The 72,089-nt window shown below is 37.6% G+C and overlaps 1 protein-coding gene and 3 non-coding genes across 4 annotated transcripts in view; 2 read left to right on the top strand and 2 right to left on the bottom strand.

Annotated features, from left to right (window-relative positions):
- LOC130940921 (uncharacterized) overlaps positions 1-5,184 on the top strand; it is a 9,840-nt gene extending 4,656 nt beyond the window's left edge. Inside the window, exons 5-10 of the mRNA XM_057869206.1 lie at positions 974-1,056; positions 1,216-1,280; positions 1,409-1,458; positions 3,519-3,620; positions 3,751-3,810; positions 4,693-5,184. Of these exons, the coding sequence (XP_057725189.1) occupies positions 974-1,056; positions 1,216-1,280; positions 1,409-1,458; positions 3,519-3,620; positions 3,751-3,810; positions 4,693-4,827 (495 nt within the window). The 3' untranslated portion in view covers positions 4,828-5,184. The remainder of the gene's footprint in view (positions 1-973; positions 1,057-1,215; positions 1,281-1,408; positions 1,459-3,518; positions 3,621-3,750; positions 3,811-4,692) is intronic.
- A 14,365-nt stretch (positions 5,185-19,549) lies between these two features.
- LOC130942582 (small nucleolar RNA R71) lies at positions 19,550-19,657 on the bottom strand. Its single transcript, XR_009071149.1, has one exon. It is a non-coding gene; the product is annotated as a small nucleolar RNA R71 (small nucleolar RNA).
- A 25,612-nt stretch (positions 19,658-45,269) lies between these two features.
- On the bottom strand, positions 45,270-45,377 carry LOC130943190 (small nucleolar RNA R71). The gene has a single exon (XR_009071719.1). It is a non-coding gene; the product is annotated as a small nucleolar RNA R71 (small nucleolar RNA).
- An 8,789-nt stretch (positions 45,378-54,166) lies between these two features.
- On the top strand, positions 54,167-54,270 carry LOC130942286 (small nucleolar RNA R71). Its single transcript, XR_009070862.1, has one exon. It is a non-coding gene; the product is annotated as a small nucleolar RNA R71 (small nucleolar RNA).
- Positions 54,271-72,089: the final 17,819 nt, after the last annotated feature.

Here is a 72,089-nt window from a genome sequence, read left to right as displayed (position 1 = left end):
AAACGTTTGGGATAAATATCAATGTTAGATAACATTTTTCTCATCTGTGTCCCAAACAAGATATCTCATTTTTATCCCACTGTTATCTCCATAAAAGGTTACTAATGAAGGTGGTAACATATAAAGTAAATGTTGTATGTGACAAACTCTTACAATATTACCGTTGTGAATAGATTTAAAAGAGAGTTAAAAAAAATAAAACTAAAGGAAATTAGTTCATAAAAGATCCAGGATATTATGGTTTTCTTTCCCAAACCATATCATCATCAAGTTCCTATATCTGTAAATGACTAGGTATTTTTCTACTAGATTGCAACAAAAAAAAGGGTTTAGAGTTTCAGAAGATATATATACTCTGTATTTGTCGGGTTTAAAAGTGTGGATAAAATTGAATTACTTTTGAAATGTTTGGGTATAGATAGGACTAAAAAATTAGGGACAATATTTAACCTAAACGTTTGGGGGGAGAAAATATGATACTTTACCCTTCAGTTAAAAATACTTCAGATTGATACTGTAGAAAAATGGCGGCTTTGCTTGAGAGTTTGACATAGAATGAGAAAATATAAACTTTATTTGTTATATATGAAGGATATTAAACATAGCAAGATGAAGTCCTTCTTCACAGTTTACAACCCTCTCCCTCTCTCTCTCTCTCTGTCTCTGCCTCTAGCTCTCTCACTCTCTCTCTCTCTCTCTCTCTCTCAGAGAGAAAGCAAGAAAAGAGGATTAACTCTTTATTCATTGTGCAAAAAACTGATGATCATTTGATCTCATATGATGAAATTTTCAATATCTATAAATAAAAATGTCATGTTTGTAAAGTTAAATGAAGTATTGTTGTAACATGAAATTATGTATGTTTACTGCTACTGCTGGGAACTAGTTTGCTTAATGATAATGTATGTGAATGAAATAGTCCAATAGGCATGTGGCATGCTTCAGGTAACATGGCATGTTGACATTTTTTCAGTTAGTTCTTTCATGGCACATGAAGGCTGGCACCATGTGTGAATTTTCCAAGAAGGAGTTTATTGAAGGCTTACAATCCCTAGGGTATGTATTTATTAGCTTCTGAATAAAGGAAGATGATTCTGATCCATTTTGAGTTTGATGAATGCATTGGTGGTGAAGTATGTCTTAATGTATTTCCTATGGTTCTACCTGTTGTTGAATGAGTAAACCCTAGTTGAATGGTTTATGATATAATGGCAGGATTGATTCGCTGGAGAAGTTCCGTGAAAAGATACCCTATATGCGTTCTGAGCTGAAAGATGAACGTATGGACAAATCAGATCACATCCCCATTTTAGTCTTTTGATTTATATTTCATTTTTTATGAAAGATTATCTACAGTAATTATTGAAGAAGGTTCCTGAAATGTTATTCTCTTTTTTTTTTTTTCCAGAGAAGTTCCGTGAGATATATAATTTTGCTTTTAACTGGGCAAAGGAGAAGGTATGTTTTGGTGTCTTGTTGGTCTATTCTTCCCCTATTGTGTAGCTTAATTGATTTTGATGGCAATATGACATGATATGGCTATACCCTAATTTAAGCAATGCATTCGGTCCTTGTTTAATCTTCTAGTTCATGTTTAAGACTCAATAACCTATTCTCAATGGAGCATGTAGATCCTAGGAAGCTAATTTTAAATGATAACTATTTTATATCATTAATTACTAACATTAAAAGCTATAAATAAACACCATCATATTCTTATATTCATTTTCTTGTATTCAATTGTAGACATCAACTTTTCCCGCTTCCCAGTTCTTGTTTCTGCTTGAGTTTCAGGATTCTTGTGTGGCTATTGCATTGCTAATAAAACCATGCGTCTGTTCTTTTTTTCAATCTTCAAATGTCCTGCTTGAGCTGACCAAATTTATCTTCAGTATTATGATTTATGAGCATTGTTAACTTTCAATATTTGGTGACTCTGTTTTTCCGATCCTTGTTATATTGTATGGTGTAAATTTATTATTAGTGACGATGAGCTATCAAATTCGTCTTTTGGGTGTTTGACATATTATGGATGCCCCAGAATTATTTTCTTCTTAAAAAAATAGAGTAAAGTATCGTTTTTGTCCCCAATGTTTGGGATAAGTTTCAAAGTTGTCCCTAACGTTTCAATCGTCTTATCTAAGTCCCTAACGTTTCAAAATTGACTCAATGTTGTCCTGCCGTTAGGGATCCGTTAATAAAATTGACGGCGGGACAAAATTGAGACAATTTTGAAACGTTAGGGACTTAAATAGGACGAAAACGTTAGGGACAAAAACGATATATAAAAATAAATTTTAATTTAATTTATCTTTCAATAATATTAATTTTTTATTGTACCTAGTATTCAATTATTTTTTAATTACATCTAAATAAATTACCCTTAATCACATTATTTTCATTTTAAATAAATTTATTTTTTTATAATTTTAAAGAATTTTGATACATTAGAGACAAAAGGTATAATTTATATTTTATTGTATATATATTATTTTTTCTTTTATGCAAGTTTATATACTAGTCATTCTACGTAGAACATTTCATGATAACTAAAAATCCTTAAGAGTAAAATTATAAAAAAAAAATTAATTTATTTAAAATAAAAGTAATATGATTAAGTGTAATTTACTTAAATGTGATTAAAAAATAAATGAATACTATGTATAGTAAAAAATTGATATTATTGAAGGATAAAATTAAAATTTATTTCTATGTATCATTTTTGTCCCCAACGTTTTCGTCCTATTTAAGTTCCTAACATTTCAAAATCGTCTCAATTTTGTCCCGCCATCAATTTTGTTAACGGATCTCTAACGGCAGGACAACATTGAGTAGTTTTGAAACGTTAGGGACTTAAATAGGACGATTGAAACGTTAGAGACAACTTTAAGACTTACCTCAAATTTTGGGGACAAAAACGATACTTTACTCAAAAAAATATAAAATAAAGGTGATATTATTAGCACAAAGGGAGTCATCTCACGTGGAGATTGGATATACTCGATTAAAAAAAAGGTTAAACAAAACAATGCAAAAGAGCAAAGCTCTCCAATTTTTGCATATCAAAAAGAGGCTCCAGAGTTGCTTTATATCCTTTCTTTGGTGTCCAAAATTATAATAACTACAAAGTATTTATTATTTTGGATATTCTTGTGTTTTAAAATATTAATACCTTTGACCTTGGGGAATCAAGGTCCCTCAGATTCCTCATTGAAGAATATGCCCATGAATTTTGGTGCTGCAACTTACAAGGCTCAGTTTTCACATAGCAAGGGAACAACAAAGTGTTTTGCATCCAGTAAATGATTGGATGCTCTAATTTGTCTTTGCATGCATTTGTATGCATAAGAATTTAAAACTATGATGAACTTGTATATCTTGGGTTGGTATAAAAATTTGTGAATGCTAGCACTGCTCTATTGTTTTTAATTTTGAATATGTTATTCATCATGCAAAAGTAATATTGTTGCTTTGTATATTTTATATTTATGTTTATGTATGTCAAATTACTTTTGCAGGGTCAAAAATCTCTGGCACTGGATACGGCTATTGGAATGTGGCAATTATTATTTGCTGAAAGGCAGTGGCCACTGGTTGATCACTGGTGCCAATTCTTGCAGGTAATAAGTTAAATATTTTCACTTGGGGTTGTTCTCGGCTTAATGATCTTGGCTTTGAGAGGGAGGTCAATACCTCCTGATGTTTCTTGTTTTACTTATATATTTGGCAATCCTTATGTTGCTTCTTCAGGCTCGCCATAACAAAGCAATCTCCAGGGACACATGGTCCCAGCTTTTGGAGTTTGCAAAGGTACGCATTTATTAGAATAGAGGTCAATGGGTCTTCCTCTCACCATCTTACTTCTTATATTCTTTGTGTCTGAATGTCTTGCAAAGGTGGTATTGATAAAGTACTTTCCAAATCATTGCGGTTTTCATCCTTGGAGAAATGAACCAGCGTTAATGGGTTATTTCAATCAAAGCTCCTTTTCGTTAATAGGGTTGTAGTGAAGTTATGACACCTCTTTAAACAGCTAACTAGGAATAAACGGACTAGGATTACTCCCATGGAAACAAAAAGATATACTCTCTAACTGACAAGATAAAAATGCCTTGAAACAAAACATATAAAATCGGAAGTCTGCATCAATGGTTAATGTATTAGTTTCTGTGCATGAAATTTTGTCATGTGAAATATTATTCTTTTATTCTGTTGATCATTTTTTTCCTACTGATCTTCAGTTTAATTAAGAGAAATATTCCTACTTCTAATAAAAGAAAAATGTTGAACTTGATTGATCCTTCTTTTATTATCGGAAGGGATCCTTTTAATCTTATCGTTACATTCCTTCCTTCAGAATGCGGCAGTCCTCCTTATAGAGAACTAAAACATACATGTATCATGTATGCTGATTTTGGTGTTCAATGATTGTGAATTGGGTGATGGCATTATTATGTACTGTCAATTTGTACCTTCTTACAAATAGGTTCCCCTATGGATCTAGACAGTTTTTTTTGTTTTTTTGTTTTTTTTAAAAAAAGGAAATATTCTTGCTTTTGCTTTTGTCTTTACTTCATTTTTAAATACCGAATCAGGTGGAATTCTTCATACTTGTCTTTTATGATATATTGTTGGCCTCTGAATCAAACAACCTCCTCTATTTATTGTTTTTCTTCTTTGGGGTATTTGCAGACTGTTGGCCCGAATTTAACTGATTATGATGCTGAAGGTGCTTGGCCTTATCTCATTGATGAATTTGTGGAGTATCTGAATGAGAATGGGATTATTCAAAATGGTCAATTCAGTGACTCTAGTTTAAAACGATGATGCAATTCGCCGAACAACTGCTATAAAGTGAACTTGATCTTTGTCTCCCTTGTGATATGGGTTGTGCTATCATGTGATTGAACTCCTCTATCACTTAAGGGGGATTTAATCTGAGAAATTCCACCAGAAGAGGACATGGCTGCTTAGCATAAACTCATTCTTGCTGACAAGTATAGTAGCATCATTTACTTGTGGGATTGTTCATATGGGTATATATGAATTTCCTTGAGAAGTTGTGGAATTGAACAGGGGATTCTACTGATGATCCCTGGTGTCAACAGTTTCTTGTCCTTTCCAATGCTAATAATTATTGTACAATGTCTTGTTAGATAAAAGATTTCTGACTCTGATTGTTCATGTTTCGGTTCTGTTTTTCATCATCTTGTAAGATATGCGCAGCAAGTCGTTAAAGCATCCCTTTTGGGTGGGGAAGATAGGCGGTGGGGAAGATAGGCGGTCTATGTCTTCTAATGTTTATGACTTAGAAATATTTAGAGACTTGCTATTCCAATTTAACGCCACAGGTAACACAAATTATATCACCTAATCTAATGATATTATATTTTATTTAATTAATATATACACTTTTAATTTAGCAAAATTTTATTAAGATTTTATTATAACTAGCAAATTATCAAGCACGAAAATTGGTGTACTTTGTTTAAAAAATAAAAAATAAAAAATTTATAGTTTGATAAGTAGTGATTAGGGAATGAGTATTGTTGTATTATGTTTTAGGTTTAGTTAAATTGGAACAGTAACCCAGTCCACTTCTCTTATAACAGATAAGCTACGTTTCCACTTCTCTCTTAACATACAAGCTACCTGAGACCTGAGTTTGAGCTTACCAAGATCAGTCCAATGCATGTGCCATAGTCAACATGGAATGGACCTACTTGGACGGGATTCTCTGAAGCCCCAAACTGGGGAGCTAAGCAAGCACTCCTTCCGCTACTTCGGTTATCATTGTTAGATGATAATTACCCTAAACGTGAGAAAGAACCTCTACTCTGTAAAGGAGTAATCGCTCATAATTTTAAAAAGTCATCTCTAAAATGATTAAGTCCAAACACTGCTATTTTATAAATACCTCATCATATAGGTATTTTTTCTAATCCAATTTCTCTTAAGCCTGGTAAAACTCTTGGTAATTTAGGCATTGACGTCCAAATTACTGTATCGGCAAACAAGTCGGAATGTTTACCCAAAGACATTCAACCCTCACGTCCAAGTCCAAATTCACGTTGGTTTCATGTAACACCTCGAAACATTGGTCGTAAATACACAAACAGTATACAATGCGCTGATAGGTCGGAGCACTCTAAACCAATTTTCTGCTGTGGCTTCAACCCCTCTATTATGTATGAAGTTTCCAACCAAGAACGGGGTAGCCATAGTAAAAGGAGATCAAGCGTTAGGTCAGAGGTGGTACAATGAAAGCTTGAACCTTAGGAGTAGAAGATCAACTTCGACCGTAACCCGAAGGAAAGCTTGAAGAAGTCTAAATTGGAGATTTTCCAGAAAAGACCACCAACATCGTGGCAAACCTATAGGAAGATTTGAAAAAAGAGCTTATTTTTGTTACGAGATAATGCTGATATCTTTGCTTGGAAGGCCTCTGACATGTCAGGTATTAAAATCAAACTCATGACTCACAGACTGGCACTATTTCCATGGTCTAAATCCGTCCAATAAAGGAGAAAGATGAGCGAGGTATGAGCCCAAATCGTAGAGGAACAAGTATAAGCCTTGTTGGAAGTCAGGTTCATTAGAGAGGTTGAGTACCCACTGTGGTTGGAAAACATCATTTTAATTAAGATGCAAGATGGCAAATGGGGAATGTGTATAAAATACACAGACCTCAATAAAGCCTATCTTAAGGATTCATATCCTCTCTCGAGCATCGATGCTTTGATTGACTCAGCATCCATATATAACTTCTTGATCTTCTTGGATGCTCGGGATGCAATCAAATCTCGATGTACGGCCTGGATGAGGGGAACACATCCTTCATCACTCGAAGGATTCTATTACTATGTGGTTATGTCTTTTGGGATAGAAAACATAAGAGCAACCAACCAGCATCTAATGAATAAGGTATTTTTACTTCTCCTGGGATACTGATGCGTGAGCATCTTGTCTATCTTTTCCTAGTGAATTTGCATCTACTTTGTTGAGTTTAATTAAGAATTAATTATATTTTAGCCACTATGGATGCTATTTTGAGTTTTGTGCAATTTTATTTATTTTAGGTAGCATTCGGAGGGATTTGATGAAGTTTCTGCAAAGAAAAAAAGAAACCAGAGAGATGACCAGCGAAGACCGACGCGGACGCGTGGCTCACGCGACCGCGCGGAATGGAGAAATCGCAATGACGCGATCGCGTGCCTGACGCGAATGCGTGGACTGGAATCTGCACAAATGACGCTAGCGCGTTGACGACGCGGACGCGTCACATACGTGATCTGCAATAATACAGAAAACGCTGGGGGTGATTTCTGGGCTGTTTTGACCCACTTTCCAGCCCAGAAAACACAGATTAGAAGCTGCAGAATGGACAAAGCAAGTGGTTCCCACCCATCAACTGAAAATCTATTAATTAATTCGAATTTAAATTCAAATCTTATCTTTTAGGAAAAGATATTATCTTAATTTAAAATATTAGATTTTAAATTAATTAGGATTAGATATAAAAAGGGAAGACTTCTCTTCTATTAGTAGATTCCATAAGGGGGATTCCATTAGGGAATTCTATACAAATTTACAATCCTAGTTTTCTTCTCTGAACCATGAGCAACTAATCCTTCATTGTTAAGGTTAGGAGCTCTGTCTATTTGTATGGATTGATTTTATTACATTTTCTATTTCAATTTATGTTTTGGATTTATATTTAAGAATTGTTTTCGTTCTTTATCTTATGAATTTGGGTGGAACGGAAGTATGACCCTTTTTCTATTTTAGTTCTTGTATAACTTGGAAAAGCTCTATACTTGAACAACAGCTTGAAAACATATTCTCCTAAATTCTAATTATCTAGATTTAACGTGATACGTGACATATAATTCTTTTATTCTTTGGGTAATTATAGTTTTTGTGGCATGCAAACTGGAATTTGATCATGTACCCTTTAATTGGAATTAATTGACCAAGAAATTGGCAGTTAATGAATTTTAGAGGAGACTAAGAAGGTCTAAGGAATTAGGGTCTAGTCACATATAGTTTGCCATAAATTAAATCCTATATAATTAAAATAGTTAGTAAGAAAAGTTAATCCGGAAAAATAGATAACTCTGAATCCTTAACTGTTTATCCATATTTTATTCCCAATTTATTTAATTGTCTATACTTTTGATATTTTGAATTCAAACTTAAACCTTTTGAACATCTAAAAACCAATTTTTGCTTGCCTAACTAAGCTTATCACTCAATAACTGTTGCTTAATCCATCAATCGTCGTGGGATCGACCCTTACTCACGTAAGGTATTACTTGATACGACCCGGTGCACTTGCTGGTTAGTAAGTGTGGGTTATAAATACCGCATCAAGTTTTTGATGCCGTTGCCGGGGATTGATTGTGATTAACAACTATTAGTTGTTTGATTGCTTAGATTAGGCGTTTTAGTTTTAATTTTATTTAAAAAAAATTTTGCTTTAAATTTTTGAAAAAAAAAAAGAAAAAAAAAATTTTTACGTTATTTTTTTATTATTTACGTTATTTTTTCCTAGTAGTTTTATTTTAATTCTTTAAATTCTGTTCTTTCTTCTTTGCTTTCCTGTTTACCACATGGTGCGTTTAATCCTTTTTGGTGTTTTGTGCTAAGAAAAAAATAATAGAGAGAGATCACATGGGTTACTACTCACATCCGAGTAGTGATTCATATTATGGTGGATGGAGGAACTATCCAAATTTTGGTTGGCAAAGTCAAAACCAAAGAAAATTCAATGTTCCATATTCCAACTATCAAGAACTACCATCTCCATATTCATATCAAGAACCACCATCTTCATATCCATACCAAGAACCACCACCTTTCTACCCATATCAAGAGCCACCATCTCCCTATTCATACCAAGAACCATCCTCTTTTTACACTTATCAAGAACCATCACCTACTTCTTATGCATATCAAGAGCCACCATCTCCTTATTCATCTCAAATACCATCAGATCTTGAGCTCCTCATGAAAGAATGCCTACATGATATAAAGACAAGTGTCAAAAATATAGAGAAACATGTGAAGTCAATTATCAAGTCACAGAAAGAGGAGCAAGCAAATTCCTTCCCAAGAGATATAATGCAAGATCCTATGGAAGAAAGTGAGGAAATCAATCAAAGGAGTTTATAATCCAGTGAACTAGAGAACTTTCCATCCTCACACATAGAAGAAAAGGAAGATACAAAAGCAAAAGATGAAGATGCACCCACAAAGAAGGAAGATGCACAACCTCCCATGCCCTTGAAAAGCAATGAAGAAAAGATTGAATTAGAAGACAGCTACCAAGAGGAAGATGTTGAAATTGAGGAAGCTTGCAAAGAGGTGGAAGAATTCAAAGAAGAACACAAGGGAGTGGAGCTTGCAAGACCTCTTCCAAAGCCATCACCATCCAATACAACATTCAAGTGGGTAAAATTTCTATCCTTAATCCTTACCTTCCCACTTGAATATGGGCTACTAGAGACGGATGGTCAACTTAGAGCTCTTTGTGGCATTAAGAATAAGAAGAAGATGGTTAGTGGCAAGAGTTGTCAAGCAAGGTCCAATATGGTTGCATGCTCCAAATCGAAGTGCAAGGATTGGTGTAGAGCTCACTTAAATAGATCTAGAAGGTTGTTTGGATGTCTTTGTGAAAATTCAGATTGCATGCCACCAGGTGGAAATAATGGTGATCCACAAGAAGATGGACGTAAAAGAAAGATTTGGGACCCTAAAATTTATTTCCATAATCAACTCTCTTGGGGCCTTGTCACTTGCTTCAATTTGCTCAAAGGCGTTATACGCCTGGTTTGGGATCCCGGTAGCCATTGGAATTATAAACATTGGTGGGAATTCCTGGATCAGTACAAGCATAAGCCACCATGACAAGGAGATCACCACATGTCCAACTTAAGGACTTTAACTAAAAGTGCTTGGTGGGAGACAACCCACCGTGGTATGATCGTTTCTTTTCATTCTTAGTTATTTTTCATAGTAGTAGTTTTCGCATTTATTTTATTTTTATTGAGTTCTTACTAATTTTCTGATCATGCAGCTATTTTATCTCAGGAACCGAACACCTCAAGCTAAAAAAAAAACGTGCACACGACGCGCAAGCGTCGCTGATGCGTACGCATCAAAGGGATGTGTGTGAAAAATAAATTTGATAGAGAGTTACACAGGAGTGGCGCCGGAATGGAGCCTTTCGCATAAACGATCCCACGCGTTCGCATCGTTTGTGATTTTCGCCATTCACGCGGACGCGTCATTGACGCGAACGCGTGACCTGCAAAATCGACGTAAAGGAATGTTTGGGCAGAGAGTTATGCTGGCTTGGGGCAGGAAGTGTGCTAGAAGCATAAATTTGGTCACGCGGACGCGTCCCTGACGCGGCCGCGTCAATTGCACATTTAGCCATCCACGCGTTCGCATGCATGACGCGAACGCGTCGTATGAAAATTTCGCTCCCAAGCCATGCGAACAAAAAGTAGCGCGGGCGCGCGGCTGGCTTCGCGCAAATCGCACAAAACCCAAGGCACACGGACGCATGCCTGACGCTTACGTGTCATTATGGAAATTTTGCGACCCACGGGAACGCGTGCTGCACGCGTTCGCGTCGCTTGCGCCACACTAGTTCACCGCCCAGTTTTCTTTCTCTCTCTCTCTCCCAATCCTAATTCTCTCTTATTCTTTTATCCTTTTATTTTTCTTTTCTCATAATATTTATCTCTTTCTATTTTCAGTTTTGTTTGCTTGAGGACACGCAAACCTTTAAGTTTGGTGTTGACGCTTCGCTTAAGGGTTTTCTGTCTCTTCCTATGGCACCAAAAGGGAGGCGAATCATCTTCATTGAGGAGCACAACCTGAAGAATAAAGTGACAGCTATGATAACTAAGGTGGTTGAGTTCCTTTCATTTTTATTCTTCCTTTCTTTTTCTATGTTATGTTCCGATTTTCTGCTATTTTACTTTATCTATTGCATGATCTTTTATTAGTTAGAATCCTAGGATTAGTTTTCTTTTAATTGCTTTAATGCTGAAAAGATGTTTCATGTACCACTCACTGAACTTGAATCTAAAAAGAAAAGAAAAAAGAAGTGATGTATTGCATGAGAAATTGAGTTAATTTTAAGAATAAGTCTGATTTACTTAAATGTGGTGGTATTTTCTGTGATTTTTGAATGCATGATATGAACAGTGCATATTTGAAATTTGAATCAAGGGATGTTGATGTATAAGGAACAGGAATTTAGAAGAATTATTATGACTTCTCTGAAATAAACAAAAATTTAATCCTTGAAGCAAAAGAAAAAAAATCATTATATAAATAAATAAATAATAATAAAAGCAAGGTCCAAGGCTCTGAGCATCAATGACTAGGGAGGTCGGACATGATTTAAAAGCTCAAAGAGTTGTTTTCCTAGTCATATGCTTGTGGTGTGATTGTGTCAAGTAATCCTTGAGACAGAACACTTAGAGTCGAGACCAAGTGCGTTTAACAGAGTATACTAAAGGCTTTGAGCACCACTGTCTGGGAGTAATTGAAAGAAAAATCAGAACTCAAAGAGAGTTCCCCAGTTAAGTGCTTGTGGTGTTTTTGTGTCAAGTAACTCTTGAGACAAAACATTTAAAGTCACGGATAGGCTCAAGGTGCAAAGCACCATAGAAAAATAAATTAAAGTAAATGTTGCTGTATTCAAGGATTAAACTGAAATGTAAAGATCAGAGAATTCATAAATATCATCCGGATTCTAATTCTGAATGACAATAACATTCTTGATTCAAAGGAGAGTGAGATGCCAAACCTATTCAGGATTACAGTTATAAACCCCACTATAAAAAGAGACATGAGCTTAATCGAAGTCTTATACTCATGCAAATTCACATCATAAGCTTATATTAGTCTTGGTTGCTTGAGGACAAGCAACAATTTAAGTTTGGTGTTGTGATGCGTGAGCATCTTGTCTATCTTTTCCTAGTAAATTTGCATCTAATTTGTTGAGTTTAATTAAGAATTAATTATATTTTAGCCACTATGGATGCTATTTTGAGTTTTGTGCAATTTTATTTATTTTAGGTAGCATTCGGAGGGATTTGATGAAGTTTCTGCAGAGAAAAAAAAAGAAACCAAAGAGATGACCAGCGAAGACCGACGTGGACGCCTGGCTCACGCGACCGCGCGGAATGGAGAAATCGCAATGACGCGATCGCGTGTCTGACGCGAACGCGTAGACTGGAATCTGCATAAATGACGCGAGCGCGTGGATGACGCGGACGCGTCACATACGTGATCTGCAATAATACAGAAAACGCTGGGGGTGATTTCTGGGATGTTTTGACCAACTTTCCAGCCCAGAAAACACAGATTAGAAGCTGCAGAATGGACAAAGCAAGTGGTTCCCACCCATCAACTGAAAATCTGTTAATTAATTCGAATTTAAATTTAAATATTATTTTTTAGGAAAAGATATTATCTTAATTTAAAATATTAGATTTTAAATTAATTAGGATTAGATATAAAAAAGGAAGACTTCTCTTCTATTAGTAGATCCATTAGGGGGATTCCATTAGGGAATTCTATACAAATTTACAATCCTAGTTTTCTTCTCTGAACCATGAGCAACTAATCCTTCATTGTTAAGGTTAGGAGCTCTGTCTTTTTGTATGGATTGATTTTATTACTTTTTCTATTTCAATTTATGTTTTGGATTTATATTTAAGAATTGTTTTCGTTCTTTATCTTATGAATTTGGGTGGAACGGAAGTATGACCCTCTTTCTATTTGAGTTCTTGTATAACTTGGAAAAGCTCTATACTTGAACAACAGCTTGAAAACAAATTCTCCTAAATTCTAATTATCTGGATTTAACGGGATACATGATATATAATCCTTTTATTCTTTGGGTAATTAGAGTTTTTGTGGCATGCAAACTGGAATTTGATCATGTACCCTTTAATTGGAATTAATTGACCAAGGAATTGGCAGTTAATGAATTTTAGAGGAGACTATGAAGGTCTAAAGAATTAGTGTCTAGTCACATATAGTTTGCCATAAATTAAATCCTACATAATTAAAATAGTTAGTAAGAAAAGTTAATCCAGAAAAATAGATAACTCTGAATCCTTAACTGTTTATCCATATTTTATTCCCAATTTATTTAATTGTCTATACTTTTGATATTCTGAATTCAAACTTAAACCTTTTGAACATCTAAAAACTAATTTTTGCTTGCCTAACTAAGCTTATCACTCAATAACTGTTGCTTAATCCATCAATCTTCGTGGGATCAACCCTTACTCACGTAAGGTATTATTTGGTACGACCCGGTGCACTTGCCGGTTAGTAAGTGTGGGTTATAAATACCGCATCAGATACCTTATAGAAATATATGTGGATGACAAGCTTGTAAAAACAAAACAACCTCTTCATTGACGTCTGACCTCTCAGAAGTATTTTCAACTATAAGGAAGCATGAATGAGGTTAAATCTCACTAAGTGCGCCTTTGTTGGAAAAGAAAATCCCAAAAAAATGTGTGCCTTTATTTCAGCATTTCGAACATGGGTTTAACTTCTCGTAGTTCTCACTTCTTAGTGATTCCATTAGATGCAGTTGATAACTATTGAAATTTCTCGATTAACATGGGAGAAAAATATATTATTATATGATAGAATTAATGAGTATATTTTGTCATTAAATAAACAAAGTTAATGTAAAATAAAAATACACGTAAAGAAAAAAAGTAAAGAAAACAAAGTTAAAATAGCAAAAGTAATAAAAAGATTATTTTTACAATTTTGTTTTTCCATTTTTATATATAGAAGATTAGAAAATAGTAAACTTCTAACTAAATTAGTTTGTATTTATTATATTTAATTTAAATAAGTAATAAATTATCTTATTTTAATTTATTCCTTAAATTTATATATCATAAGATTCAAATCATTTCATTGATATACATAATTTTAAATTGTGTGATACTTAAATATCTAATCAAATGAATTAGTTGATATAATTAATTCATCATAATGTATTGTATTTAAACGCCAGTAAAGAAGGCAAACGCCAAATGCCAACTAGGGTACCAGGTTGGACGTTTAAATGCCCAATAAGGAAGGCAAACTGGCGTTTAAATGCCAACCAGGGTACCTGGTTGGGCGTTTAAACGCCCAGTAAGGAAGGCAAACTGGCGTTTAAACGTCAGCCAGGATATCTGGCTGGGCGTTTAAACGCCCACAATAGGCAGGAACATGAGGGGAGGAGGTTCTTGTTCCCAACTCAGATTTTTTTCAAATTTTAATATTTCTTTCCACATTTCTTGCATGAACATGTTACAAGTCCTCATCTTTCAATTTCAATTTCAAAAATTTCTTAATCCAAAAAAAAAAGAAAATTCTTTTTCTATTTCCTTCAAAATCTTTGTAAAAAAAACTCATATATCTTTTTAAATTCTTTTCAAATCTTTTTCAACCCATCACACTATCTTTTCAAAATTAGAATTATTTTTCCAAATCCCCCTCTTATCTTCTCAATTTTAAAAATACATCTTTTGCATATCATAATCATCTTTTCACAAATCATATCTTGTATCATATCTTTTTTCACAAATCATATCTTTTGCACATCTTTTTCCAAATTTTCGAACCCACCTCTCCCCCCCCTTTAAATTGCCATTCGGCCATCCCCTTTCCTCTACCATTCGAAATTGTCTCTTCCTCTCCTTTCCTTTCTTTTGCTTGAGGACAAGCAAACCTCTAAGTTTGGTGTGCTTGTCGTGATCACTGAGCAAGACTCACCAAGATCATGGGTCCTAAGGAAAAATAAACCATCTCAAGAGGCAAGAAAGAGAATATTCCAAAACCACTTTGGAATCAAGAGAAGTTCTTAACCAAAGAACATGTAGACCATTATTACAAAATAATGGGTCTGAGGTCAGTGATCCTGGAAGTTAAATTCAATCTGAAAGAAGATGAATATCCGGAGATCCAAGAGCAAATTCGAAACAGAGGCTGGGAAATCCTAACTAATCCTGAGACAAAGGTGGGGAGAAACATGGTTCAGGAATTCTACTCAAATCTGTGGCAAACAGATAAACAGAGAATGTCTGGAACCGCCTTCTATACCTTCCGAACCATGGTCAGAGGCAGGATTATCTACTTTCACCATGACAGCATAAGAGAGATCTTCAGGATACCTCAACTACAAGATGACCCGGAATCCTTTAACAGGAGAATTGTGAATCAAGATAAGCGCCTGGACCAAGTTCTAGAGGACATATGCATCCCCGGAGCCAAGTGGATAACCAACTCAAAGAATGTCCCAATTCAACTCAGGAGGGGAGGATCTCAAACCAGTTGCTAAAGGCTGGCTGGATTTTATTGGGCATTCCATACTACCCACCAGCAACCGCTCCGAGGTCACTGTTAAAAGAGCAATGATGACCCATTGCATTATGATGGGAAAAGAAGTGGAAGTTCATCATCTGATTGTTTGTGAGCTTTATACAATTGCAAACAAGAACTCCACCGAAGCCAAACTGGCCTACCCAAACTTGATTTCTCTGCTATGTAAAAATGCTGGAGTAAAAATGGGAGTAGATGAGTATATCCCAGTTGATCTTCCAATCACAAAGAAATCAATGGAATGGCAACAAGTGCAAGACATTCCTATCAAAAGGAGGGCGCAAGAGTTCCTTCCAGAAATCTCACAGATTGACTACTGGAACCGCTTGGAAGCATCTATTACCAAGCTGCAAGAAGCTATGGATCAAATGAAAGAAGAACAGGAAAATTGATGAGTGGATAATTTATACGCTTTTTGGCATTGTTTTTAGTATGTTTTTAGTATGTTTTAGTAAGTTTTTATTATATTTTTATTAGTTTCTAGTTAAAATTCACTTTTCTGGATGTTACTATGAGTTTGTGTATTTTTCTATGATTTCAGGTATTTTCTGGCTGAAATTGAAGGACCTGAGCAAAAATCTGATTCAGAGGCTGAAAAGGACTGCATATGCTGTTGGATTCTGACCTCCCTGCACTCGAAGTGGATTTTCTGGAGCTACAGAAGCACAATTGGCGCGCTCTCAACTGCTTTGGAAAGTAGACATCCTGGGCTTTCCAGAAATGTATAATAGTCCATACTTTGCCCGAGGTGTAATGGCCCAAACCGGCGTTCCAAATCAGCTCAAAACTGCCCGGCGTTAAACGCCAGAACTGGCACAAGAATGGGAGTTAAACGCCCAAACTAGCACAAAAGCTGGCGTTTAACTCCAAAAAAAGTCTCTACACATGAAAGCTTCAATGCTCAGCCCAAGAACACATCAAGTGGGCCCGGATGTGGATTTTTATGTCATTTACTCATCTTTGTAAACCCTAAGCTACTAGTTCTCTACAAATAGGACCTTTTGCTATTGTATTTTCATCTTTTGATCACTTTAGATCTTAGGATCATCTTTGGACGTCTAGTTCTTAGATCATTGGGAGGCTGGCCATTCGGCCATACCTAGACCTTGTTCTTATGTATTTTCAACGGTGGAGTTTCTACACACCATAGATTAAGGTGTGGAGCTCTGCTGTACCTCGAGTATCAATGCAATTACTATTGTTCTTCTATTCAATTCAGCTTATTCTTGTTCTAAGATATTACTTGTTCCTCAACTTGATGAATGTGATGATCCGTGACACTCATCATCATTCTCACCTATGAACGTGTGCCTGACAACCACCTCCGTTCTACCTTAGATTGAGTGGATATCTCTTGGATCCCTTAATCGGAATCTTCGTGGTATAAGCTAGAATTGATGGCGGCATTCAAGAGAATCCAGAAGGTCTAAACCTTGTCTGTGGTATTCTGAGTAGGATTCAAAGATTGAATGACTGTGACGAGCTTCAAACTCATGATTGTGGGGCGTTAGTGACAGACGCAAAAGAATCACTGGATTCTATTCCGACATGATCGAGAACCGACAGCTGAATAGCCGTGCTGTGACAGAGCGCATTGAACATTTTCACTGAGAGGACGGGACTGTAGCCACTGACAACGATGATGCCCAACATACAGCTTGCCATGGAAAGGAGTAAGAAGGATTGGATGAAGACAGTAGGAAAGCAGAGAGACGGAAGGGACAAAGCATCTCCATACGCTTATCTGAAATTTTCACCAATGAATTACATAAGTATCTCTATCTTTGTTTTATGCTTTATTCATAAATCATCCATAACTATTTGAATCTGCCTGACTGAGATTTACAAGATGACCATAGCTTGCTTCATACCAACAATCTCCGTGGGATCGACCCTTACTCGCGTAAGGTTTATTACTTGGACGACCCAGTGCACTTGCTGGTTAGTTGTGCGAAGTTATGATAAAGAGTTGAGATTGCAATTGAGCGTACCATGCTGATGGCGCATTTGATGATCACAATTTCGTGCACCAAGTTCTTGGCGCCATTGCCGAGGATTGTTTGAGTTTGGACAACTGGCGGTTCATCTTGTTGCTTAGATTAGGTATTTTTCTTCAGAATTTTTAAGAATGAATTCTAGGGTTTCAAGGTGATGTTTTCATCATCACCAAAGCTAATTGATTCTCATCAATTTAGCTCTTGAATGCAATGTCCTGCTGAAGCTTGGCTAGCCATGTCTAATTTCTTTAGACTAAAGCTTTAGACTAGCATTGCATGATTCCTGGAATTCTTATTAAAAATTTTGAATCTCTTTATTTTCTTTTCCATATAAATTTTGGAAAAAACCAAAAAAAAATTACAAAATCATAAAAACCAAAAATATTTTATGTTTCTTGTTGAGCCTAGTGTCTCATTTTAAGTTTGGTGTCAATTGCATGTTTCTATTCTTCCTGCATTTTTTTTTCGAATTCATTCATGTGTCTTCATTAATCTTCAAGTTGTTCTTGATGATTTCCTTGCTCTGATCTTTAAATTCTCTTGTCTTGAGTGTTTTGTTGTTTCTCATATGCATTCTCATTTTGTTAATGTCAATAGTATACAAACTTCTAAGTTTGGTGTCTTGCATGCATTGTTTATTTGATCTTAGTTTAATTTTGATTATTCCTCATTATTAAAAATCCAAAAATTTTTTAATTTGTGTCTTTTCAAGTCAATAATACAGAGAATTGAAGATTCAAAACATACAGCAGAGGAATTACACAGAAAAGGCTGGGCGTTCAAAACGCCCAGTAAGGAAGGAAAACTGGCGTTTAAACGCCAGCCAGGGTGCCTGACTGGGCGTTTAACGCCCAAAAGGGGTGAGTTTTAGGCGTTAAACGCCAGAATGTATACCATTCTGGGCGTTTAACGCCATGATGGAACAAGAGGGAAGATTTTGTTTTTAACTCAAATTTTTTTCAAGTTTTCAAAATTTTTCAAAATCAAATCTTTTTCAAATCATATCTTTTCAATCATATATTTTCAAAATGAATTTCTTTCCATTTTCAAAAATACTTGCTAACAATTAATGATTTGATTCAACATTTCAATTATGTTGCCTTTTCTGTTGAGAAAGGTTTAATGTCTGAATCATATCTTTTAAATTTCTTGTTAGCCAAGTCATTAATTTTCAAAATCAAATCTTTTTAATTTGTTTTTCAATCATAACTTTTCAATCATATCTTTTAATCACATCTTTTTCAAAATAGTTTTCAATCATATCTTTTTGATTTCTACTTTCAAAAATCTTTTTCAAAAATCACTTTATTTTTTTTCCAATCTTAGTTTTCGAAAATCAATTACTTTTTTTTCAAAATTTCTTTTAATTAATTCACTTTAATTTTCGAAAATTTCTTCCCCTCTTTTCACATCCTTCTATTTATGGACTAACACTCCTCCTCAATGCACAATTCGAACTCTATCTCTCTTGATAAGTTCGAATTCTTCTACCTCTTCCTTCTATCTTTCTTTTCCTCTGACACCTCAAGGAATCTCTATACTGTGACATAGAGGATTCCATATTTTCTTGTTCTCTTCACTTTCATATGAGCAGGAGCAAAGACAAAAGCATTCTTGTTGAGGCTGACCCTGAACCTGAAAGGACCTTGAAGCGAAAGCTAAGAGAAGCTAAAGCACAACTCTCTGTAGAGGACCTAACAGAAATCTTCAAACAAGAAGAAGACATGGCAGCCGAACACAACAATAATGCCAACAATGCAAGGAAGGTGCTTGGTGACTTTACTGCACCTACTCCCGACTTCTATGGGAGAAGCATCTCTATCCCTGCCATTGGAGCAAACAACTTTGAGCTTAAGCCTCAATTAGTTTCTCAAATGCAACAGAATTGCAAGTTCCATGGACTTCCATTGGAAGATCCTCATCAGTTTTTAGCTGAATTCTTGCAAATCTGTGACACTGTCAAGACCAATGGGGTTGACCCTGAGGTCTACAGACTTATGCTATTCCCTTTTGCTGTAAGAGACAAAGCTAGGATATGGTTGGACTCACAACCCAAAGAAAGCCTGAACTCTTGGGAAAAGCTAGTCAATGCCTTCTTGGCAAAGTTCTTTCCACCTCAAAAAATGAGTAAGCTTAGAGTGGAAGTCCAAACCTTCAGACAGAAAGAAGGTGAATCCCTCTATGAAGCTTAGGAAAGATACAAATAATTGATCAGAAATTGTCCTTCTGACATGCTTTCTGAATGGAGCATTGATAAACCCCGTTTTGACGGTTTATCTTGTATTGATTTTTGGAGATTTTATCACGTTTTACCCACATTTATTCAATGAATTAGCATAGTTTTGTGATTGTCTCCTTATTTGTGCTTAGATGTGAAAATATGCTTTTAGACCCTTAATTTGATGGTTTTAATCTCCCTTTGATTCCACTAGATGCCTTGATATGTTTGTTAGTGAATTCAGATTGAAAAGGCTAGGAATGGATCAAAGGAGTGAAGAGGAAAGCATGCAAAGTGGAGAAATCATTAAAAGTCAAAGAAGTTGAACTCGCCCATGGACGCGAGCCCGCACCTGGCGCTTGCGCGCACCTGTGAATCACCCCATGGATGTGTACGCGTGCTTTGCGCGTACGGGTCGGTGCTGGTTTATGATTTTTTAATGAAAACGTGCCCAGCGACTTCTGAAGGCTGTGGGGCCTAATCCCAACCAACTTTGGCGCCAAAGAGGCTATTTAAAGCCAAGGATTGAAGAGCAAATGGGATTATCTCACATTAGTTCATTCCCACTCATTAGGATTAGTTTAGAAGTAGTTTCTAGAGAGAGAAGCTCTCTCTTCTCTCTAGGATTAGGATTAGGATTAGGATTAGGATTAGGTTTAGTTCTTAGATCTAGGTTTTAATCTTTGCTTTCTTCCACTTCTATCTCTCAATTCTTTGTGCTACATTCATCTTCTTCTATTCTCTTGTTGTAATTTCCTTTATGTTGTTCTTATATTTTGTTGTAGATCTAGTATTGTTCCTTCTACATTCTTCCAATTCAATAAGAGGTAATTCATAATAAATGTGTCTTCTTTGCTTTTCTATTGTTGATCTCTTGTTTTTGTAGTTGTAGATTCCTTTAATTCTTGCATTTAATAATGTTTACTTCTATTGCACTTTATGTGTTTGTTGAAATGCCTCTTCTAGATATAGTATAGATTTTGTTCCTCTTGGCCTAGGTAGAGTAATTAGTGACACTTGAGTTATCTAATTCCTTTGTTGATTGGTAATTGGAGAGATTGCTAATTGGTTTGGAGTGCACTAAAGCTAGTCTTTCCTTGGGAGGCTAGGACTTGTGGCTCAAGTCAATTCATCCACTTGACTTTTCTTTATTTAGTAAGGGTTAACTAAGTGGTAGCAATGAATAATTCTCATAACAATTGAGAAGGATAACTAGGATAGGACTTCTAGTTCTCACACCTTACCAAGAGCCTTTTTTTTAGGCATTAGTTTACTTTCTTGCCATTTATCTTTCATGCTTCTTATCAAAAACCCCACAATAACTCACAACCAATAACAAGACACTTTATTGTAATTCCTAGGGAGAACGACCCGAGGTTCAATACTTTGGTTTATAAATTTTAGGGGTTTGTACTAGTGACAAACAACTTTTTGTATGAAAGGATTATTATTTGGTTTAGAAACTATACTTTACAACGAGCTTTCATTTGTGAAATTCTAAACCGTCAAAAATCCAATCATCAAAAATGGCGCCGTTGCCGGGGAATTGCAATGGTGTTATGTTATTGGTTATTGTACATATGTGAATAGTGTGAATATCTTATTTTTTTTGCTTTGTTTGCTATTTGTAGAATTTTGTTTCTCTTATTTTCTATTAGCTTTTGACTTTTGTTTTCTCTTTTCACCATGAATTCTCACTTTGGCTATGAGTGTAGTTACAACTATGTTGTAGGTAATGGGAACTTTGATGAGAATGTGTATCAAGAATGGGATAACCAAAGGTGGGAGGAGCCATATGCATATGATCAATCCTCATGGCAACAACCTCCACCAATGCACTATGAAGAAGAGCCATTCTATGATGCATACCAATCTAATGGCTATGGTGAATCTCCTTGTGACTTTCAAGAACCACCACCATATGCCTATGAATCATATCCTCAACATGATCATCAACTATACTCACAAGCCTCTTTTCACCAAATACCTCCATATGACTCTAATCCTTACCCACCATATCAACCTCTTTTTGAACCATATGAGCCATACATGGAACCATAATTCCAAGATTACTACTCCCAAGAACCATCTCAATACACACCACCACCTTACCAAGAAGAACCACCTTCCTATAATGAACCCTTTCTCCAAGACAATGAATCCTCTTATCCACCCCAATCCTCAATGGATGAAATCCTTAGCCTTATACTTCAAGGGCAAGGAGAAATACAAAGGAAGACACTAGAATTTATGGCTACCTTGACCAAGGTAGTAAGCATTTTAGCCTCCCGATGCTTGAGCACTCAAAGCACTCCCATGGTCACATGTGGAGAATCAAAAGAAGAACATAGCATGAAGGAGAGATTGGAAACTCCGGTGGAAAAGGAGGAATGCTACTTTGTGTTAGAACAATTGGAGGAACCTATGACCATTGAAGAAAAGGAAGAAGTGGTTGAAGACTTAGGAGATGCGGAACCTCCATGGGAAGCTAAAATCAAAGAAAATCCCTCCAAGAAGAGTAAATTTGATGTTGAGGAGGAATGTGCACAGCCTCCGAGGCATATTCTATATGAAGACTTTGAGAGAATAAAGCAAGAATTGAGTTCCCTTGGTGATGAAGATCATGCATCCAATCTTCTTGGTGAAGAATCTTTTGAATTTGAAGAACCTTCTCCTAATGAATTTGAAAGTCATATGGAGGTAGATTTCTCTCGTCCTCCCATTTATGATTTGAGTGATGGAGAAGAGTGTGATGAAAATGATGAACAAAGGATTGAGAATAAAGAAGTCTATGAAGAGGTGGAGATTGACAAAGAAGCAAACAAGGGAGTAGAGCTTGCAAGCACATTGGAGATACCTCTCCCCAAGCCACCACCATCCATTCTCTCATTCAAGTGGGTAAATTCCTTATACTTAAGCTTTGTTATTCCCCTTGAATATGGTTTGCTTGAGACGGATGGTCAACTTAGAAAAATTAGTGGCTTTAAGAGTAAAAAGGAGATGGTTAGTGGTTAGAAGCATCATTCTAGGTTTATTATGGTCACATGTCCAAAGCTTGATAGCAAAGGTTGGTGTATAACTAGAGACATGGGTCTAGAAGGATGTTTGGTCACTTTGTTGAGAATTCACCTTGCTCACCACCCACATGGATTAATGATAATTAACTTGGAGATGGGTGTGAAGACAAAATATGGGATCCGGGAACACATGAGGATCAACATTGGGAGCCCATGGTTTGTGAAGAACTCCATCAAAGCTTGGAGATATTAATCTTGAATAATGGAGCTTATTGGAAGTCCAAGTATTGGTGGAAGTTCCAAGATGAATACAAGCACAAGCCACCTTGAGAGGAGCTCCCCATAAGTCCAACTTAAGGACAATAAACAAAAGTGCTAGGTGGGAGACACCCCACCATGGTAACTTCTTTTCATTTTATCTTTTTGTACATATTGGTAGAATTAGTTTAAATTCTTGTTTTGATTGTTTTAATGAGTTTAATTGGTAGTTTAGTATGTTAAATAAGGTTTTATGGTGTTTTGGTAGCTGTTTGGAGGATTTGAATGCTTGGATTGGTGCAACAACATAAAAAAAATTTTTGAAAAATAGAGCACCATCCACGCGTACGCGAACTACGTGCGTACGCGTGCATCAAGCGTTTTGGACCATCCACGTGAGCGCGCCATGCGTGCGTACGCATGGATTGAGAAGTTCCACCCTCCATGTATTTTTCCAGAGAGTTGTGCCTACGCCGCGCCAATGTTGTGCCTTTGGCACAAACCTATTTGCGCGTACGCGCACCTGCCGCTTATGCGCCACTCTCAGAATAAGCCATCGACGCTGACGCATCATGTACGCGTACGCGTCGTATCCATCGCACCACCATCCGCGCGCGCGCCATACATGCATACGCGCGGATTCCCTTATTTCAAGCATTCCCTTTCCTTTCTTATTTCTATTTCTTTCCTTTTCCTACCCCCATCCAACACTTCCAAACACGATTGATAACCATTTATTTTAGTTAGTTATTAGTTAGTTTGTTGGTTAATTAGTTAGTTAGTTAGTTGCTTAGTTGGTTTTAGTTAGTTTTCATTTCATTTTCTCTTTCTCATTGTAAGTGTTGGATTGCTATTCTTGTTTACCATTAATTGCTGTTGAGTATTAAAAAGGGATGTTTTCTTAACATCACTATGTTTATAATCTTTGTTGGATTCTATGATTGAGGTTATATTTTGCTACTTGGTTTTGAGTTTTTCATGCTTACCTTTTGAAAAATACCAAGTGATGAGAATTGTCTTCGAGCTTGTGACGCTTTTGAATTGCATGTTGTAGCTAGCCATCATGTGATTTGAACTCTCTCTTTGAGTGGGCAATTTCTTGATGGATGTTGAGCATTTACCTTAGTGCATTGTGTTTATGATCATATGCATCCATATGTGTTTGACTTGAATGCTTCCATGCTTCTTTAATGCTTGTTTTACCTCACAAGCCTACCTAAAGCATCTCAAGCACACTAGGATAAGTGAAGTGCATGCTTCTTTTGTGACATCGCCCTTTTATGCTAATGTGTGTTCTAAACCGCGCAATTTAGAATTCACACAGTTATTTGTCACTAATGTCACACTAATTCACTCACTCAATTCTAGTGATTTACCTCATTCCAACAATGTATGTTTCCTTGCTTTTATATCTTCTCATCTTATGGTGTTATATTTTTATTTTTCATGAATGATGCACCGCAAGCAAAAATAAAAGCGAAAGAAAGAACACGCAGCAATCTGGAGATTCGCCGTACCCCCTTACTCATCTTTGAATGCACCGAAGACGGTGCAAACTTTTAAGTGTGGGGAGGTCATCCGACCGATCGGCGATTTTGGGTGACAAATTTCTAATCCGACATTTTTGCATTTCATTTTAAATTTTAGGATTTTTACTTACATTTTCTTAGTTTTGCACATATACACAATAAGCTTAGTCAAAATAATGAAATTTTTCAAGATTTCTATCTATAGGGCACCAATTGATTTGAGTGAAAACTTTTCATAGAACTTGCTTGAATTATATATATTGTGGATCATGTTTTGAGCTAAGAACACAAGCTTGTGAGATTTGAGCCTAATGGTGTGGTTACATCTTATAACCACTTATTTTTCCTTCTTGTGTGCATTATTCTCTTTCTATGATTGTAATTCTTGCTTTGTTTGATTCTTTATGTCCATTATTTTGTGTATTCATGCATTTATATGATTGAGGCCATCATTTCATTTATCTTACTTACCCAAAAAGCCTTACCCCTTATCATCCATTGTTAGCCAATTTGAGCCTACGATTAACCCATTTTGTTCTTAATTTAGCACATTACAAGCCTTAAAGCGGAAAACAATAAAAGTCCTTATTTGGATCTTTGATTAGCTTAGGCTAGTGTATGTGAGTATCATTCAAGTGTGGGAACCTTGGGACATTGGGTGAATAAAAGGGTGTATTTTGTATTGCTATTAAAAATATTGGGAATTGGGTACATACTCATGTATTGCTCAAGTGTAAAACCTTATGCATTGAGGTTCTTGTATATAGAAAGAAAAAAAATGAGAAAAAAACAAAAGAGAAAAAGAAAAGAAAAAAAAAAGAAAAAATTAAAAAGGGGACAAAATGCCCCAAAGTAAAGTCCAATAAGATCAATACATAAGTGTTGTGAAATGAAAAGGGATACATGAGTATGTGAAAAAGTGAAGAATGGGTAGTTAGGCTAGCTTTGAAATTGTATAAGATGTCATAGGTTAGGTGGGAAGTTTAAGCTTATCAAAGATTCAAATTTCAAGTCCACTTGACCAAATATGCATCCTACCTTGACCCTAGCCCCATTACAACCAAAGAAAAGACCTCATGATATATGTATGCATGCATTGAATATTTGTTGATTGTTAGATGAAAAACAAATCTTAGAAAGCATGATTAAGGGAGAATTGAGTGAATCAACCCTAAACACTTGAGCGAATAGAGTGCAAACACATTCGGTGAGGGTTTGATGCTCAATTACATGTTTCCACCTACGATCATCACTTTTCAAGCAAGTTTGTAAAAATATTTAATAGCTCAATTCAATTGTGGATTAGACTTGCTAGTCCCTTAGCCCTTGTGCATATATGCTCTTGGGAATTGATTTATTTTGACCAAGCAATTGCATTCATTTAGATAGTTGCATATAAGTAGATTGCATTTAGTTAGTTTCCATTGAATAAATACCATACCCTTACTTCATTCTTGGTTTAAGCATGAGGACATGCTTGGTTTAAGTGTGGGGAGGTTGATAAACCCCGTTTTGACGGTTTATCTTGTATTGATTTTTGGAGATTTTATCACCTTTTACCCACATTTATTCAATGAATTAGCATAGTTTTGTGATTATCTTCTTATTTGTGCTTAGATGTGAAAACATGCTTTTAGACCCTTAATTTGATGGTTTTAATCTCCCTTTGATTCCACTAGATGCCTTGATATGTTTGTTAGTGAATTCAGATTGAAAAGGCTAGGAATGGATCAAAGGAGTGAAGAGGAAAGCATGCAAAGTGGAGAAATCATGAAAAGTCAAAGAAGTTGAACTCGCCCATGGACGCGCGCGCGCACCTGCGAATCACCCCATGGACGCGTACGCGTGCTTTGCGCGTACGCGTCGGTGCTGGTTTATGATTTTTTAATGAAAACATGGCCAGCGACTTCTGAAGGATGTGGGGCCCAATCCCAACCAACTTTGGCGCCAAAGATGCTATTTAAACCAAGGATTGAAGAGCAAAAGGGATTATCTCACATTAGTTCATTCCCACTCAAGCATCATAGGTATCTTCTATGATGATCTGTCTGAACTGTCCAAGATGTCATTGGATAGCTCTGCTAGAGGATCTCTTCATCTGAAGAAGACACCTGCAGAAGCTCAAGAACTCATTGAAATGGTTGCAAATAACCAATTCATGTACACTTCTGAAAGGAATCCTGTGAACAATGGGACGAATTAGAAGAAAGGAGTTCTTGAAATTGATACTCTGAATGCCATACTGGCTCAGAACAAAATATTGACTCAGCAAGTCAATATGATTTCTCAAAGTCTGTCTGGAATGCAAGCTGCACCAGGCAGTACTAAGGACGCTTCATCTGAAGAAAAAGCTTATGATCCTGAGAACCCTTCAATGGAAGAGGTGAATTACATGGGAGAACCCTATGAAAACACCTATAATCCTTTATGGAGAAATCATCCAAATCTCTCATGGAAGGATCAACAGAGACTTCAACAAGGTTTCAACAACAATAATGGTGGAAGAAACAGGTTTAGCAATGGCAAGCCTTTTCCATCATCTTCTCAGCAACAGACAGAGAATTCTAAGCAGAGCCACTCTGACTTAGCAACCATGGTCTCTGATCTAATCAAAACCACTCAAAGTTTCATGACTGAAACAAGGTCCTCCATTAGGAATTTAGAGGCACAAGTGGGACAGCTGAGCAAGAAAATTACTGAACTCCCTCCTAGTACTCTTCCTAGCAATACAGAAGAGAATCCAAAAGGAGAATGCAAGGCCATTAAGATGACCCACATGGCCGAACTTGGAGAGGAGGAAGAGGCAGTGATCGCCAATGAGGAAGACCTCAATGGACGTCCACTGGCCTCCAATGAGTTCCCTAATGAAGAACCATGGGAATCTGAGACTCACACTGAGACCATAGAGATTCCAATGGAATTACTTCTGCCATTCATGAGCTCTGATGAGTATTCTTCCTCTGAAGAGGATGAAGATGTCACTGAAGAGCAAGTTGCTAAGTACCTTGGAGCAATCATGAAGCTAAATGACAAGTTATTTGGTAATGAGACTTGGGAAGATGAACCCCCTTTGCTCACCAAAGAACGGGATGACTTGACTAGGCAGAGATTACCTCAAAAGAGACAGGATCCTGGGAAGTTCTCAATACCTTGTACTATAGGCACCATGACCTTTGAGAAAGCTCTATGTGACCTAGGGTCAAGCATAAACCTCATGCTTCTCTCTATAATGGAGAAGCTAGGGATCTTTGAGGTACAAACTGCAAGAATCTCACTAGAGATGGCAGACAATTCAAGAAAACAAGCTTATGGACTTGTAGAGGATGTTCTGGTAAAGGTTGAAGACCATTACATCCCTACTGATTTCATAGTCTTAGAGACTGGGAAGTGCATGGATGAATCCATCATCCTTGGCAGACCCTTCCTAGCCACAGCAAAGGCTGTGATTGATGTTGACAGAGGAGAATTGATCATTCAAGTGAATGAAGAATTCTTTGTATTTAAGGCTCAAGGATATCCCTCTATAACCATGGAGAGGAAGCATGAAGAGCTTCTCTCAAAATAGAGTCAAACAGAGCCCCCACAGTCAAACTCTAAGTTTGGTGTTGGGAGGCCACAACCAATTTCTAAGTTTGGTGTTGAACCCCCACATTCAAACTCTAAGTTTGGTGTTGGGAGGTTCCAACATTGCTCTGAGTATCTGTGAGGCTCCATGAGAGCCCACTGTCAAGCTACTGACATTAAAGAAGCGCTTGTTGGGAGGCAACCCAATGTTATATTTATCTATTTTCCTTTGTTATTTTATGTTTTCTATAGGTTGATGATCATGGAAAGTCACAAAATCAATTGAAAAAGCAAAAACAGAATGAAAAACAGAAAGAAAAACAGCACACCCTGGAGGAAAACCTTGCTGGCGTTTAAACGCCAGTAAGGGCAGCAATCGGGCGTTTAACGCCCAGTCTGGCACCATTCTGGGCGTTTAACGCCAGAAAGGTGTACCAGACTGGCGTTTAACGCCAGGAATGGGCAAGAAGCTGGCGTTAAACGCCAGAAATGGGCACCAGCCCGGCGTTTAACGCCAGGATTGGCAGAAGGAGCATTTTTGCTCGCCACTTGGTGCAGGGATGAATTATCCTTGACACCTCAGGATCTGTGGACCCCACAGGATCCCCACCTACCCCACCACTCTCTCTCTTCTTTTTCTCCATTCACCAATCACCTCAACACCTCTTCCCCAAAAATCTCTCACCTATCAAATCCCACCATTCTCTTCACCACTCACATCCATCCTTCATAAAACCCCACCTACCCTACAATTCAAATTCAAACTACTTTCCCTCCCAAACCCACCCACAATGGCCGAACCATACACCGCCTCTCCACTCCTATATAAACCCATCCTCACTCCTTCATTTTCACACAACCTACACACTACTTCTCCCCCTTGGCCGAAAATCAAAGCCACCTCCATCTCCTCTATTTCTTCTTCTTCTACTCTCTTCTTTCTTCTTTTGCTCGAGGACGAGCAAACCTTCTAAGTTTGGTGTGGTAAAAGCATTGATTTTTGTTTTTCCATAACCATTATGGCACCTAAGGCCAGAGAAACCTCTAGAAAGAGAAAAGGGAAGGCAAAAGCTTCCACCTCCGAGTTATGGAAGATGGAGAGATTCATCTCAAGGGTGCATCAAGACCACTTCTATGAAGTTGTGGCAATGAAGAAGGTGATCCCCGAGGTCCCTTTCAAACTCAAAAAGAGTGAATATCCAGAGATCCGACATGAGATTCAAAGAAGAGGTTGGGAAGTTCTTACCAACCCCATTCAACAAGTCAGAATCTTAATGGTTCAAGAGTTCTATGCCAATGCATGGATCACCAAGAACCATGATTAAAGTGTGAACCCGGATCCAAAGAATTGGCTTACAATGGTTCGGGGGAAATGCTTAGATTTTAGTCCGAAAAATGTAAGGTTGGCATTCAACTTGCCCATGATGCAAGGAGATGAACACCCTTACACTAGAAGGGTCAACTTTGATCAAAGGTTGGACCAAGTCCTCATAGACATTTGTGAAGAGGGTGCTCAATGGAAGAGAGATTCAAGAGGAAAGCCGGTTCAACTAAGAAGGCATGACCTCAAGCCCGTGGCTAGGGGATGGTTGGAGTTTATCCAACGCTCAATCATTCCCACTAGCAACCGGTCCAAAGTTACTATAGATCGGGATATCATGATTCATAGCATCATGATTGGAGAGGAAGTAGAAGTTCATGAGGTTATATCCCAAGAACTTTATAAGGTGGCGGACAAGTCCTCTACCTTGGAAAGGTTAGCCTTCCCTCATCTCATTTGTCACCTCTGTTATTCAGTTGGAGTTAACATAGAGGGAGACATCCTCATTGATGAGGACAAGCCCATCACTAAGAAAAGGATGGAGCAAACAAGAGATCCCACTCATCATGAAATCCCTGAGATGCCTCAAGGGATGCACTTTCCTCCACAAAACTATTGGGATCAAATCAACACCTCCCTAGGAGAATTGAGTTCCAACATGGGACAACTAAGGGTGGAGCACCAAGAACATTCCATCCTCCTCCATGACATTAGAGAAGATCAAAGAATCATGAGAGAGGAGCAAAAAAGGCAAGGAAGAGACATCGAGGAGCTCAAGCACTCCATAAGATCTTCAAGAGGAAGAACAAGCCGCCATAACTAAGGTGGACCCGTTCTTTAATCTCCTTGTTCTTTATTTTTCTGTTTTTCGAAAAATCATGCTTATGTTTATCTATGTTTGTGTCTTATGATCATTAGTGTCTTAGTGTCTATACCTTAAAGTTATGAATGTCCTATGAATCCATCACCTTTCTTAAATGAAAAATGTTCTTAATTGAAAAAGAGAAGAATTGCATGAATTTTGAATTTTATAACAGATTAATTATTTTGATGTGGTGGCAATACTTTGACTTCTGAATGTATGCTTGAACAGTGCATATGTCTTTTGAATTTGTTGTTCATGAATGTTGGCTCTTGAAAGAATGATGAAAAAGGAGACATGTTACTGAGGATCTGAAAAATCATAAAAATGATTCCTGAAGCAAGAAAAAGCAGTGAATACAAAAAAAGGGAAAAAAAGAAAAAATAAATAAATAAAGTCGTGATCCAAGGCAAAAAGAGTGTGCTCAAGAACCCTGGACACCTCTAATTGGGGACTCTAGCAAAGCTGAGTCATAATCTGAAAAGGTTCACCCAGTTATGTGTCTGTGGCATGTATGTATCCAGTGGTAATACTGGAAGACAGAGTGCTTTGGGCCACGACCAAGACTCATAAAGTAGCTGTGTTCAAGAATCATCATACTTAACTAGGAGAATCAATAACACTATCTGGATTCTGAGTTCCTATAGAAGCCAATCATTCTGAATTTCAAAGGATAAAGTGAGATGTCAAAACTGTTCAGAGGCAAAAAGCTAAAAGCCCCGCTCATCTAATTAATACTGATCTTCATAGATATTTTTGGAATTCATAGCATATTCTCTTCTTTTTATCCTATTTGATTTTCAGTTGCTTGGGGACAAACAACAATTTAAGTTTGGTGTTGTGACGAGCGGATAATTTATACGCTTTTTGGCATTGTTTTTAGTAATGTTTTAGTATGTTTTAGTTAGTTTTTATTATATTTTTATTAGTTTCTAGTTAAAATTCACTTTTCTGGACTTTACTATGAGTTTGTGTATTTTTCTGTGATTTCAGGTATTTTCTGGCTGAAATTGAGGGACCTGAGCAAAAATTTGATTCAGAGGCTGAAAAGGACTGCAGATGCTGTTGGATTCTGACCTCCCTGCACTCGAAGTGAATTTTCTAGAGCTAGAGAAGCCCAATTGGCGCTCTCTCAACTGCGTTGGAAAGTAGACATCCTGGGCTTTCTAGCAATGGATAATAGTCCATACTTTACCCGAGATTTGATGGCCCAAACCGGCGTTCCAAATCAGCTCAAAACTGCCCGGCGTTAAACACCGGAACTGGCACAAGAATGGGAGTTAAACGCCCAAACTGGCACAAAAGCTGGCGTTTAACTCCAAGAAAAGTCTCTACACATGAAAGCTTCAATGCTCAGCCCAAGAACACATCAAGTGGGCCCGAAAGTGAATTTTTATGTCATTTACTCATCTTTGTAAACCCTAAGCTACTAGTTCTCTACAAATAGGACCTTTTGCTATTGTATTTTCATCTTTTGATCACTTTAGATCTTAGGATCATCTTTGGATGTCTAGTTCTTAGATCATTGGGAGGCTGGCCATTCGGCCATGCCTAGACCTTGTTCTTATGTATTTTCAACGGTGGAGTTTCTACACACCATAGATTAAGGTGTGGAGCTCTGCTGTACCTCGAGTATCAATGCAATTACTATTGTTCTTCTATTCAATTCAGCTTATTCTTGTTCTAAGATATCACTTGTTCCTCAACTTGATGAATGTGATGATCCGTGACACTCATCATCATTCTCATCTATGAACGTGTGCCTGACAACCACCTCCGTTCTACCTTAGATTGAGTGGATATCTCTTGGATCCCTTAATCAGAATCTTCGTGGTATAAGCTAGAATTGATGGCGGCATTCAAGAGAATCCGGAAAGTCTAAACCTTGTCTGTGGTATTCTTAGTAGGATTCAAGGATTGAATGACTGTGACGAGCTTCAAACACGCGATTGTGGGGCGTTAGTGACAGACGCAAAAGAATCACTGGATTCTATTCCGACATGATCAAGAACCGATAGCTGAATAGCCGTGCTGTGACAGAGCGTGTTGAACATTTTCACTGAGAGGACGGGACTGTAGCCACTGACAATGGTGATGCCCAACATACAGCTTGCCATGGAAAGGAGTTAGAAGGATTGGATGAAGACAGTAGGAAAGCAGAGAGACGGAAGGGACAAAGCATCTCCATACGCTTATCTGAAATTCTCACTAATGAATTACATAAGTATCTCTATCTTTGTTTTATGCTTTATTCATAAATCATCCATAACCATTTGAATCTGCCTGACTGAGATTTACAAGATGACCATAGCTTGCTTCATACCAACAATCTCCGTGGGATCGACCCTTACTTACGTAAGGTTTATTACTTGGACGACCCAGTGCACTTGCTGGTTAGTTGTGCGAAGTTGTGATAAAGAGTTGAGATTGCAATTGAGCATACTATGCTGATGGCGCATTTGATGATCACAATTTCGTGCACCAAAAATCAAAATAGCATGCTCTGTAAGCTACTTAAGGAACAGGAGAAGCAAGGGCGTGAACTGCCGGAGCTGAAGCGCCAAAAGCTACCTCTTGAAGGACCAGATACCCACAGACTGAAGGAGCATCCACCTCCCAAACTAAAGGTTGTTGAGTCCTAATCTTAACTCTATGATAACTCTGCTATTAGAAATCTATTTTTAGAATCATAGGAATAGTAATCATGAATGTCCTTACTTTTCATTTTTGATTTTATACCCAAGTAAGCTATACTTTATTTTTTTCATCATCACTAAACATGAATAAAATAGCAGATTTTTAGAGTAAGGAGGCAATTTTATCTTCGAGTTCTTAATAAGAAAAATTTAAATTATTTATATGTGGTGACAATACTCTTTGCTCTCTGAATGAATGCTTGAACAGTGCATAAATTTTGATAGTGAAGCTTATGAATGTTAAAATCATTGGCTCTTGAAAGAATGATGGAAAAAAAGATAAATATTGTTGATAATCTGAAAAATCATAGAATTGATTCTTGGAGCAAGAGAAAGCAAAAAAAATGGCGAAAAAAAAGAAAAGAGAAAGAAAGAAAAAAAAAAGAAAAAGAAAAAGCAAGCAGAAAAAGCCAATAGCCCTTAAAACCAAAAGGCAAAGCGTAAAAAGGGTCTAAGGCTTTGAGCATCAATGGATAGGAGGGCCTAAAGGAATAAAATCCAGGCGTAAGCGGCTGAATCAAGCTGTCCCTAACCATGTGCTTGTGGCATGCAGATCCAAGCGAAAAACTTGAGACTGAGTGGTTAAAGTCGTGATCCAACACAAAAAGAGTGTGCTTAAGAACTCTGGACACCTCTGACTGGGGACTTTAGCAAAGCTGAGTCACAATCCGAAAAGGTTCACCCAGTTATGTGTCTGTGGCATTTATGTATCCGGTGGTAATACTGGAAAACAAAGTGCTTAGGGTCACAACCAAGACTCATAAAGTAGCTGTGTTCAAGAATCAACATACTTAACTAGGAGAATCGATAACACTATCTAAAATTCTGAGTTTCGATAGATGCCCGTCATTCGGAATTTCAAAGGATAAATGGAGATGCCAAAACTATTCAGAAGCAAAAAGCTACTAGTCACGCTCATCTAATTAGAATTTGAGCTTCATGTACACTCTGAGATGCTATTGCCTCTTGATTTTCTTTGGCCTATTTCGTTCATCTAGTTGCTTGAGGACAAGCAACAGTTTAAGTTTGGTGTTGTGATGAGCGGATATTTTATACGCTTTTTGGAGGTATTTTCATATGTTTTTTAGTAAGATTTAGCCACTTTTTAGTATACTTTTATTAGTTTTTATGAAAAAATCATATTTCTAGAATTTAGTATGAGTTTGTGTGTTTTTCTGTGATTTCAGGTATTTTCTGGCTGAAATTGAGGGACATGAGCAAAAATCTGATTCAGAGGCTGAAGAAGGACTGCAGATGTTGTTGGATTCTGACCTCCCTGCACTCGAAGTGGATTTTTTGGAGTTACAGAACTCCAAACGGTGCGCTTCAAATTGCGTTGGAAAGTAGACATCCAGGGCTTTCCAGAAATATTTAATAGTTCATAGTTTGAGTGAGTTTTGACGACGTAAATTGGTGTCAAAACGCCAGTTCTCTACCCTTTTCTGGCGTTAAAACGCCAAGGCTGGCATAAAAGTTGGAGTTAAAACACCCAAACTGGCACAAAAGCTGACGTTTAACTCCAGGAACAGACCTCTACACGTGTAAAGCTCAATGCTCAGCCCAAGCACACACCAGGTGAGTCCGGAAGTGGATTTCTGCATCATTTACCTATTTCTGTAAATCCTAGTAGCTAGTTTTATTATAAATAGTACTTTTAGAGATTTATTTTGTACATCATGACATTTTACATCTGACTTTGTATCTTTTACAGCATGAGTCTCTAAACCCCATGGTTGGGGGTGAGGAGCTCTGTTGTGTCTCGATGGATTAATGAAATTACCACTGTTTTCTATTCAATCACGCTTGCTTCCGTTCTAAGATATTCATTTGCACTTAAACATGATGAATGTGATGATCCGTGACACTCACCACCTTTCTCAACTTATCAACACGTGCCTGACAACCACCTCCGTTCTATCTTAGATTGAATGTGTATCTCTTAGCCTCCATTCCGAAAGATCGGAGTCTTCGTGGTATAAGCTAGGATTATTGGCGGCCATTCATGGGATCCGAAAAGTCTAAACCTTGTCTGTGGTATTCCGAGTAGGATCTGGGAAGGGATGACTGTGACGAGCTTCAAACTCGCGAGTGTTGGGCGTAGTGACAGACGCAAAAGGATCACATGATTCTATTCCAACATGATCGAGAACTGACAAATGATTAGCCGTGCGGTGATAGTGCACATGGACCATTTTCACTGAGAGGGTGGGAAGTAGCCATTGACAACAGTGACACCCTGCACACAGCTTGCCATGGAAGGAGCCTTGCATGCGTGAAGAAGGAAACAGTAGGAAAGCAGAGATTCAGATGACAGAGCATCTCCAAAACTCTAACCTGTTCTCAATTATTGAATCACAAGCACCTTTTCTTTCATGCTCTTTTATTTTGTTGCAAACAAAACCCTTTTCATTGATACTCTCCTGACTAAGAGTTACAAGGTAACCATAGCTTGCTTCAGGCCGACAATCTCTGTGGGATCGACCCTTACTCACGTAAGGTATTATTTGGATGACCCAGTGCACTTGCTGGTTAGTTGTGCGAAATTGCAAGTGTGATTGCAATTTCGTGCACCACAGAGGGCGATTTCTGAAGCTCGTCTGGCCCAGTCTCAAGCCCAATTGGAAAAAAATAGGATAGGGGTGAAGGAGGCCAAGACACAACATACCATTAGATAGAAAATTACATAGTCTTCACTTCTAGAGAGAGAAATTCTTGCTTCTCTCTAGGTTTTATTATTCCTTGCTCAATTTTTGTTTCAATCCATAGATTAGATCTTGTTCAAATTCAATTTTACTACCATAATTGTAATTTCTCTAGTTTAATTTTGCTTAGTAGTTTTGTAATTCAAGGTATCTTACTTGTGATTTTAGTTCTTGTTGGATTTGATTTTTAATTAATGCATTAAGGTTTTTGTGTTTGATATATGTTGTTTGGTTTATTATTATTGATAATTGATAGATGGTAGAATTGATTTAGGTTAATTTCTCAATTTTAAGATGTCTTATATTAGTGCTCACCAAGTATTTGTGAAGATGCAACTTATGATTATGGAGTAGATTTCTATTCTTGGCTTTGGGGTTGAATAATTGGAGACTCTTGAATTGTCAAAATCTAGTGTTGATTGGTAATTAAAGGTTGCTAGTTGACTTGAACTCCACTAAAACTAATCTTTCACTAAGATTTGATTAGGAATTATTAACTAGAGTCAATTGTGCTCACTTGACTTTCTTTCATTTGTTAGAGGATGACTAAGTGAGAGTACTAGACAATTACTATCACAATTGAGGATGATAGTGAGGGTAGAAATTCTAGTTCTCACTCCTAGCTAAAGCTTTTTAGATTGACTGATTGTCATTCCTTTTTGTTGACTTTAATTTCTTTGCTCTTTTAGCTTAATTTCACATTCATTAGTTATATGCCCTTTTTATTGCTATCATTTTATTGCATGCTTGTTAGTTAGTCAATTACTTGATTGGTAATTCTAGTTGTTTCAATTTAATTGTTCATTGTTCATTGCTACTAGATTCTTGTCACTTCACTTTTTCCGCAAGCAATTCAAAACCCCCAAAATTTCCTAACCAATGATGTGCATTCATTTGCAAGTTCTAGGAAAAACAACCCGGGATTCTACTCCCGATAATTGATTTAATTATTGTGACACTTTTCTAAACTTTGATTGGGGAACACTTGTCGGTTTGGACTATTCTTGTGACGTTCGAGTTTGAAAATCTTAGAATTTTCTAAGCCGACATTTATCCTCCGTTAAGTTTTTAGCTCTGTTACCGGGGACTTTCATATGTGTGCCATACTGTTGGTTGGTGTGAATATGTGCATATATGAATAGTCACTTTTTGATTGTTACTTTGTTCTTGGTTATTATTTAGGATTTGTAGTTAGTAGTAATTGGTAGTTCTTTTACTTTAGTATTTCTTTTTTTTTTGTCATGAACTCTATGTTTTCTCTATTGAATGACGTGTTCATTTCTGGATCCGAGCTTGGCCCCATTTGATCTTGAAATTGAAAGACCTTTATTACATATTAGGCAAGCTCGGCGTCGGTTGGCCTTTGGGGGTAGTGAAGCGGCTCCGCCAAGTCACCAACCTTTTTCGAGGTTGAGCCTGAGGCATCATTTGAATAAGGAACGGTCTATTCTTCTGTTGATTCTATTGATGTCACTTTTTCTGAATTAGGTACTGAGACTATCGCCGCTCCAAGGAGAGTTACTCTTAAGGAAGCGGGTGAACCTGACATTACTCTTCAACCACTCCAAGTCTGCTATCCCAACATGGATGGTAACTTTGAGTTAAAAACCGGTTTGATCAATTTGTTTCTCAAGTTTCTTGGCTTACTCGCTCAAGATCCCGTCAAGCATCTTAAGGATTTTCAAGTGATGTGTTAAACCACTAGGAGACATGGTTCAGGTGAGATTGCTATTTTGGTATTTGCTTTCCCTTTCTCTCTTGAGGGAAGAGCAAAAGAATGATTCTACACTCAACCAGATGAAGTGGTTACAAATTGGGAATTACTCCGAAAGAGAGTTCTTGGATAACTTCTTCCCACTGCAGGTGACTGGTGCATGGATTTGTGATCATCAACAATGGCTCCAATGACTTGGTAGCTCTCACACGTGAATTACACTTAGTCACAAATCCGCACAACTAACCAGCAAGTGTACTGGGTCGTCCAAGTAATACCTTACGTGAGTAAGGGTCGATCCCACAGAGATTGTTGGTATGAAGCAAGCTATGGTCATCTTGTAAATCCCAGTCAGGCGGATTCAACTAATTTAAGAGATTATTGGTTTAAATAATGATTAATAAAATAAACAGAAAATTAGTAAATAGTTACTCATATAATTCAATGGCGGGAATTTCATATAGGTGTATGGAGATGCTATGTTCCTTCTGAATCTCTGCTTTCCTGCTGCATCCATTCAATCCTTCTTACTCCTTTCCACGGCAAGCTGTATGTAGGGCATTACTGTTGTCAATGGCTACATCCCATCCTCTCAGTAAAAATGGTCCAAATGCTCTGTCACAGCACGGTTAATCATCTGTCGGTTCTCAATCAGGTTGGAATAGAATCCAATGATTCTTTTGCGTCTGTCACTAACGCCCAGCCTTCAGGAGTTTGAAGCTCGTCACAGTCATTCAATCCCGGAATCCTACTCGGAATACCACAGACAAGGTTAGACTTTCCGGATTCCCATGAATGCCACCATCATTTCTAGCTTATACCACGAAGATTCTGATTAAGGAATCCAAGAGATATGCGCCCGGTCTAAGGTAGAACGGAAATGGTTCTCAATCACGCGCGTTCATAAGTAAGAATGATGATGAGTGTCACGAATCATCACATTCATCAAGTTGAAGTGCAACGAATATCTTAGAACAGCAATAAATGGAATTGAATAGGAAATAGTAGTAATTGCATTAAAACTTGAGGTACAGCAGAGCTCCACACCCTTAATCTATGGTGTGTAGAAACTCCACTGTTGAAAATACATAAGTGAAAGAACCAGGCATGGCCGAGAGGCCAGCCCCCAAGATCTAAGAACTAAACGTCCCAAGATGACTAATACACTAGTAAAAAGTTCTATTTATACTAAACTAGCTACTAGGGTTTACAGAAGTAAGTAATTGATGCATAAATCCACTTTCGGGGCCCACTTGGTGTATGTTTGGGCTGAGCTTGATCTATCCATGAGCTGAGGCTTCTTTTGGAGTTGAACGCCAAGTTGTAACGTGTTTTGGGCGTTCAACTCCGGTTCGTGACGTGTTTCTGGTGTTTGACTCCAAAATGCAGCATGGAACTGGCGTTGAGCGCCAGTTTACGTTATCAATTCCCGGATAAAGTATGGACTATTATATATTTCTGGAAAGCTCTGGATGTCTACTTTCCAACGCCGTTAAGAGCGCGCCATTTGGAGTTCTGTAACTCCAGAAAATTCATTTCGAGTATAGGGAGGTCAGAATCCAACAGCATCAGCAGTCCTTTGTCAGCCTTCTTATCAGAGTTTTGCTCAGGTTCTTCAATTTCAGCCAGAAAATACCTAAAATCACAGAAAAACACACAAACTCATATTAAAGTCCAGAAATATAAATTTATCATAAAAACTAATGAAAACATCCCTAAAAGTAACTAGATCATACTAAAAACTACCTAAAAACAATGCCAAAAAGCGTATAAATTATCCGCTCATCACAACACCAAACTTAAATTGTTGCTTGTCCCCAAGCAACTGAAAATCAATTAGGATAATAAGAAGAGAATATACTATAAATTCCAAAATATCAATGAATATTAATTCTGATTAGATGAGCGGGATTTGTAACTTTTTGCTTCTGAACAGTTTTGGATCTCACTTTCTCCCTTGAAGTTTAGAATGATTGGCTTCTCTAGGAACTTAGAATTTCGGATAGTGTTATTGATTCTCCTAGTTAAGTATGTTGATTCTTGAACACAGCTACTTTTTTGAGTCTTGGCCGTGGCCCTAAGCACTTTGTTTTCCAGTATTACCACCGGATACATAAATACCACAGACACATGACTGGGTGAACCTTTTCAGATTGTGACTCAGCTTTGCTAGAGTCCCCAGTTAGAGGTGTCCAGAGCTCTTAAGCACACTCTTTTTGCTTTGGATCACGACTTTAACCACTCAGTCTCAAGCTTTTCACTTGGACCTGCATGCCACAAGCACATGGTTAGGGACAGCTTGATTTAGCCGCTTAGGCCTGGATTTTATTTCCTTGGGCCCTCCTATCCATTGATGCTCAAAGCCTTGGATCCTTTTTACCCTTGTCTTTTGGTTTTAAGGGCCATTGGCTTTTTCTGCTTGCTTTTTCTTTTTCTTTCTAAATTTTTTTCGCAAGCTTTTGCTATTTACTGCTTTTTCTTGCTTCAAGAATCAATTTCATGATTTTTTAAATTGTCAATAACATTTATCTTTGTTCATCATTCTTTCAAGAGCCAACAATTTTAACATTCATAAACAACAAGATCAAAAATATGCACTGTTTAAGCATTCATTCAAAAAACAAAAAGTATTGTCACCACATCAATATAATTAAATTAAATTCAAGGACAATTTTCGAAATTCATGTACTTCTTGTTCTTTTGAATTAGAAACATTTTTTATTTAAGAGAGGTGAAGGATTCATGGAATTATTTATAGCCTTAAGACATAGTTACTACATACTAATGATTATGAAGTAGAGACACAAAACATAAATTGACATGAAGCATAAAAATCGAAAAACAGAGAAATAAGAACAAGGAATGAGTCCACCTTAGTGGCGTCTTCTTCTTGAAGGACCAATGATGTCCTTAAGCTCTTCTATGTCCCTTCCTTGCCTTTGTTGCTCCTCCCTCATTGCTCTTTGATCTTCTCTTATTTCATGGAGAATGATGGAGTGCTCTTGATGTTCCACCCTTAATAGTTCCACATTGTAACTCAAATCTTCTAAGGAAGTGTTGAGTTGTTCCCAATAGTTGTTGGGAGGAAAGTGCATCCCTTGAGGCATCTCCGAGATTTCTTGGTGATGAGCTTCCTCATGCGTCCCTTGGGCTCCATGAGTGGGCTCTCTTGTTTGCTCCATCCTTTTCTTAGTAATGGGCTTGTCCTCCTCAATGAGGATGTCTCCTTCTATGACAACTCCAGCTGAGTAACATAGATGGCAAATAAGATGAAGAAAAGCTAGCCTTGTCAAAGTAGAGGACTTATCGGCTATTTTGTAGAATTCATGGGAGATGACTTCATGAACTTCTACTTCCTCTCTAATCATGATGCTATGAATCATGATGGCCCGATCCACAGTAACTTCAGATCGGTTGCTAGTGGGGATGATGGAGCGTTGAATGAACTCCAACCATCCTCTAGCCATAGGCTTGAGGTCCAGTCTTCTTAGTTGAACCGGCTTGCCTTTGGAGTCTCTTTTCCATTGAGCTCCTTCCACACATATGTCCATAAGGACTTGGTCCAACCTTTGATTAAAGTTGACCCTTCTAGTGTAGGGGCGTGCATCTCCTTGCATCATGGGTAAGTTGAACGCCAACCTCACATTTTCCGGACTAAAATCTAAGTATTTCCCCCGAACCATTGTAAGATAATTCTTTGGACTCGGGTTCACACTTTGATCATGGTTCCTAGTGATTCATGCATTGGCATAGAACTCTTGAACCATTAAGATTCCGACTTGTTGAATGGGGTTGGTTAGAACTTCCCAACCTCTTCTTTGGATCTCATGTTGGATCTCCGGATACTCATTTTTCTTGAGCTTGAAAGGGACCTCAGGGATCACCTTCTTCTTGGCCACAACATCATAGAAGCGGTCTTGATGGGCTTTGGAGATGAATCTTTCCATCTCCCATGACTCGGAAGTGGAAGCTTTTGTCTTTCCTTTTCCTTTTCTAGAGGATTCTCCGGCCTTGGGTGCCATCAATGGTTATGGAAAAACAAAAAGCTTATGCTTTTACCACTGATGAGCGGATAATTTGTACGCTTTTTGGCATTGTTTTTAGTATGTTTTTAGTATGATCTAGTTAGTTTTTAGTATATTTTTATTAGTTTTTAGTTAAAATTCACTTTTCTGGACTTTACTATGAGTTTGTGTGTTTTTCTGTGATTTCAGGTATTTTCTGGCTGAAATTGAGGGATCTGAGCAAAAATCTGATCCAGAGACTCAAAAGGACTGCAGATGCTGTTGGATTCTGACCTCCCTGCACTCAAAGTGGATTTTCTGGAGGTACAAAAGCCCAATTGGCGCGCTCTCAACGGCGTTGGAAAGTAGACATCCTGGGCTTTCCAGCAATATATGATAGTCCATACTTTGCCCAAGATTTGATGGCCCAAACCGGCGTTCAAAGTCACCTCAAGAAATTCCAGCGTTAAACGCCGGAACTGGCACCAAAATGGGAGTTAAACGCCCAAACTGGCACCAAAGCTGGCGTTTAACTCCAAGAGGAGTCTCTACACGAAAATGCTTCATTTGCTCAGCCCAAGCACACACCAAGTGGGCCCGGAAGTGAATTTTTATGTCATTTACTCATCTCTGTACACCCTAGGCTACTAGTTTTCTATAAGTAGGACCTTTTACTATTATATTTTCATCTTGGTAGCTATCTTTGAGTTTTATGCTATCTTAGATCATTGGGAGGCTGGCCTCACGGCCATGCCTAGACCTTGTTCTTATGTATTTTCAACGGTGGAGTTTCTACACACCATAGGTTAAGGTGTGGAGCTCTGCTGTACCTCGAGTATTAATGCAATTACTATTGTTCTTCTATTCAATTCCGCTTGTTCTTTGTCCAAGATATCACTTGTTCTTCAACTTGATGAATGTGATGATCCGTGACACTCATCATCATTCTCACTCATGAACAAAGTGACTGACAACCACTCTTGTTCTACAAGCAATCAAAGCTCTAGTGAATATCTCTTGGATTCCTGATAACACGATGCATGGTTGATCGCCTGACAACCGAGTGCTCGCCTGACAAACGAGCCAGCCATTCCGTGAGATCAGAGTCTTCGTGGTATAGGCAAGAACTGATGGCGGCATTCAAGAGAATCCGGAAGGTCTAACCTTGTCTGTGGTATTCTGAGTAGGATTCAATGATTGAATGACTGTGACGTGCTTCAAACTCCTAGCAGGCGGGGCGTTAGTGACAGACGCAAAAGGATCAATGGATTTTATTCTGGCCTGACCGAGAACCGACAGCTGATTAGCCATATGCTGTGACAGAGCATGGGAACATTTTCACTGAGAGGATGGGAGGTAGCCACTGACAACGGTGAAACCCTACATGAGCTTGCCATGGAAAGGAGTAAGAAGGATTGGATGAAGACAGTAGGAAAGCAGAGAGACGGAAGGGAAGGCATCTTCATTCGCTTGTCTGAAGCTCTCACCAATGATATACATAAGTACCTCTATCTTTATCTTTATGCTTTATTCGTTTATCACTATACCCATTTGAGTCTGCCTGACTGAGATTTACAAGGTGACCATAGCTTGCTTCATACCAACAATCTCCGTGGGATCGACCCTTACTCGCGTAAGGTTTATTACTTGGACGACCCAGTGCACTTGCTGGTTAGTTGTGCGAAGTTGTGTTTATGCCATGGTATTGAGCACCAAGTCTTTGGAGCCATTACTAGGGATTATTTCGTGTATTAAAAAGTATTGATCACAATTTCGTGCACCAAGTTTTTGGCGCCGTTGCCGGGGATTGTTTTTGTGTATGGACAACTGACGGTTCATCTTGTTGCTTAGATTAGGTATTTTTCTTCAGAGTTCTTAAGAATGAATTCTAGTGTTTCAAGATGATCTGTTGAAATCTGGCTGGCTGAGAAGCCATGTCTAATTTCATTGGACCGAGGTTTCAACTAATCATCACAATAGCTTGTTGATTTCTATCAATCTTGCTATTGGAGCAATGATCTGCTAAGGCTTGGCTGGCCATTGGCCATGTCTAGTGTTTTGGACCGAAGCTTTCTTTGAAAGCTTGGCTGGCTGTGAAGCCATGTCTAATTCCTGGACCGGAGTCTTAGACTAGCATTGCAATGATTCCTGGAAATCAGGTTGAGAATTCTGAAACCTTTATTTTCTATCTTCATATAATTTTCGAAAAAAGCACAAAAAAAAAATTTCACAAAATCATAAAAACCAAAAATATTTGATGTTTCTTGCTTGAGTCTAGTGTCTCATCTTAAGTTTGGTGTCAATTGCATACATTCATTCATGTGTCTTAAGGATCTTCAAGTAATTCTTGATGATTTCTTACTCTGATCTTTGAATTCTTTTGACTTGAGTGTTTATGTGTCTCATATAGTGTCAGTAGTATACAAACTGCTAAGTTTGGTGTCTTGCATGCATTGTTATTTGTTTCTTATTGCATTTTAATTATTAAAAATCCAAAAATATTTTTAATTTGTGTCTTTTCAAGTCAATAATACAAAGAATTGAAGATTCAGAACATACTGCAGAGGAATTACACAGAAAAAGCTGAGCATTCAAAAATGCCCAGTGAAGAAGACAGACTGGCGTTTAAACGCCAGCCAGGGTACCTGGTTGGGCGTTTAACGCCCAAAGAGGTAGCATTTTGGGCGTTAAACGCCAGAATGGATACCATTCTGGGCGTTTAACGCCAGGATGGCACTAGGGGGAAGATTTTGTTTTTCAAATCAATTTTTTTTCAAGTTTTCAAAGTTTTTCAAAATCAAATCTTTTTCAAATCATATCTTTTCAATCAAATGTTTTCAAAATCAATTTCTTTCTTTTTTTCAAAGATACTTACTAACAATTAATGATTTGATTGAGCATTTCAAGTATGTTGCCTTTTCTGTTGAGGAAGGTTTAATATTTGAATCATATCTTTTCTTGTTAGGCAAGTCATTAATTTTTAAAATCAAATCTTTTAAAAATTGTTTTCAAAACATATCTTTTAAAATTGTTTTCAAATCAAATCTTTTCAATCATATCTTTTTAATCACATCTTTTTCAAATTAAGTTTTCAATCAAATCTTTTTAACTTCTAATTTCAAAATCTTTTTCAAAAATCACTTGATTTCTTTTCCACTTTGAATTTTCGAAAATTATCAATCAATTTTTCAAAATGTTTTTGACATCTTTTTAATTAATTTTCGAAAATTCTCTTCCCTTCTTCCCACATCCTTCTATTTATGGAGTACTACTCCTTCTTAATGCACAATTCGAACTCGATCTAATCAAGTTCGAATTCTTCTACCTCCTTCTTCTATTTTTCTTTTCCTCTGACACCTCAAGGAATCTCTATAACTGTGACATAGAGGATTCCATATTTTCTTGTTCTCTTCTCTTTCATATGAGCAGGAGCAGAGACAAAGGCATTCTTGTTGAAGCTGACCCTGAACCTGAAAGGACCTTGAAGCGAAAGCTAAGAGAAGCTAAGGCACAACTCTCTGTAGAGGACCTAACCGAATTCTTCAAAGAAGAAGAACCCATGGCAGCCGAAAACAACAGCAATGCCAACAATGCAAGGAAGGTGCTGGGTGACTTTACTGCACCTACTCCCGATTTCTATGGGAGAAGCATCTCTATCCCTGCCATTGAAGCAAACAACTTTGAGCTTAAGCCTCAATTAGTTTCTCTAATGCAACAGAATTGCAAGTTCCATGGACTTCCAATGGAAGATCCTCATCAGTTTTTAGCTGAGTTCTTGGAAATCTGTGACACAGTCAAGACTAATGGGGTTGACCCTGAGATCTACAGACTGATGCTATTCCCTTTTGCTGTAAGAGACAGAGCTAGAATATGGTTGGACTCACAACCTAAAGATAGCCTGGACTCTTGGGAAAAGCTAGTCAATGCCTTCTTGGCAAAGTTCTTTCCACCTCAAAAATGGAGTAAGCTTAGAGTGGAAGTCCAAACCTTCAGACAGAAGGATGGAGAATCCCTCTATGAAGCTTGGGAAAGATACAAACAATTAATCAGAAAATGTCCCTCAGACATGCTTTCTGAATGGAGCATCATAGGTATTTTCTATGATGGTCTCTCTGAACTATCCAAGATGTCCTTGGATAGCTCTGCTGGAGGATCTCTTCATCTGAAGAAGACGCCTACAGAGGCTCAGGAACTAATTGAGATGGTTGCAAATAACCAATTCATGTACACTTCTAAAAGGAATCCTGTGAATAATGGGACAAGTCAGAAGAAAGGAGTTCTTGAGATTGATGCTCTGAATGCCATACTGGCTCAGAACAAGATATTGACTCAACAAGTCAATTTGATTTCTCAAAGTCTGTCTGGAATGCAAAAAGCACCAAGCAGTACTAAGGATGCTTCATCTGAAGAAGAAGCCTATGATCCTGAGAACCCTTCAATGGAAGAGGTGAATTACCTAGGAGAACCCTATGGAAACACCTATAATTCTTCATGGAGAAATCACCCAAATTTCTCATGGAAGAATCAAGAGAGACCTCAACAAGGTTTCAACAACAATAATGGTGGAAGAAACAGGTTTAGCAATGGCAAGCCTTTTCCATCATCTTCTCAGCAACAGACAGAGAACTCTAAGCAGAACCCCTCTGACTTAGCAACTATGGTCTCTGATCTAATCAAAACCACTCAAAGTTTCATGACTGAAACAAGGTCCTCCATTAGGAATTTGGAGGCACAAGTGGGACAGCTGAGCAAGAAAGCTACTGAACTCCCTCCTAGTACTCTCCCAAGCAACACAGAAGAAAATCCAAAAGGAGAGTGCAAGGCCATTAACATGGCCGAATTTGGAGAGGAAGGAGAGGAAGTGAACGCCACTGAGAAAGACCTCAGTGGGCGTGCACTGACCTCCATTGAGTTCCCCAATGAAGAACCATGGGAATCTGAGGCTCAAAGTGAGACCATAGAGATTCCATTGGACTTACTTCTGCCTTTCATGAGCTCTGATGAGTATTCTTCCTCTGAAGAGGATGAGTACATCACTGAAGAGCAAGTTGCTAAATACCTTGGAGCAATCATGAAGCTAAATGATAAGTTATTTGGAAATGAGACTTGGGAGGATAAACCTCCTTTGCTCACCAAAGAACTGGATGACTTGTCTAGGCAGAAATTACCTCAAAAGAAACAAGATCCTGGGAAGTTTTCAATACCTTGTACCATAGGCACCATGACCTTCAAGAAGGCTCTGTGTGACTTGGGGTCAAGTGTAAACCTCATGCCTCTCTCTGTAATGGAGAAGCTAGGGATCTTTGAGGTACAAGCTGCAAGAATCTCACTAGAGATGGCAGACAACTCAAGAAAACAAGCTCATGGACTTGTAGAGGATGTTTTGATAAAGATTGAAGACCATTACATCCCTGCTGATTTCATAGTCCTAGAGACTGGGAAGTGCATGGATGAATCTATCATCCTTGGCAGACCCTTCCTAGCCACAGAAAAGGCTGTGATTGATGTTGATGGAGGTGAACTGATCATTCAAGTGAATGAAAAATCCTATGTGTTTAAGGCTCAAGGATATCCCTCTATTACCATGGAGAGGAAGCATGAAGAGCTTCTCTCAAATCAGAGTCAAACAGAGCCCCCACAGTCAAACTCTAAGTTTGGTGTTGGGAGGCCACAACCAAACTCTAAGTTTGGTGTTGAACCCCCACATTCAAACTCTAAGTTTGGTGTTGGGAGGTTCCAACATTGCTCTGAGTATCTGTGAGGCTCCATGAGAGCCCTCTGTCAAGCTACTGACATTAAAGAAGCGCTTGTTGGGAGGCAACCCAATGATTATATTTTATATATTTCTCTTTGTTATTTTATGTTTTTTGTAGGTTGATGATCATAAGAAGTCACAAAATCAATTGAAAAAGCAAAAACAGAATGAAAAACAAGAAGAAAAATAGCACACCCTGGAGGAAGAACTCACTGGCATTTAAACGCCAGTGAGGCTAGCAGTTGGGCGTTTAACGCCCAGTCTGGCACCATTCTGGGCGTTTAACGCCAGAAAGGGGCACCAGACTGGCGTTAAACGCCAGAAAAGGGCAAGAACCTGGCGTTAAACGCCAGGAATGGGCACCAGCCCGACGTTTAACGCCAGAAATGGCTCAAAACGTGATTTTGAATGCCATTTGGTGCAGGGATTACTTTTCCTTGACACCACAGGATCTGTGGACCCCACAGGATCCCCACCAATCCCATCCTTCTCTTCACCACTCACATCCATCCTTCATAAAACCCCACCAACCTCACCCTTCAAATTCAAACCACTTCCCCCCCTCTTTGGCCGAACACAAAGCCATTCCCTTCTTCCTCATTTCTTCTTCTTCTACTCTCTTCTTTCTTCTTTTGCTCGAGGACGAGCAAACCTTTTAAGTTTGGTGTGGTAAAAGCGTTGCTTTTTCGTTTTCCATAACCATTTATGGCATCCAAGGCCGGAGAAACCTCCAGAAAGAGGAAAGGGAAGGCAAAAGCTTCTACCTCCGAGTCATGGGAGATGGATAGATTCATCTCAAGGGTGCATCAAGACCACTTCTATGAAGTTGTGGCCTTGAAGAAGGTGATCCCCGAGGTCCCCTTTTCACTCAAAAAGGGTGAATATCCGGAGATCCGCCATGAGATCCGAAGAAGAGTTGGGAAGTGCTTACCAACCCCATTCAACAAGTCGGAATCTTGATGGTTCAAGAGTTCTATGCCATGCATGGATCACCAAGAACCATGATCAAAGTGTGAACCCGGATCCAAAGAATTATCTTACTATGGTTCGGGGGAAATACTTGGATTTTAGTCCGGAAAATGTAAGGTTAGCATTCAACTTGCCCATGATGCAAGGAGATGAACATCCTTACACTAGAAGGGTCAACTTTGATCAAAGGTTGGACTAAGTCCTCACAGTCATATGTGAAGAGGGCGCACAATGGAAGAGAGATTCAAGAGGCAAGCCGGTTCAATTGAGAAGGCATGACCTCAAGCCCATGGCTAGAGGATGGTTGGAGTTTATCCAACGCTCAATCATTCCCACTAGCAACCGGTCCGAAGTTACTCTAGACCGGGCCATCATGATTCATAGCATCATGATTGGAGAAGAAGTGGAAGTTCATGAGGTTATAGCCCAAGAACTCTATAAAGTGGCGGACAAGTCTTCCACCTTGGCAAGGCTAGCCTTTCCTCATCTCATTTGTCACCTCTGTTATTCAGTTGGAGTTGACATAGAAGGAGATATCCCCAATAATGAGGACAAGCCCATCACCAAGAAAAGGATGGAGCAAACAAGAGAACCCTCTCATCATGAGATCCCTGAGATACCTCAAGGGATGCACTTTCCTCCACAATACTATTGGGAGCAAGTAAACACCTCCCTAGGAGAATTGAGTTCCAACATGGGACAACTAAGGGTGGAGCACCAAGAACATTCCATCCTCCTCCATGAAATTAGAGAAGATCAAAGAATCATGAGAGAGGAGCAACAAAGACAAGGAAGAGACATTGAGGAGCTCAAGCACTCCATAAGACCTTCAAGAGGAAGAACAAGCCGCCATCACTAAGGTGGACCCGTTCTTTAATCTCCTTGTTCTTTAATTTTCTGTTTTTCGAAATTTAGTGCTTATGTTTATCTATGTTTGTGTCTTATGATCATTAGTGTCTTAGTGTCTATGCCTTAAAGTTATGAATGTCCTATGAATCCATCACCTTTCTTAAACAAACAATGTTCTTAATTGAAAAGGAGAAGAATTGCATGAATTTTGAATTTTATAACAGTTTAATTATTTTGATGTGGTGGCAACACTTTTATCTTCTGAATGTATGCTTAAACAGTGCATATGTCTTTTGAATTTGTGGTTCATGAATGTTGGCTCTTGAAAGAATGATGAAAAAGGAGACATGTTACTGAGGATCTGAAAAATCATAAAAATGATTCTTGAAGCAAGAAAAAGCAGTGAATACAAAAAAAAAAGAAAGCAAGCGAAAAAAAAATAAAAAATAAAAAAAATAAAAACCGAAAAAAAAAGAGAGAAAGAAAAAGAAGAAAAAGAAAGAAATAAAGTTGTGATTCAAGGCAATAAGAGTGTGCTTAAGAACCCTGGACACCTCTAATTGGGGACTTTAGCAAAGCTGAGTCACAATCTGAAAAGGTTCACCCAATTATGTGTCTGTGGCATGTATGTATCCGGTGGTAATACTGGAAGACAGAGTGCTTTAGGCCACGGCCAAGACTCAATAAGTAGCTGTGTTCGAGAATCATCATACTTAACTAGGAGAATCAATAACACTATCTGGATTCTGAGTTTCTAAAGAAGCCAATCATTCTGAATTCCAAAGGATAGAGTGAGATGCCAAAACTATTTAGAGGCAAAAAGCTAAAAGCCCCGCTCATCTAATTAATACTGATCTTCATAGATGTTTTTGGAGTTCATTGCATATTCTCTTCTTTTTATCTTATTTGATCTTCAGTTGCTTGGGGACAAGCAACAATTTAAGTTTGGTGTTGTGATGAGCGGATAATTTGTACGCTTTTTGGCATTGTTTTTAGTATGTTTTTAGTATGATCTAGTTAGTTTTTAGTATATTTTTATTAGTTTTTAGTTAAAATTCACTTTTCTGGACTTTACTATGAGTTTGTGTTTTTTTCTGTGATTTCAGGTATTTTCTGGCTGAAATTGAGGGATCTGAGTAAAAATCTGATCCAGAGACTCAAAAGGACTGCAGATGCTGTTGGATTCTGACCTCCCTGCACTCGAAGTGGATTTTCTGGAGCTATAGAAGCCCAATTGGCGCGCTCTCAACGGCGTTGGAAAGTAGACATCCTGGGCTTTCCAGCAATATATGATAGTCCATACTTTGCCCAAGATTTGATGGCCCAAACCGGCGTTCAAAGTCACCTCAAGAAATTCCAGCGTTAAACGCCGGAACTGGCACCAAAATGGGAGTTAAACGCCCAAACTGGCACCAAAGCTGGCGTTTAACTCCAAGAGGAGTCTCTACACGAAAATGCTTCATTTTCTCAGCCCAAGCACACACCAAGTGGGCCCGGAAGTGGATTTTTATGTCATTTACTCATCTCTGTACACCCTAGGCTACTAGTTTTCTATAAGTAGGACCTTTTACTATTGTATTTTCATCTTGGTAGCTATCTTTGAGTTTTATGCTATCTTAGATCATTGGGAGGCTGGCCTCACGGCCATGCCTAGACCTTGTTCTTATGTATTTTCAACGGTGGAGTTTCTACACACCATAGATTAAGGTGTGGAGCTCTGCTGTACCTCGAGTATTAATGCAATTACTATTGTTCTTCTATTCAATTCCGCTTGTTCTTTGTCCAAGATATCACTTGTTCTTCAACTTGATGAATGTGATGATCCGTGACACTCATCATCATTCTCACTCATGAACAAAGTGACTGACAACCACTCTTGTTCTACAAGCAATCAAAGCTCTAGTGAATATCTCTTGGATTCCTGATAACACGATGCATGGTTGATCGCCTGACAACCGAGTGCTCGCCTGACAAACGAGCCAGCCATTCCGTGAGATCAGAGTCTTCGTGGTATAGGCAAGAACTGATGGCGGCATTCAAGAGAATCCGGAAGGTCTAACCTTGTCTGTGGTATTCTGAGTAGGATTCAATGATTGAATGACTGTGACGTGCTTCAACTCCTAGCAGGCGGGGCATTAGTGACAGACGCAAAAGGATCAATGGATTTTATTCCGGCCTGACCGAGAACCGAAGCTGATTAGCCATATGCTGTGACAGAGCATGGGAACATTTTCACTGAGAGGATGGGAGGTAGCCACTGACAACGGTGAAACCCTACATGAGCTTGCCATGGAAAGGAGTAAGAAGGATTGGATGAAGACAGTAGGAAAGCAGAGAGACGGAAGGGAAGGCATCTTCATTCGCTTGTCTGAAGCTCTCACCAATGATATACATAAGTACCTCTATCTTTATCTTTATGCTTTATTCGTTTATCACTATACCCATTTGAGTCTGCCTGACTGAGATTTACAAGGTGACCATAGCTTGCTTCATACCAACAATCTCCGTGGGATCGACCCTTACTCGCGTAAGGTTTATTACTTGGACGACCCAGTGCACTTGCTGGTTAGTTGTGCGAAGTTGTGTTTATGCCATGGTATTGAGCACCAAGTCTTTGGAGCCATTACTAGGGATTATTTCGTGTATTAAAAAGTATTGATCACAATTTCGTGCACCAACCACACCAAACTTAAAATATTGCTCGCCCTCGAGCAAGAGAAGAAAGAAGAGAAGAAGAAGAAGAAAATATGGAGGAGAAGGGGAGGTGTAGGATTCGGCCAAGGTATAGAAGAGGGGGTTGTGTTGTGTGAAAATGAAGTAGAATGGAGGGGTATATATAGGGAGGGGGGAGAGGGTAGGTTCGGCCATTTAGGGTGGGTTTGGGTGGGAAAGATTTTTGAATTTTGAAGGAAGGTGGGGTTTATGGGGAAGAGTGGATGGATGTGAGTGGTGAAGGGGGTAATTGGGAAGAGAGGTTGAGGTGATTGGTGAAGGGCTTTTGGGAAAGTGTGTTATAGGATTAATTAGGAGGTAAGGTGGAAATATGTTAGGTGAAGATCCTGTGGGGTCCACAGATCCTGAGGTGTCAAGGATTTACATCCCTGCACCAATTAGGCATGTAAAATGCCTTAGCATACTATTCTAGTGTTTAAACGCCGAAGTGGTGCACGTTCTGGGCATTTAACGCCCATGTGCAACATGTTTCTGGCGTTGAACGCCAGTTCCATGCTTGTTACTGGCGTTCAGCGCCAGCTTTCCTCAGGGCATATTCCTGGCATTCAAACGCCAGGATGTTGCTTGTTTCTAGCGTTCAGCGCCAGATCCATGCTCTGTTCTGGCGTTGAACGCCAGCCAGATGCACCTTACTGGCGTTTAATCGCCAGTAAGTCCTTCCTCCAAGGTGTGATTTTTCTTCTGCTATTTTTTATTCTATTTTTAATTTTAATAATTTTTTCGTGACTCCACATGATCATGAACCTACTAAAACACAAAATAACAATTAAATAAAAATAAAATTAGATAAATAAAAATTGGGTTGCCTCCCAACAAGCGCTTCTTTAATGTCAATAGCTTGACAGTGGGCTCTCATGGAGCCACAAAGGTGGTCAGGTCAATGTTGTGGACTCCCAACATCAAACTTAGAGTTTGGATATGGGGGTTCAACACCAAACTTAAAGTTTGGTTGTGGCCTCCCAACACCAAACTTAGAGTTTGATTGTGGGGGCTTTGTCTGACTCTGTATTGAGAGAAGCTCTGCATGCTTACTCTCCCTTGTTACAGAAGGATAGCCGTGTGCCTTAAACACAAGGTAGTTCCCATTCAATTGAAGGACTAATTCTCCTCTGTTAACATCTATCACAGCTTCTGCTGTGGCTAGGAAAGGTCTTCCAAGGATGATGCATTCATCTTCTTCCTTTCTAGTGTCTAAGATTATGAAATCAACAGGGATGTAAAGGCCTTCAACCTTTACCAACACGTCCTCTACTATTCCATAAGCTTGTCTTACTGACTTGTCTGCCAATTGTAATGAGAATAAGGCAGGTTGTACCTCAATGATCTCCAGTTTCTCCATTACATAGAGTGGCATAAGATTTATGCCTGACCCCAGGTCACACAGAGCCTTGTTAAAGGTCATGGTGCCTATGGTACATGGTATTAAGAATTTACCAGGATCTTGTCTCTTTTGAGGTAAAGTTTTCTAAACCCATGTATCTAGTTCACTAATGAGCAAGGGAGGTTCACCTTCCTAAGTCTCATTACCAAACAACTTGGCATTCAGCTTCATGATGGCTCCTAGATATTGAGCAACTTGCTCTCCAGTTACATCTTCATCTTCTTCAGAGGAAGAATAATCTTCAGAGCTCATGAATGGCAGAAGGAGATTTAATGGAATTTCTATGGTCTCTATATGAGCCTCAGATTCCTTTAGGTCCTCAATAGGGAACTCCTTCTTGTTTGAGAGACGTCCCAGGAGGTCTTCCTCACTAGGATTTTCATCCTTCTTCTCCCTTGTGCATTCGGCCATATTGATTACATCAATGGCCTTGCACTCTTCTCTTGGATTCTCTTCTGTATTGCTTGGGAGAGTACTGGGAGGAGTTTTAGTGACTTTCTTACTCAGCTGGCCCACTTGTGCCTCCAAATTTCTGATGAAGGACCTTGTTTCACTCATGAAACTTAAAGTGGCCTTAGACATATCAGAGACTAAATTTGCTAAATTAGAGGGGCTCTGCTCAGAATTCTCTGTCTGTTGCTGAGAAGATGATGGAAAAGGCTTGTTATTGCTTAGCCTGTTTCTTCCACCATTATTAAAGCCTTGTTGAGGCTTTTATTGATCCTTCCATGAGAAATTTGGATGATTTCTCGATGATGAATTATAGGTGTTTCCATAAGGTTCACCTATGTAATTTACCTCTGCTATTACAGGGTTCTCAGGATCATAAGCTTCTTCAGAAGCTGCCTCTTTAGTACTGTTGGATGCATTTTGCCATCCATTTAGACTTTGAGAAATCATGTTGACTTGCTGAGTCAACACTTTGTTCTAAGCCAATATGGCATTCAGAGCATCAATTTCAAGAACTCCCTTCCTCTGAGGCGTCCCATTATTCACGGAATTCCTCTCAGAAGTGTACATGAATTGGTTATTTACAACCATGTCAATAAGTTCTTGAGCTTCTGCAGGCGTTTTCTTTAAGTGAATGGATCCACCTGCAGAATGGTCTAATGACATTTTGGAAAACTCAGATAGACCATAATAGAATATATCTAATATGGTCCATTCTGAAAACATGTCAGAAGGACACTTTTTGGTCATCTGCTTGTATCTTTCCCAAGCTTCATAGAGGGATTCACCATCTTTTTGCTTGAAGGTTTGAACATCTACTCTAAGCTTGCTCAGCTTTTGAGGAGGAAAGAATTTATCCAAGAAGGCCGTGACCAGCTTATCCCAGGAGTCCAGGCTATCTTTAGGTTGTGAGTCCAACCATGTTCTAGCTCTGTCTCTTACAGCAAAAGGGAAAAGCAAGAGCCTGTAGACTTCAGGATCTACTCCATTCGTCTTTACAGTCTTACAAATCTGCAAGAACTCAGTTAAAAACTGGTAAGGATCTTCAGATGGAAGTCCATGAAAATTGCAGTTCTGTTGCATTAGAGCAATTAATTGAGGTTTCAGCTCAAAATTGTTTGCTCCAATGGCCGGAATGGAGATGCTTCTTCCATCAAATTTGGACGTTGGTTTAGTGAAATCACCTAGCATTCTCCTTGCATTACTGTTGTTGGGTTCGGCTGCCATCTCCTTCTCTTGTTCAAAAATTTCAGAAAGGTTGTCTCTGGATTGTTGTAATTTAGCTTCTCTTAGTTTCCTCTTCAGAGTCCTTTCAGGTTCAGGATCAGCTTCAACAAGAGTGTCTTTTTCCTTGTTCCTGCTCATATGAAAGAGAAGAGAAAAAGAAAAGGAAGAAGAATCCTCTATATCTGGACAAAGTGGATCCTTATTATTAGTAGAAGAAGAAAAGAATAAAAGTGGAGAATCCAATCACAAGGGTGAGGATAGAGGCAGTGATTGGAGATGAAGAGAGGTGAAGAGAAGTGTTAGTAAATAAATGAATAAATAGAAGAAGAGAAGAGAGGGAGAATTCGAAAATAATTTTGAAAAAGTAATTAATGATTTTCGAAAATTAAAGATAAGATATAATTAAAATTAAAATTTAAAACAATTAATTAATTAAAAAGAATTTTTGAAAAAGGAGGAGATATTTTCGAAAATTAGAGAGACAGAAGTAGTTAGGTGGTTTTGAAAAAGATAAGAAACAAACAAAAAGTCAAATAGTTAGTTGAAAAAAGATATTAAAATCAAATTTGAAAAGATAGGAAGATAAGGAGTTAGATAAGATATTTTGAAATCAAATTTTTGAAAAAGATAAAATTTTGAAAAAGATATGATGAAAAGATACGATAAATTTTTTTTAAAATTAAAATTAATTACTTAACTAACAAGAAAATAAAAGATATGATTCTAGAATTTAAAGATTGAACCCTTCTTAACAAGAAAGTAACAAACTTAAAATTTTTGAATCAATCACATTAATTGTCAGTGTAATTTCAAAAATTTGAAATAAAATTAAGAAAAAGATTTTGAAAATAATTTTAAAATTTTCGAAATTAATAAGAAAAAAATGAAAAAGATTTGATTTTTGAAAAAGTTTTAAAAAGATAGGATTTTTGAAATTGAAAATTTGACTTGACTCGTAAGAAACAACTAATTTTTAAAAAATTTTTGACCAAATCAACCCAAAATTTTGAAAATTTGGAGGGAAATAAGGAAAATATATTTTTTATTTTTGAATTTTTAATGATGAGAGAGAAAAAAACAAAAATGACTCACAACGTGAAAATTATGAATCAAAACTCATGATGCATGCAAGAACACTATGAATGTTAAGATGAACACCAAGAACACTTTGAAGATCATGATGAACATCAAGAACATATTTTTGAAAAAATTTTTATGCAAAGAAAACATGCAAGACACCAAACTTAGAAATCTTTAATTCATGGACTCTAGCAAACGAAAAATGCATATGAAAAACAACAAACAACACAAAACAAGAAAACATCAAGATCAAACAAGAAGACTTGTCAAGAACAACTTGAAGATCATGAAGAACACCTTGAATGCATGAATTTTTGAAAAATGCAAGAAAAATTTTTAAAGCATGCAATTGACACCAAACTTAAAAGTTGACTCAAGACTCAAACAAGAAACACAAAATATTTTTTATTTTTATGATTTTATGATTTTTTTTGTATTTTCGTTTATTTTTTTTCGAAAATATTCTTTAGAAAAACAAAAATAAAGAAAAAATTTTTGAAAGATTTTTGAAAATTTTTTGAAAAGAAAATTACCTAATCTGAGCAACAAGACGAACCGTCAGTTGTCCATACTCGAACAATCCCCGGCAACGGCGCCAAAAATTTGGTGCACGGATTTGTGATCATCAACAATGGCTCCAATATCTTGGTAGCTCTCACATGTGAATTACACTTAGTCACAACTCCGTACAACTAACCAGCAAGTGTACTGGGTCGTCCAAGTAATACCTTACGTGAGTAAAGGTCGATCCCACAAAGATTGTTGGTATGAAGCAAGCTATGGTCATCTTGTAAATTCCAGTCAGGCGGATTTAACTAATTTAAGAGATTATTGGTTTAAATAATGATTAATAAAATAAACAGAAAATTTGTAAATAGTTACTCATATAATTCAATGGCGGGAATTTCAGATAGGTGATTGGAGATGCTATGTTCCTTCTGAATCTCTGCTTTCCTACTGCATCCATTCAATCCTTCTTACTCCTTTCCATGGAAAGCTGTATGTAGGGCATCACTGTTGTCAATGGCTACATCCCATCCTCTCAGTGAAAATGGTCCAAATGCTCTGTCACAGCACGGCTAATCATCTGTCGGTTCTCAATTAGGTTGGAATAGAATCCAATGATTCTTTTGCGTCTGTCACTAACGCCCAGCCTTCAGGAGTTTGAAGCTTGTCACAGTCATTCAATCCCAGAATCCTACTCGAAATACCACAGACAAGGTTAGACTTTCCGGATTCCCATGAATGTCGCCATCAATTCTACCTTATACCACGAAGATTATGATTAAGGAATCCAAGAGATATGCGCCCGGTCTAAGGTAGAACGGAAGTGGTTGTCAATCACGCGCATTCATAAGTGAGAATGATGATGAGTGTCACCGATCATCACATTCATCAAGTTGAAGTGCAACGAATATCTTAGAACAGGAATAAATGGAATTGAATAGGAAATAGTAGTAATTGCATTAAAACTTGAGGTACAGTAGAGCTCCACACCCTTAATCTATGGTGTGTAGAAACTCCACCGTTGAAAATACATAAGTGAAAGGTCCAGGCATGGCCGAGAGGCCAGCCTCAAGATCTAAGAACTAAACGTCCCAAGATGACTAATACACTAGTAAAAAGTTCTATTTATACTAAACTAGCTACTAGGATTTTCAGAAGTAAGTAATTGATGCATAAATCCACTTCCGGGGCCCACTTAGTGTATGTTTGGGCTGAGCTTGATCTATCCATGAGCTGAGGCTTATTTTGGAGGTGAACGCCAAGTTGTAACGTGTTTTGGGCGTTCAACTCCGGTTCGTGACGTGTTTCTGGTGTTTGACTCTAGAATGCAGCATGGAACTACGTTGAGCGCCAGTTTATGTCGTCAATTCCCGAATAAAGTATGGACTATTATATATTGCTGGAAAGCTCTGGATGTCTAATTTCCAACGCCATTGAGAGCGGGCCATTTGGAGTTTTGTAGCTCCAGAAAATCGATTTCGATTACAGGGAGGTCAGAATCCAACAGCATCAGCAGTCCTTTGTCAGCCTTCTTATCAGAGTTTTGCTCAGGTTCCTCAATTTCAGCCAGAAAATACCTGAAATCATAGAAAAATACACAAACTCATAGTAAAGTCCAGAAATATGAATTTAGCATAAAAACTAATGAAAACATCCCTAAAAGTAACTAGATCATACTAAAAACTACCTAAAAACAATGTCAAAAAGCGTATATATTATCCGCTCATCAGTGACGGATCGATTGAGGACGGAAATCTCTTGCATTATACAAAGTGAAATGGAGACACTCCATGAGTATTAGGAGTGCTTCAAGAAGCTCCTTGACTCTTGTCCCCACCATAAGATATATGACCTGGTTTTGATTAGCTACTTTTTCAGAGGTCTCAAGCCTCAAGACAATATCCTCCTAGATGCCTCTAGTAATGGTTCTCTTGTGAAGTATATGATGGCAGAGGAAGCTTGACAACTCATTTCCGATCTAGTCGAGTCCACTCAACATGCGAGGTCAAAGGAACCACCATTCAAAAGCCATTGTGGAAGTGTCCCCTAGTAAATCCGCCCACACCAAGACTTTGGAAGAAATGACTACCATCCTTAAGCAAATTCACCAAAAATCAACAACACCCCAAGAGCTCAAGTGCGACCACCAAGAGTGTGCAGTGTATGTGCGTGCAATTTTCACTATACGGATGAGTGCCCACAAATTCAAGAAGACAATGTATTGGCGGTGGAAAATCGGTCCTACAACCGCTCCAATTACCACCTGAAAAACTAAGGCCTATATCAACAAGGGACTAACTATAACCAAGGGTGGAAAGATAGTTCATAGCTACAATCAAGGATGGAGAGATAGTTCAAACCAAAGGTGAAACAACAATCTCCAACCATATTGCAATCAACAAAACCCACCATTTCAACAACTCAAAAGCCAAAGATACTAACCTCCATACCAAAGGCAACCTCAAGGACCCCAACTCACAATACCTCAAGTACCACATATTACCTACTCTTATTCTTCCTCAAACCAAACCCTAATAGATGACACCCTTCATACCATTTTCTAAGAGCAAAGAGAAATTCGTACCATTCTCCAAGAGCAAAGAGATTTGCAAAAGAAACAAGATACTTACATGGCTACCTTGACCGAGGTTGTATCCCGTTAACCCCACCATCCAACAATGACCAACACACTTCTCAACCTTCAAGCTCAAGTGTGATTCCCTCTCAATCATTATCCAATCCTAAAGGTGGCCTCAATGCCATTACCTTGATGTCTGGCATTATTCTAAAGGAAGGGAGCCTAGTTCTCCAAGTCCAATGAAGGATGTTTAAGAAGAAGACATTGTTGAGATGGAGGATGTAAATGAGGAGGAAGAGCAAGAGGTTGCTAGTGGGGAGGTTGAGCAAGCACGAGACAAGGAGCCTAAGGAGAAAGCCATAGCAGAGAAGCCTATTCCGTTCCCTTTTCCAACTATAGAGAAGAAGGCCAAGAGGCACTTGGAATTGGATCTTAATATGGTGGACATTTTCAAGAAAGTTGAGGTAACTATCCCTTTATTTGATGCAATTTGCCAAGTCCCAAAGTATGAAAAATATTTGAAGGACTTGTGCATTAATAAGGATAGGATACATGACTTAGAGACCATTGCCTTAGGGAGTTCTATTTCCTCCTTGATGGGGACTATTCCTGAAAAGTGTAGTGCCCTGGACCTTGTCTTGTTTCTTGCACTATTGATGGTGTTGTGTTTGCTGACTGCATGTGTGACCTTGGAGCATGCGTTAGTATTATGCCACTTTCAGTTTATGATGAATTGAATCTTCCGCTGTTGAAGCGGTCGGTTGCATGTTTTGTACTAGCTAATAAGAGCATAATTTCTGCTATTGATATTGTTGAGCATGTTTTGGAGATAATCAAAAGATTGATTTTTCGGTTTACTTCTATATCCTTGAGATGCCTCCAAATGATTCTGGGAGACTGATGCATCACTATTTCGTGGTACATTTTGTGCTCAATTTAGGTGGATTTTATCCACTTTTCCCATATTTATTCAATGAAATAGCAGGGTTTCACAATTCTCTCCAAATTTGTGCTTAAGTGTGAAAACATGATTTTTAGGCCTTTAATTGGTTAATTTTAATTCACCTTTGATTCCACTAGATGCCTTGATGTGTTTGTTAGTGAATTCAGGTTGAAAAGGCTAGGAATGGATCAAAAGAATGAAGAGAAAAGCATGCAAAGTGGAGAAATCATGGAAAATCAAGGATTTGGGATGCATTCATTGACGTGCACGCGTAGCAGGCGCGCGCGCGTGAATTTGAAGTTGCATGGCGACGCGTACGCGTGACCCACACATACGCGTCAGTGCTCGCATATGACCCACTTAAAGTGAATCCGCTGGGGGCGATTTCTGGGCTTCCCAGGCCCAAATCCAACTCACTTCTGAGCCTATTTCATGCAGAAATCAAAGGGAGATAGTTACCAATTAGGCATAGTTTAGTTTTATGATGCTTTAGTTAGTTTCTAGAGAGAGACGCTCTCTCTTCTCTCTAGAATTAGGATTAGGTTTAGATCTAGATCTACTTCTTCTCCCTTGCTTTAATTTTTCTTTTTCATCCTTAATTATTCTCTTGTAGTTGTAGCATTCTACTTCTCTTGTATTGTTAGTTGTAGTTTATGAATTCTTATATTGATCTCCATTTTTCTTCCAATACAATTTATGATTTTCATGTCTTTTCATGTTTGCTTTGGTTTTCCATTATTGATCTCTTGTTTTTGTCATTATAGCTTCCTTTAATTCTTGCAATTTATGATGTTTACTTTTATTGCCTTCTATGTGTTTGATGAATTGTCTCTTTTAGCTATGAGTTAAGTTTTTCTCCTTTCGGCCCCGGTTGAGTAATTAGTGACTCGTGAGTTATCAAACTCTTTTGTTGATTAATAATTGAAAGTTGCTAGTTGATTTGAAGTCCACTAACTCTAGTCTTTCCTTAGGAGTTGACTAGGACTTGGGGAATCAAATTGATTTATCCACTTGACTTTTCTTCATAGTTAGAGCTTGACTAAGTGGGAGCAATGGACAATTCTTGTCACAATTGATGATGAAAATGAGGATAGGACTTCCAATTCTCATTTCTTTCCAAGAGCTTTCTTAGCTATTAGTTTTACTCTTGCAATTTACTTTTCTTATTCTTTATTCAAAACCCCAAAATATACATCTCATAGCCAATAACAAGAACACTTCCCTATAATTCCTTTGAGAGACGACCCGAGGTTTGAAAACTTTGGTTATTTTTATTAGGGTTTGTACTTGTGACAAAAAATTTTTTCCATGAAAGGATTATTTGTTGGTTTAGAAACTATACTTGCAACGAGATTTCATTTGTGAAATTCTATACCATCAAAAATTCGTTCATCAGAGACCTTCATCCATCTTGTTAGAAAGGCCATTCTTGAAAACTTCCCAGTTTAAACTTGATATCTTTTTGGGTACTTATTCATTTGAGATTAACGGAAGGGTCGTGAGATTTAACTTGGAAGAGGCCATGAAACACCCACCAGAAGAACACTTCCTTCTCCAATGTGACATCATTGATAAGATAGTAGCCGAGGTTCATAATGAGGTCTTTGATGAGATGAATTTGGGTAAAGGTGCAAGTGTGGGGAAACCTAATGACTATGATGAAGACACTTTGCTACATCTAATGTTGCTGGATAATAATATGCCGAGTCATGAGTTAAATGATATGATGAAACCTCTACCCCCATCTAAAGTATGCCTTCCTTGATGATAGTCAAAAGCTCCCGGTAATAATTGCAAGTGAGCTCACCTCCCAACAAGAAGAGAGCTTGCTTAAAGTATGAAGAAAGCACAAGAAGGTTATAGGGTGGAGTTTAGCGGGCATTGTGGGTATAAGCCCGTGCATTTGTGAGTACCATATCTTTCTAGAAGACGGAGCCAAATCCGTCTGTCAACCCCAAAGGAGGTTGAACCCTATCATCATGGAGGTTGTTAAAAAGGAGGTCACTCAACTTTTGGAGGCCGATATTATTTATCCTATTTTGGATAGTGAATGTGTTAGCCCGGTGCAAGTGGTGCCCAAGAAGTCGGGTGTTACAATGGTTAAGACTAAGAGTAGAGAGCTCATAGCGACCAAAGTGCAAAACTCATGGAGAGTATGCATTGATTATCGGTGCTTGAATCTAGCAACCAAGAAGGATCACTATCCACTCCAGTTTATTAATCAAATACTTGACCGGTTGTTAGGTAAATTCCATTACTGTTTTCTAGTTGGTTACACTGGTTTTTTTCAGATTTATATAGCTCCTGAAGATCAGGAGAAGACTACTTTTACGTGTCCCTTTAGAACGTATGCATACAAGAGGATGCCATTTGGTTTATGTAATGCAGTGGCAATGTTCCAAAGGTGTATGACTAGCGTCTTCTCAGATCTAATAGAAAATTGCATGGAAGTCTTTATGGAAAATTTTAGTGTCTATGGCAACTTATATGATATGTGCTTGGATAGCTTGGCTAGGGTGTTAGAGCGGTGTGTCGATACTAGCCTTGTACTGAATTTTGAAAAGTGTCATTTCATGGTAAATCAAGGCATAGTATTGGCCCATATTATCTCTAGCAACGAAATTTCTGTGGACCCAGCCAATATTGATGTTATATCTAGCTTGCCTTATCCTTCCTCGGTAAGGGAGATACATTCTTTTCTGGGACATGTAGGTTTCTACAAGTGGTTTATTAAGAATTTCAGTAGGATTGCCTTACCACTCTCAAGATTGTTTTAGAAAGAGGTGACATTTGATTTCAATGATGCTTGCAAGGAAGCGTTTGACACGCTAAAGGATGCCTTAACCAAATCTCCCGTAGTGCGAGGGCCGACTTGGAGTAGCCCATTCGAGATTATGTATGATGCATCTAACCCTGCAGTAGGGGCCGCGCTTGCACAGCACGATGGTAAGGATCCTTATGTCGTTGGCTATGCTTCTAAGACTCTAGATAGTGCACAATCCAATTACACTACCATCGGGAAAGAGTTGTTGGCTATTGTTTTTACTTTAAATAAATTTCGAGCTTACTTACTTGGTTCTAAGGTGGTAGTATATTCAGATCATGCGATTTTAAAATTTCTTTTGGCGAAGAAGGAGTCTAAACCTAGATTAATTCGTTGGATTTTAATTCTCCAAGAATTTGGTCTAGAAATCAAAGATAGAAGTGGAACAAAAAATTTAGTGGTAAACTACCTAAGCCGCCTTGAGCATTTGAAGTTTGATTCTACCCCTATCAATGTTTCTTCTCCTTTAGACACCTTGCAAGCAATTTCTCAAGTTACATCATGGCTTGCATCAATTGCTAATTACTTGGTAGGCTGCACATTCCCTCCAAATTTTTCTAAACACCAGAAGGACAAGCTGAAAGCGAGTCTAAGTACTATATCCGGGATGACCCTTACTTGTGGAGCTGTGGGGTCGATCAAGTAATTAGGAGGTGTGTGGCTCAATCAAAATTTTTAGTCTATATGAGAGGTGTGCCACTCTTCTGAAAGCGGTGGACACTTTGGACTTCAAAGAACAGCAAAGAAGGTATTAGACTGCAAATTTTGGTGGCTAACCCTATTTAAAGATGCAACCCTCTTTTACAACTCATGTCATCAATGCCAAAGATTTGGTAATGCATCCAAGAGGGATGAAATGCCTCAACAACCTATGTTATTTTGTGAGGTTTTTTATGTTTGGGCATTTACTTCGTGGGTCCATTCCAAAATTCAAATGGATTTCTGTATATTCTGTTAGCCATTGATTATGTTTCTAAATGGGTGGAAGCAATTCCAACCCGCAGTGATGATGCTAACGTTGTTATTACTTTTGTAAGAAATCACCTTATTTGCCGTTTTAGATCACCATGAGCAATCGTGAGCGATCAAGGTTCATATTTTTGCAACAAAAGAATGGCAACATTAATGCAGAAGTACGACATTATTCATAAGGTGGCCACTGCCTACCATTCCCAAACCAATGGCCAAGCGAGGTTTCCAACCGGGAGATTAAGCGAATTTTGGAGAAGATAGTGAAATCTTATAGGAAGGACTGGAATTCTAGACTCGGGGACGCTTTATGGGCTTACCAGACGGCCTATAAAAAAACCATAAGCATGAGTCCATTTTGGTTATTCTATGGGAAAACGTGTCACCTTTCGTTAGATATTGAGCACAAGACATATTGGACCGTAAAAGAGTGCAATTTGGGTTTAAGCAAGGTCAGAGTTGAAAGAAAGTTGCATTTAGAAGAATTGGAGTGCATAAGGTTGGAAGCATATGAGAATTCAAGACTCTATAAGGAGAAAGTCAAAGTGGTGTAGGACCGGTATCTCAAGAGAAAGGAGTTTAGAGTTGGTGATCAAGTGCTACTATACAATTCAAGGCTGAGGTTGATGCCTAAAAAGTTAAGATCAAGATGGGAAGCGACGTATACGATAGAAAAAGTTGAGCCTTACGGTGTCATTCATTTGAGCCACCCCTTAAGCTCTAGCTTCCTCGAAGTAAACGGCCACCGGCTTAAGCTTTATCATGGTGTCAAGCCCAAAAGTGACAAGGAGTTGGAGATCTTTCTTTTAAATGATCCTCTCAAATAAGAGAACTAAGCTTCATGACCATCCAACTTAAGGACGTTAAAGAAATATGTTAGGTGGGAGACACCCCACCATGGTAAGAACTTCTAATTTTTCTTGTTTTTATGTTGAATGTTTGCTTGAGAAATTAAATTTTCTTTGTTTTGGGTCTTTAGAATCATCTTATTTTCCTTATTTTTATGTTAAATGTTTGCTTGAGAAGTTGAATTTTCTTTGTTTTAGGTCTTAGAGATTAGGAATTAGTTGTAGCTTGTGTGTGATGGACTTTTGGCCAGTTTAAAAATTTTGTGTCTTGATGGTCCCGCGTACGTGGCCAAATTATCGTGTATGCATCTGCGCTTTTTTGGACCATCCCGCGTATGCACCTACCACTAGCGTACGCAATCTCTATTGACAGAGGCCACCATCCGCGTCCCAGCCGTTCATGTAGGCACCTTTTCCTCCAGGACCCAGCTATTCGCGTGCGCAACCCTCTGCGTACGCAAGTACAAAGGACAATGGCTAATGGCTACATACACGGCCATATTGCCTTGTGCACATCTCTATTTTTTCTGGACCATCCTGCGTGCGTGGTCACCTGTCGCGTACGCAACCTCTTCGGACAGAGACTACCATCCGCATAGATGCTGTTCGCGTACACAAAAGCAAGGGGCATTGACTAACTGCCGCATACGTGATGTTACTGATGCGTATGCGGGAGTTTGAATTTTGCAGCCCCCATTACGAACCCTACTTTTCCCTCTTCGTTTCTTTTCATAATCACTCTCCTTTTTCCACCGCTATCCCAATAACCACCACCAGCACTACTTACCTTCACCACCCTTGACCCCTCTGTCCTAGCGACTCTATCACCGCTGGTTCCACACCACCGCGCCATCTCTCTCTCTCTCTCTCTCTCTCTCTCTCTTCCCTCCATCTTCTTCCTTATTCTCTCTTCTTCTCCAAGCTCTGTACTATACCCTATGCCGGCGCCCAGCTCGTGCTCTTGATCTTCTATTTTTTGACGACTACCTCTGCCGTCTCTCGCAATAGCAACATCATAATGCCACTACAACATCTCTCTTCCCTTCCTCTATCTCCATTTGGTCAAGTTTTTGTTCTTTTGCACTGTCCCTACTCTATTTCATCAGTGGTTTTCACTACTTTTAGTACTTGTTTTTAGTAACTTTAATTGATTTAGGAAAGTTAGTTACTAGTTAAACGTGTTGCAAGTGTTGGGGTGTTGTTGATTGAGTTTATTGTTGCTTGAAATTGCTTGAGTTTGATGAATGTGAACCATGCATACAAGGTGTTTGATAAATTTCCTGAGTTAAAATTGTGGTTGATTCATATGTTGTTGCCACCATATGTTTTAAACTATGCTAGTGTAAGACAGTTAACCTATGAATTGTATATTCTTGGATGGTTTTGAAGCTGTTTTCATTGAGATCCACCAATGAATTTAGTTGTTGCTTTGAATTTGGTTGAATTACAAAATTCTGTTTGAATTACATTTTGGATGCTCTTGTGTTTGCAAATTTCTGTTTGCATTCATTTGTTTGAATTTATTTTAACTATTCTTTGATCATAATGTACTGAATTTAGTTTATCTTAGGTGATCTTGAATAGTATGCATATGCTTTTACATCCTGTTGAACCATTGATTTTTTATTGTTTTCATATATGTATTTCACATGGTTCAAGTGTTTCAATTATCTCATTGATGATTGATTGTTCAACTCATACCTTTGCTTGATTTTCTTTTCAGGATGTCAACAAGTCGAGGAAAGAAACCGGCCACCCGACCTAAGAAATCAGTTGAGAACGTGATAGTGTTCCGAAATTCTGATATGAATATACCGGCTCAAAACCCAACCAGATTCTCCAGCTGTTATTGCACTCTGCAATATTAGGAGTTCTGTGAGAAGAAGAAACTGAATGTCGAACGGCAACTTCAAATGCATAAGCTACCTCCCGACCTTCAGAGGCTAGTTAACGACCACATTGAGAGCCGTGGTTAGGGATTTTTGGAGAGGGATTTGGTAAAAGCCAATAAACTGTTAGTTTTAGAATTCAATACAAACTACCACTCTACCACCCTCAAATTCGTTCTCCTCTGAGGCAAGCAAATCCTCATTACTAAAGCCGCAAATGCCGAGATCCTACGAATTTCACCTAAGTTGAAGGGGCAATGTGCCTATGCAAAAGCGGAAGTTGACTGCCAATTGGGTACTCTAAATTTGGACAAAGTTTTGGAAAAGATTGTCATTCCTGGATCGGCATAGGTGATGAGTACTGAGCAGGTTCCCAAGCTTATTGGACTTCATGTTAGGCAGCTCACTCGGGAGGCTCGAATATGGCAGCAACTGCTTAATAGCTATGCCATAACGAGCACTTATAAGACAACCATCACTTGGGAATTAGCTGTCCTGGTTTGGGTTGTTTTGGAAGGAGAGTTGATAAACCTACCTAAAGTCATCAATCACTCAATGTGGAAAGTGTCGGTCTTCCTTAAGAGGAAGGCAGCCTTCTCTGTCATGATTACCAAGATGATCACCAAGGCTGGCCTTGAATGGGAGGATGCCGATTATTTGCCTACCATACCTAACAAGGAGATGTACATCTCCCACAACAACTGGCTAAAGGAGAAGCTAACTACTGGAAGCAAGAGGAAGTGGAAGAGTAGAGAAACCACAGGAGAATTAAGCCAACCGTCGGAAGCAGCATCATCTGGTTCTCAGACTCCTATGTCTCAGGAGTTTGGTCTCTGGATCTTAGAGCAGTTGTAGTGCCTAGAGAGGCAAATGAACAGAAGATATGAGAATATAAAAGTGGGATGACACGATTGAGATCCTGGACACTTCTAAATAGCTTTTCGAGGCGGAGAATATTGAGGCACATGCAAATGACGTTGAGGTACCTCCGTCCCCTCAGCCTGAGGCAGCACTACCCACCCCACCAGTTGAGTGACATTTTCTGATAGCACGGAGGACTGTGCTAAGCTTAAGAGTGGGGGAGGAGTTGCAACTTTTGGGCCGTAATTTCTTCTTCCAAACACTATGCACTTCATTTTGTCTCTTTTATCATGTTTTTTTATAGATAATTGTTAGCATTTTTAACTTTTGTACTACTGTTAACTTTTGTACTGCTTGTGACTTTTGTAATGCATGCTTTTATTTTGGTTGGTTGTATATACATCTTAGTATATCTCTAGTTTTACTGGTAGTTATGGCATTTTCATCTTACTTGCATATACTCTTTAGATAGAAATGGTAATTGGATGTTGTGAATAGTATAGTACCTAGTTCATTTTGCCCAGAATCTTCATGATGATTTTTTGGATTTTAGGAAGTTAGGAACAAAAGTTAGGAATTTCGAATTGCATCCAACGAACCATACATACACGCATAGAAAATAAATTTAGTAAAAATAACAAAAATTAAAAAAATTGTTTTTTGGGCGTTCCATTGATTTGATTCGGAAAATTCTTTTTAAACTTGCTTGAATTATTTTGTAGAGTATAGAAAAGAGATAGAACAAATAAACAAGTGAGATTTGAGCCTTTTAATGTTTGATTGCATATTATAACCACAAATATTTGTTCTTGAGTGCTATGCTCCTTCTATGACTGTAATATGAGATTTTCTTAATTCTTTATATCCAATGTTTGATGTTTGGATGCATTTAGAATTATTGAGGCCATTGTTTGAATTTAAAGCTTACTCAACCACAGAGCCTCACCCTTATATCTATCGTTGTGAACCACTTTTGGGCCTTATAATTCTCTCTTGTTCTAATTTGTAACACATTACAAACCCTTAAGTGAAATCATTAATGTCTTTGAATTGCATCTTTGATTAGCTTGGGTTAAGGTGTGTTTATTATCTAAGTGTTGGGGGTGGGAAGAGATTATGGAAAATTTTGATAGAGAAAATGGGTACTCATTAAAAACTTTAAGAATGGGCACATTCATACTCATATATATATATAAGAATAAACGTATTCATCATGTTAGAATAATGCATTACCTTTATAGGCAAAGTATGATTTCTTTACAAGCTATACAGTCACGAATACAAGTAGTAAACGTCTAAATGATGCAACTCTTACAAGCAGTACAAGATCCTTTATAAGTGGTATCAGAGCCTACCCAAGGGAAAGGTATCTGATAATATTTTATAAAGAATATTTTTTTACTGGATTTTTATTACAAATCTTCTTGATAAACTAAAAGTTTTATAGTTAAAACTTTGAAGTAGCAGTAAGAACTGTTAATACGCTGGTCAGCCCATATTGTAGTCCTGGTTATAAGTCCTAGTGAGGCAGTAAATCCGTTGGTTAACGAGGGTGGTCCCATAACTCACAAAGTTCTAACCATAAAATGGCTAGTTTATTAAGAATGATGAGTAGTTTAAATCTAGGAAAAAATAATTCTTTAGTAATAAAAACAGATAATGGTGAGGTATCAACCTCAGAAACTAAAAATGAATTAGAAATAGCCAAGTTGTGGAAAGTTTTCATAATTGGAGTATACCTATAATAGATAAAAATGAAGTATATAAAAAAAGAAATTTCTGGAAAGGAAGAGATTATGAAATTCATATGTTAGAATACTGTAAACTGGGAACAAGTAATAATAGGACTATTACCATCTTAGAAGAAGATAAGCTAAAAGAACATAGTAACAAAGGGTATAACTTCATCCATATAGGATTAATGCAAGTAGCAGTAAAACCTAATTTTAGAATAGGAATAAATATTCCTATATTATTGACATTAAGAGATACAAGATTTCCAAATTTTAGTGACACATTAATAGGAATATTAGAAAGTAACTGCCATGATGGACCAGTTTTCTTTAATTGTTATCCAAATTATGCTATGAATCTAAAAAATGAATACACTTGGCAAGCCTTAAAATTGCATGTCCAATTTGATGAAAAAATCATAAATGAAAAATATGATCCCTTTAAAATAATCTATAGAATATATTATAAAATTACTAAAGTTAATTATAACTTTAAAGTATTAAGACAATCCTCAAAAGAAAAAACGATAATTATTCATGCAAATCTAAAAAGATCTAATATACAAACACCTAGAAAGCTAAGACATGAGCAATTAATAAGCAAAATGCCTGAAAAGTGGGTAATACCTGATATTATTGAAGAGCCACAAATAGAAAACACTAGATTAAGAGAAATAATAAGAGAAGGACTGGATATTAGAATTAGGATGAATATATCCCAATCATTAAGAAATCCTGATAGTGTTGAAACTATTCGTCATAGAAATTCTATAGATAATTCATCAATAAGAAATATGGATAATATTATAGGAATTAATAATATAAGGCCTCGTATAGCCACTCTTGTATATAAAGTACCTTCAGATTACGATCCAATGGAATCACAAGTATTATCAGTAATTATCAAGGAAGAACCATTTGAGATTGATAAAGAATGGATAAGACAAGATTTTAATGTTGATTATAATAAACCATTAAGAGATTGGTATTTTACCAATTATTCCGAAAATGAAGTTACTAGTCTAAGAAAACTATTTTATGATTTTATGAAAGAAAATAGAATTAATTTATACTTCTTTGACTGGTATGTTAATTATTACTCTGAAAACAATAAGAAATTATGTCCTTTAACAAAATCAACGGTTGTATGGAAAACTAGTTCAGGATTAATAATAGAATCTTAAAACTAGTTCAGGATTAATAATAGAATCTGAATATCCTCCTAAAAAAACTATTAAAATACCAGTTGAAAAAGATTTAGAAGTTGAAGCAACCCCCTATAAAGATAGCAATGCAGAAGGAAGCATAGAAAAAAGAGATATTAAGAAATTACATCAACAATTAAACTTTACTAATACCATGTTAGACATAATGAAAAATCAATTAGGAAGAATGGAAAATATAGACAAAAACCATTAAAGTAGAAAAACCTATATATAAATTACAAAGCTTAGATAATATTAGTTTAAAATCTAAAGTAGAAGCAGAAGTTGAAGAATTAAAAAAAAAACTTAGAAGTATTAGTCTGGGAAAAATGACGATTAATACATTAAAAAAGGAAGAAGAATTAGAAATAAATAAAATATCTCATGAAAGAGATTATCCCAAAACAAGAAATTATTATTCTAGACCATCACCAGTAGATGTAGGTTTAGAAGAAAGAACACAATTAGTACAAAATAGTTTCACAGGATCAGACTTAGTAGAATGAAATATAGATGGATTAAGTGAACAAGCCATTTTAGATCAAATATGTAATATGACTATGGCTGCAACTGCTTACAAGATAAAAAAAGCTTCCGATAAAGAAGCAGCAATTATGTTAACCTAAGAATTTACAGGACAATTAAAAGGTTGGTGGGATAATTTTCTCAGCATCCAAGAAAAAGAATTAATTATTAATAGCATTAAACAAGAGGATCAGTCACCCGATGCTACATCCACATTGATATATACCATTATTAAAAACCTTGTAGGAGATCTAAGTACTTTTAAAAATAGGATAGGAACCCAATTAATGAATTTAAGATGTCTAACCATGTCTGATTATAGATGGTATAAAGATGTCTTTATGCCAAAAGTTATGATAAGAGATGATGCATATGCACCTTTCTGAAAAGAAAGATTCATAGCAGTTTTACCAAAATTATTCTCTGAAAAAGTATTACAAAAATTACAAACACAGTTTAGGACTCAAATTCTCTATAACTCATTAACTTTTGGACAATTGCATAACATAATAGTACAAACAGGTATAGAAGTATGCATATATATCAAGATACAAAGAAAAATAAAACAAGAAACTATCATGGAGAAAAAAGAACTTGGAACATTTTGTTATCAATACGGAATAACTCCAGAAAAGGCACCTAGTGGTCAACATAAAATTAAAAAGAAAAAATTCTATAAAAAATCTAAATATAATATAGATAAACCCCTTTATTATGAACAGAAACATTATAAAAAATTCTATAAAACCCCTAAAGGAAAACCTAAATCTTCTAATAAAAAAACAAGTAACGTGTTAGAAATGTAGAAAACAATGACATTATGCTAATAAGTGTACAACAGAACAAAAGATAAATAAAATAGAAAATAAAGAAACTAAACACGCTTTGATAGCTATATTAATCAATTCAGAATTAGAAGAAGAATCAATTTATGAGAACTTTTCTAAAATTGAAGATTATTTTATACAACAATTAGATCTTATGTCAGAAGAAGAAAGCTCAGAAGAAAATAGTGAAAAAGATGAACAGAATAATTGTTTAGGAATAGGATTATGTAACTGTAGAAATTGTGAAAAAAATATAAATATTTTGACTAAAAGAACATATTTCTTCATTAATAAAAATAATTGATAAGTTAGAAGATACTCTATTAAGAGATGAGTTCATAAATCAATTAGCTAAATTAGTTAAAAAAGAAGAAGAAAGTAAGCAGAAAATAAGACCAATAGAAATAAAGGAAATTTATAATCGATTTAAGAACCCACAAGAAGAAGTCTCTCTTAATTCTCTTAAAAGGGAGATAAAAAAGTTAAAAAGAGAAGTTTCAAAATTAAACAACAAAATATTAATATGAACTATGGATTATTAAAAATAGAGAGAAATTATAATAAAAATTCAAGAACAAACTTTGCAAAATAGTATTAGTAAAACAAAAGGAACTAGTAACATGATAATTCC

This window comes from Arachis stenosperma, chromosome 7, assembly GCF_014773155.1.
Source record: "Arachis stenosperma cultivar V10309 chromosome 7, arast.V10309.gnm1.PFL2, whole genome shotgun sequence".
Taxonomy (NCBI): domain Eukaryota; kingdom Viridiplantae; phylum Streptophyta; class Magnoliopsida; order Fabales; family Fabaceae; genus Arachis; species Arachis stenosperma.
Note: the sequence above shows the minus strand (reverse complement) of the source record. Positions and strands in the feature narration are given on the sequence as shown.